This window comes from Metopolophium dirhodum, chromosome 1 (genome assembly GCF_019925205.1).
Source record: "Metopolophium dirhodum isolate CAU chromosome 1, ASM1992520v1, whole genome shotgun sequence".
Classification (NCBI taxonomy): domain Eukaryota; kingdom Metazoa; phylum Arthropoda; class Insecta; order Hemiptera; family Aphididae; genus Metopolophium; species Metopolophium dirhodum.
In genome coordinates this window covers 29,364,318-29,424,334 of record NC_083560.1, presented here as the reverse complement: position 1 = coordinate 29,424,334, position 60,017 = coordinate 29,364,318, and the positions used below count along the sequence as shown (strand labels likewise).

Genomic DNA, 60,017 nt, shown 5'->3' with positions numbered 1-60,017 from the left:
TATTCGAATGTCTAGCTATCATTCATCACCCGTGTAAGGGGATAACCGACTGACAAAGCCACAAACGGCGTATTGGATACGTGGTTGCTTCCATCGTTCGTATGATGCTTTTGATTGTTAAAAGTGTAGAGTTAATGTTGTATCGATTGTCTAGCTATCAGTCATTAAATCACATAGGTAGGTAGGCAATATGTGAAGTCTATATTACCAGGTAATATAGACTTATATTACATGATAGTTGAAGTGAGACTCCGTTAGTTGCGTAGATAAGTGCAGAATGGAAAATATAGTTTCTAGTACCCACACAGCATATATATATATATTTAAAATTAAAAAAATTTTTCAAAATAAATATCAATTATTAATAAATATTTAATTTTCGTTGTTGATAAGTTATTAAATATTTATTAATGTCTATTAAATATTGTTAGAACCGTTTCAGTAAATTTTCATAAATATAGAAAATTAATATTTAATGATAATTTTTCATATTATGTATTATATAAATACAATTTAATCAAACATAAATGTATAGAACTTTTTTACTTAATATTGTATTATATAAATATATATATAACACATCCTATTATGATATATAATTAATATATTCATATTAGGAACATAGAAGAAAGATTCAACATAATATAATATTACAATTCAGTGGCGCAAGTTTCCTTAAGCAATAGAGGCACTTGCCGCTCCACCGCAAAAAAAAAATAAAATAAAAAACTTAGTTGTGTATGTCCATGTGTAGTGTCTATTGAATCCATGTAGCTGATATAGATTATTTACTTATATAATTACATTGATACTATAATATTGTATGAATAACTCAAAAAAATCAGTGCCAACTGGTACATTTTTTAAGTTTGGCCCCCCTAAAAAAAAGGATTTTTTGCCACTGAATATATTATAAACGTATAAAATTAACCACAATTAAGACAATAAAAATATTGAAATATTTTTTAATTTTAATTACTGAATTATGAGTACACTGAGAAAAAAATCAGAAGTCTAAAATATCTTCATTCTACATCAAAGTAGATGTTTAAACTTTTTTAAAAAAATGTATGAAAACGTTATTTTAAGAATCATATACATTAAAAATTAAATAAATATTTTATAACAATGTTTTTTAAGCTATTTATGTTTAGTAAACTAATGTACATTTTTTGTAAGCCTCTTGATATTGAATGGTGCTTGAGCAAGAATATATTTGATTATGTCTTCCATTTCACTTTGTGAGACTTGTTTAAATTTTGCTTGCATCTGAAAAACCATTATAATAACGAATATTAATTATTAAAAATATGTTACGATTATAACATAATTATGTATTGAAACCATAATATAAATACATCAAAAATACTTTTCAAAAGTTAATCGATTAAGACATTAACTTTATATGATAAGTGGATGAGCCTTGGTATAAATAACTGCAGATCATAACTTTATAAAGTATTAAGATATTTTTTTCTCATAAAATGAATTTAAAATGAAAATAGTTTGGTTGCTAGCAATTATAGATGGCGAGGTAATTATGCTTTATAACTATGATACTAAGTTAATCGCCAGTATTACTGGGCCCCAGTATATCTATACCTACTATAAATATATGTTGTGTAAAATTAAATTAAAAAAATTAAAAACTTGAATAAAATACAATTTGGGGAGCTTATAGTCGTAGTTAATGTAGTGTAGAATTCATATTTTTCTCTGATAACATAGGTTATCATTATAATATTATAAAATATTAATAACATTTTATATGTATACATAATCTTACCAAATATAACTGAACAAGTTGTCAAGGTTGAAAATTTCTTTTTTCCTTTTTTTCCTGTGTATGAAAAGTCAGCAATTTGTCTTTAAATAATTTACCCATGATCCTTTTAACCACAGCCTTAACATGTTTACCGCCTAAATAGGATACCTAGTTAACTTACCTATATAATAGAAATGCATAAAAATTGAATAATTCTTAATTTATTTTTATTTTGGAATTAAATATTATAATCTTCAGAAATTTGTTCTTCAAATATTTCAAGGTCTTTTAAGTTATCTAGTGATAGTGAATAACTACCCGTCACGTCTGTTATTGGTGAAGAGGATTTATTCATAGTATCAGACAAGTCAGACGATGACTGTATTTTTTCTAAAATACTTTCCATTACATCAAATTTTTGAGTAAGATCTCTTTGGTTATTTACAATTCTTCTAAGTTCATGTTCTATGAAAGACAGAGTATGGAGAACTTCTTTTTGAAAATCTTTACCTATTCATGATAAATAAGAAAAATATAATTATTGATGAAAGGGATATAAATAACAAGCTAAATGAAAGTACAAATTAGATGAATATTAACAGCATAATCACATAAAAGTAAACTAACCAAGTTCAGTAGTTGTAATAAGACCTTCTGAAGTTACTACCAATGATCTAGACGCCGGCGGTGTTGCAAATATTAACTGTGGACTTTTGTTATTTGCTTAAAACAATGTATTGAGTGTTAACAAGTTTTAATTTGTATAATAAAATTATATTGACTATGTTTGATTTCAGCCAATCTTAGTGAATTAGGATTGTCGTTGTTGTTACTACTAGCTGTATAATTATTTTCATTATAATTATCATCACCGCTGATTTTATAACCTACCAAAAAATAAATATAAGCTTTTCATTACTAAATAAGTAATGATTTTATAGCTTAAAGAACATATTAGGAAAATTGAATTTATAAATTATCAATATTTGCTTAAGATACACCAATAAAATGCTGAGTTTAAGAGATCATTAAAATAAAAATATGATACAATTCTATACATTTTTAAACATAAAATATTTTAATAAATACTTATAAGTTATAATATTATAGGTATGCATCAAATAAAAAAAGTATTAAGTATTTCAAAGGATAACTTTTTTTATTTAACCTTTCATAGAAATAAATACCAAATATGGCATTGTTTTACCACTTACTCATTATTCCTTTACCATAGCTTTTAATAGGAGATTCATTATAAGACAATTTTTTTACTTTTGATGACCTTTGAATAGAAGGACCAATACTAGTTTTTGGACGTTTAATGGAATTGATGGAAATGGATGAATTAAGCTGAACTTTCTCTGCTACAAATCAATAAGAATAAAATCAAACTATTTTAATACAAATTTGTTATTTTAAATTATACACATTTTAAATAAATAATTAAATTACCCTTTTTTTTGGTGATGGTGACCAGACAGCTGTTATTTTCAAAGATACCGTTTCATTAAAAGCTTCATCTTCAGATTCTAAATCTGTAATTAATTTTATTAAACTAATAAAGTATTTAAATTGACATAAATTAATAATTAAAGATAAGATTAATGCAATTTGTATTCCTAAAAAAATAAAACGTATTAATATGTAGGTTATATTATAGATATTCATGAATCATGATCATAAATATAAGACCATTATTATTATCAATTATGGTAAGAACTTGTTATTTTAAATTATACCCTTTTTTTGGCGATGGTGACCAACCTGCTGCTGCTAATCTTTTCAAATATAAGGTTTCATTAAAAGCTTCATCTTCAGATTATAAATTTGTAATTAATTTTATTAAACTAATAAAGTGGTACTTATAAAATTAAAAAGTATTATATTTACCTGGATATTCAGGACAATCAGAATAAGACTGAGTCTTTTTCTTTGCAAGTAGTTTTCTTTTTGATTTATCATCATCACCTGATAAATCACTTTTAATAGGTCCCATGTCTGCCTTTGCTTTTGCTGATATTAGAGATTCTAAAATACACTTAAAATTAAAAGAGAACTATTTGATTAAAATGTTCAATTTTAACTATTTAGTTTACCAATATTGTTTTTTAAAATCCTTGCTTCATAATAATTAAAATCAATTTCATTTGGGATAGTTTTTCATTCAGTTAATTTTGCTGCAGACAATTGGTTTTGAAGTCATGCACATGTACCATTTTACCATTTTACCCAATAGCTTGGTACTGCCTTAACAGAATTATCTTCAAAGAAATGTACAACTGAATAACTAATAACTATATATTGTGGTAAACTGACAATCAGGTTGATTGTATGGTTTACCAGGTTGCAGGTAGCAAGACCGTTGTGATGAGGATTTCTCCTTGTTGACTGAATAAAATTTAATTCGTTGAATTGTAAAAGACGTTTATTAAGTTTTTTGCCTATTGACTTATCCGTATTGCTCACAGTGTGCTATCTATATCCTGCACGCTTAGTTGTACAAAAAGTCCTATCGCTGTGTCCATGGTTGTCAATCATTTATTAGATAATACTTTCCTGTTTCTATTTATGCGTTGTGTACATAAATATATCTATATACATGTATATTTATGTACGATATACATATATATGCCCAATTCCCATTGTTTTATAAATGGTTGATGATTCGCATATAATATGATGTGGTCCTTTCAAATATTAGGTACACATGAAATTAACGTGATAGTCAGTTTATAATAAAAAAATTCACCGGTGACCCCCTTCGTCATCTTAGCCGTGCATTTGGATATTTCGCAATTGGTATATCATTATTGATATACATATACATACACATAACATTATTTCTTATTCCTTACAATTTATTATATCTGTCTGTTAACTACCTATTCTCTTTATTCGATTTACATTGTTGTAATAATTATATTTGCATTATTTATTATATCTGCATGGTATCTACTTATACTCATTATTTGGTATACGTAGGAGTAAACGGATATCATCCGTTACACCACCCCCTTAAAAGTTGAATTTTATGTTTAAGACCTAAAATTTAACTCCTTTTTGATTCCTATTACAAGCATCCTCCTCAATCACAAAGTTACATTACATTTTAGTTACATTTTACATTCATATAATTATGTTTACATTTTACAATCTTTTGTTACATTCATTTCAATACAAAGTTTTTCTTAATTATCTACAACCAATATAAGGTACAATACACCATATATTTGTTGTAACATCTTTTTACAACATTTCATTTATTATTGTTATTAGTACATTATTACAATTTTTCTATAGACTATTTTATTATCTATGTTAGTTACATTACATGATTTACAAACGTATATATTTCTCAATTAATATTTTTTATTCTATTGTTAGTTTCTTTAATACAATATGAGTGCTTAAAATTACTACAATTTATTTTCTTTTCATACAATATATATATACTATCTTTGATATGTATATTCCTCCAACACCATGTTATTATCCAATACCATGTTAATAATATTTAATTTATTTTTAATTTGTATAATAATTATATTTTCCATATACTTTTCTATATTTATTTTTAGTTTGTTAATACTTATTCAAATAATATCTTATTTTATCGCCTGATTTTATCTTATTTTATTGCGGACCCATACCACAAACACACTATTCGATTAAAGTTATGTTATATTTTCTTCAGTTATTTTATTTTCAGGGAGAACAAGCGTGTGTCTAATACAACAAATATTAGTCCCTGTATCAATAGTTATTGGCACATAATATTAAGTTTAGCACGAATAAATAAAGGTTCAGAAATATGATTGATTTTGTGAGTAATTGCTGGTTTTTTAGCTGACACCGAAGGGTAACAGTAAGTGTCAGAAAACTGTTTAACCTATTTATTGGTTTTTTTGAATCGAAAATTGTCTAAAAGTTTGTGCTGAATGTCCTATCATACCACATAGTTGACAATTAATCGGGTTTTTTTTAAGTCGACAATATTCTGTGGAATGACTGTTTCTAGAGCAAATTGTGCATAGCATTTTGTTATTGTTGTTTGAAGTATTTTTGTTTTTAAAATAGCAAAATTCGGTGGTACGATTATTTTTAAAGCATATTTCACATTTTTTTTATATTTTTGTAATTTATTTTGTTGTTTGGCAAACAACTATGATTTTGTTATGTAGGTATAACAAAAAGGAATGTATAATGTAGGATAACTGTATGAGGGTAAGATGGGGAATTGTCCCGTCGACCCCAACTGCTTGTTAAATATTTGATAACTGATTTTCGAATTAAACGATGGCGGCGCCGCGGAAGTAATGTGAAAGCAATTCCCGCGGCGTCGTCGGTTCAAAAAGGAAAAAAAAAAATGGCATAACAAAAAGGTAAATTCTTAAACGGCTTCTGTATTACAACCTACTGTACAGCAGAGCGACATCCACTTTTTAGTATTTGTTGTTATAGTGGCAACTGAAATACATCATCTGTGAAAATTTCAACTGTCTAACTTTCGCGGTTCATGAGATACAGCCTGGTGATAGACGGACAGCGAACTAGTTCACCCCTGAATGGAACAATTATTTTAAAATGTACCTACGCCTTTCATTCTATCATTATCAATACCAATAGGCATATGACAAGAATAACGTCGTAGCCACATAGGTAATGATCAAAGATGATAATAAAATATAATTTGCCAACATTTTTAAAACGTTACTATTAAACATTTACCTACATATTTATGCCTTCACGGCTTCACCGTTACATTTTACTTTGAATTAAAATACCAAAAAAACCCCCAAGAGAATATTATAATATAGATTTATTTATTTATTATTATTCATACTTTGCCATATACTAGCACTCTAGCACAGGACTCATTTTACAAATAACATGTATCTTTTAATACATACTTTATAATAATTTAATGTTTTTTTTAAAAATAATATACGTGCTCGTTGCCCAATAAGTTAGAAGATCCCCACTGTAGGAGTGTAGCCTAGACATATCGACAGCATTTTTATGAAATAAAAAAAAAGGTGGGTAAGTGGATGTCGCTCTGCTGTACAGTAGGTTACAAGTGGGTCACTGTAATGGATGGTGATAAATTTGAATTCAATGATATAATATCAATGTATAAGAAAAACGATTCTGAGCGAAAACGGTCAGTCAGCCTATGATATTACCAAGTATATTTGATGATATTATTGTGAATAAAGTAATTTATATATAACCTATTTACGTGGAGCCTTGTTTTAAATTTTCAATCCTTAGCAATAAAAGTTGAACATTTTATAAGTTTTTAACTACAAAATAAAAATTAAATTAAAAAATTTGATAAATTTTGTCAAAATTTGAACTTTAAATTCTTATAAAAAAAAATTGTGCCTGTGTATTTTTAATATTTTTCAACTGCTATTAGAACGATATATCACGAGCCTTTTATTAAATTGTTACGCTTTTTTACCCAACAAATAAAATTTTATTGATATTTATAGAAAAAAACTAAAAAAATGGAAACTTAAAATGTCCGTAAACAGCTCAAAATCAGTCAAAATATTTGGAAAATAACATGGTGTATAGAAAATGCCAATATAAACATTCAGTCAAAATTTTATGTACCTACGGTCATTTGTTTTAGAGTTGCACCAAAAACCAAAATCGATTATAATCTCGAAAACAGATTTTGCGTAAAAATTCCCGTTTTATATAATTTTTCTTTTGTTTTTCACGTCGCGTTTGTAAACTACTGGGAAATTTTTACTTTTGACTCACCGAAGTATCAGAAAACTTACTGTTGAAGAAAATCCAAGCACTTTTACTGTCCTAAAAGGTGATGACAGACACAAAAAAAAAATTAAAAAATTAAAATAAAAATAAAACACACAAATCATTTTAAATCAAGACATTCGCTTCGGTCAGAATCTAAAATAAACATACAAACGACCAGTTATAGTTGTTGTTGAGCTAGTTACAATGCTACTTACAAAGGCTGCTTTAAAATTTGAGCGGTTATAATTTAGTATTTATAATGTTGATAAAAAATTGTACCTTTTTTTTTAGTGATAGTGTGATACGCAGCCACTCTGGCCACTACTATAATGTATAATACATCTAAATTGTGCAATGTACCTACATATAATATACATACTATTTTTTTACAATAATTGAACAAATCATTGTTTTAGAGGTCTAATAAAAATAAATATTCAAATAGATCTTTATAGATACTAGACATATTATAGACCCAAGTTTGATGTCTCGTAAACCTTGACATGTTTACAGGGTCGATATTACGGTACCTAATTAAAACATTTTCTATAAATGTTAATACAATTTATTCTTAGTGGGTCAAAAATCTTGAAAATGTAATACAAGGCTCAAAATATATTTTTTACAATGGCAGTTGAAGAAAATTAAAATTACAGGAACAATTGTTTCTTTAAAAACGGGCATTTTTACAGAAAATCGGTTTTCCACAAAATCGATTTTGGTTTTTGGTGTAACTTTAAAACAAATTAACGTATGTACATCATATTGGTATGTTTTGTGGGATGTATAGTTAAATAGATAACATAAATATTCAATAATCTTATAATATCAAATATGAAATAAATATAATTTTTCAATTTAAAATAACTATAGAATTCAAAAAATATAAGTTTAAAAATCTTGACATGTTTCACATGGATACATAATATCCTTGCTGTAGTACGTAATAACAGAGGTCAGAGACACAGCGTATTAAGTTTAAATAAATGCAGTCCTAGATCTGTTGTCAGCCTCAATTCTTAAGCCTTCAGAGCTGTATATTTCTAGCGGTAATTATATACCTACTACTATAGAACGTTTTGATTTGTATTATATCACCTACCTATTATTTTTTTTATGAAATAATGTTAATTGGGTAATTTGTTCTTGATAACAGAATATTAAAACATAGTTTTCTGTGTGGGTATTGCAACTGTTAGTAAGTACTTCCACTATTATTAATTTTGAGCTTATTATTTTCAGAAAGGTTGTTCAAGTGTTGAACATTATATGTAATTTTACACAATATAATATTATGATATATTAACTAATATGTATGCAAATGTATTATGTGGGTTAGATTAGGTTAGGTAATTGTATCATTAAATTGTTGGTTCTGAAAAAATATTTTCCTGATTTTAATAGTTGCAGTTTTATATTTCCTGTGAAAAACGTATTCTTAAATTAGATTTCCAGATAATAAGTATTACTGAAGTTGTTAATATCGGAAAAATATCATTCCTAAGTTTGTTTGTTGCTGTTTTATACTTCCCTGATTCTGATAGGAATATAAATGAATGTTCCTTTTAATTGTTTGTTGTGAAAAATATTTTCCCTATTTTTATTTTCCTGATTTTAATAGTTCCCGAGTTTTATATTGCCTGTGAAAAACATATTCTTAAATTAGATTTCCAGATAATAAGTATTACTTAAATTGTTATTATCTGAAAAATATAATTTCTAGGTTTTTTTGTTATTGTTTTACTTTCCTGATGAAAGTATCACTAATCCTACATTCACGAGTGCATGTTCATATATTTTGGTTAACGATACGTGAGCGTCACCTGTATTTTTTTTAAACTAGAATATAAACAAAGTTTATATATTTAATGAATTTGAACGATTTCTAAGACATTCAAATTTATTTACTACTAGCTGACCCCGTGCACTTTGTTGCCCAGCAATCAATAATAATTATTATAATAGCTTCAAACCCCATGGCAAACATTCAAAAACAAAATCACTGTACTAGCAACTTCCGGGATTGGACTGGTTGGTCCTCTTCCTTTTTAAAAAAGCCTATCTTCTGCTCAGAGGTCTAATCTAACTATACATATAAAAATAACTGAATCCGTGCATTTTGTTGCCCATTAAAAATGCAACTCTATATGAATAATGTGTTTTACATATTACCATGGCAACCATTTATATACAAAAAATTCCATCAGAAATCTCAAAATAATATATAAATGGTTGCCATGGATATATGGACACACACAAAGACATACATTAATTTATAAATATGTATTATATAGACTAATAAATATTGAATAATTATGTTATATAATACAATTTTTCTAATATTATATTCCTATTAAATTTATTTGATTAGGAATAATAAAAATAAAATAGTGCAATTCTAGTGTTCCCGGTTCGACATAAAACAACAATAATATTATGATTACCACAATGTTGTATTAGTATTTAAAAATAAAATTGAAAATTAATGAATGTCAAGTTGAATGAGTTCCTTTTTTAAGCACAGAATGTGAACGAATTCAATCTTTTAGTGAACGTTCCGAACACTGATTATTGGTATGTTTTGTGGGATGTATAGTTAAATAGATAACATAAATATTCAATAATCTTATAATATCAAATATGAAATTATATAATTTTTTATAAAATTATTTTTAAACATTTTAGTGAGAAATATTTTTCTTTATCGTTATTTTCTAAAGCTTTCGCTCTACGTCTTTTAGTGGCTTCAGAAAGAGCACTTTTAAAATTGAGATCAGATTCAAATTGAGATGATTCTTTGCCCTTTTGCCCTTGGTATAATCTTCTTCATCATTTTTTTCTTTGTAACTTTCGACTGTATCATTATTACCAAGTTTATTGTTAGCTGTAGCTACACGTTCTTTATCATCATCAGAAACATCGCTGTCTAAATTGTTCTTTTTAAAATCACCTGTAATATAAGAAAAAAATGAATTATTTAATCATTTATTAAAAATTCATAAATAATAAAGAAATTTACTGTATTATTAAAATGTTTTTATTTAATTATAATAAATAATAATAATAGTAGTTATATAGATGATTGATAATAATAATATACTATTTGTATATTATTTTTATCTTTTATTTATCGAATAATTTAAGGAGAGAAAATATTGTTAGGAGTCAGGGGAGGTTAAATCATGATATATTTATATTTAACTACTAGTTGGTGACCTATTTGAAATCTAGAAATTTATATATATTTAGTAAATTTATAGTGAGATTAGAGTTGTCATTCGTCTCGGTTTTGAATATAGCATCCAGTTGTTCCGATAATATAATGTTTCGGGACAGCCCATTGATCAGGTATCAAACTTCAGTAATTTATACTACCATTTTGTCATTTTGTCTTTTACTAAACATTTCTATTAGAAATACTATATATTTTTGATAAATAATAATGAATATTTGATTGACCGACAAAATCTATTTTAAAATTGTTTTTCTACTAAGTGGTAACAATTATTATTGAATATTTTCTTTGTTTTCCTACTCCCTCTCTACAATTATTGTAATCAATTATCGTTAATTAACAATTTTGTTGGTTATTCATTTTGATTTGTAACGTTGAGTTAGTTTTTGCAGTACAAACTTATGTTGTAGAGTGCTGACCATTGTGAGTGTTAATTCTAGTAATGAAAAAATAATGTGTTAAAAATGGTTGATCGAGGAGGAGTGGTATACATTTTTCATAAATATTATAATATACAAAATGTTTGTCACGGTTTAAGTACAAAAAAATTATGGCAACCCTAAGTAATATCAATCAGTCACTAACCCTCAATCAGTCACTAGTAAGTGACTTAAATTTTCATAATAATAATTGAAATTATGTAGTTTTAAAAACAAATCTGAGTAAAGTTGATTCTATCAAAATAAATTGATAGATTTTTTTTAAAAAAGATGCTCACTAACAATTGTTGTTTCACAATTTTATCAAAACTACTGACAAATAACATTGTTAATGTGCGAGTATTGTTGAGTATAGAGGTGCTGTACGCTGTGTGTTACTTTTAAAATTTAAACCACTTCTCTTAGCAAGTGTATAAAAAGTCATACATAGTTATGTTAGAATGTGATGCATGCATAACCAGTCTTCAAAATATATAAAAGTTTAAATAGATTTAAGAATTCATTACCTTTTTTAGACTCATTATTATCATTATCATCACTGTCTGCTTTATTTTTAGATGCCAATTTCTTTTTCACTTTCTTTTGCAGCTGGAAAAATATTAAAAATAGATGTAGAAAAAATATAATAATTAATTTTAAAAAAGAATGTGATAACTAACAATAAGGACTCGGATCAATTAAGAAAAATCCAGATTCAAGCAGACTAATCTTCATTACTTATTTTTTTATAAATATTTAATCATAAGTATATTAACCATTTATAAGTACATGCACACATTTTAGTACTTTTTTAAATGTAAAATTTTAATGATTTTACACTCCTTTTCTATTTGAAACAGTTAGCTTATTGTTGAACAAATATATTTTAAATGTACAGTTAAATCCGAAGGAATATTAAATATTCAGTTAGGATAGAGAGAGAGATAGAGAGAGAGAGAGAGAGAGAGAGAGGGAGAGAGAGAGAGAGCATTGAGCACGGCCAATTGACTAACCAAAAATTTAATTTTCTGTTATCAATAAGAGAACAAAAGTGAAAAAAATTCTAGTTTATCCTCTATATAAGTTTTAATTTATATATACACAAAGGTAAGTTATAGTATTCATCCAATATACATTTTTTTTGTTTTATAGTAAATTATTCTATTTGTTTTTGCTTAATAAAATTGGGCAAAATGAAGTATAAATTAATGCTCAGTAAACTATACAATTATTTTTACCAAAGCATTAAATTTTAATAAGACGCTAAACCTGCATGCAATACATAGCAAAAACTGCTTTGCGATGGAAAGAACAGAGAAAACTTAAGTCATAACTAAGAAATGAAATTTGGCTATGAAATATCGTTTTTATTTGTTCGATATCGGAACTAAGAAAAAATGTTATTCAAGTTTGAAAAACACAAATCAATCCCGAGCAACACAGTTTTTGCTATGGTGTATATTTGTAAGACGGAGACAACATATAAGCATATGAGGGTGTAGCATCCTCTTAAATCATTTAATAATTACCTTGCATTTCAATTTTAATTGCTTCCAAAGCTTTAGCTGCGTCTTCTTTATAATATTGTTGTAACAGATTTTCTCTAAATTTGTGAAGGATAAATTTAATTCATATTCAAATACATTAAATGTTATTCAAAAACTATAATCCTTAATTAATATCAAATTTTTTCACTAATAATTTTGACATTATTATATATTGACATTATACCTATACTCTGTTCGCCGAGAGAAAACGCCGCGGCCCGATGAAAATCGGTTTGTTCTGCGCATCCTCTCACAACATCCACCCATAGCTGCCGGTGGCAGGAAACGACTGCCGACAGGAGTCGCTAGCAATGGCATCGGACGCCTATTGTCGTCGCGACGACCAGGCATTTTGGAGGGATAAATAGAACCTCATCGAGCAAGCAGCCGTCAGTCTGCATGCGCAGAACCGGCGTGTTCTCTTGGAGAACAAAGTATAGGTAGTATCATATATACTACTGTTACATACAAAACAAATTACTGATTTTGTTTTTGGTAAGGTAATTTAAATTATAAATAAAAAGTAAATGTTAAATTATACCTATCAGAATCTTGTGGAGCTAAGACATCTTCCAAAAGTTTTTCACCATCATCCATTAGTAAATAATAGTCTATTTGATCCAAGTCAATCATGAGTTCTGAATCATCGTCTGCGATTCTTCTAGACTTAAAATAAAAATCAGCCATTTCCTTAATGTCATTACCATATTGTGTAAATCTATAAAAAAAATTATATTAAATAAAAGTTAGGTAAGTGTAAAGAACGGAGGCATTATAAATCAAAGGGTATGCCTGGAAGAATATTGCAATACTAAATCAGACCTAAAAATTATGAATGATTACAAACACAAAAATAAAACAAAGTAAACCGTGTTATTAACAATATACCTTTTTAATGATTTTAGTTGTTGCCTTTTTTCTTGAGCTGTATTGTTTTGAACAGTTCGATCCATTATTGTAACGTATAATATTGTAATCACCAATAGAAACCAAGACTATAAATAATTCAGCAAAATTAATAAATACTAATGTAAAACCTTAAATATTGGGTGAGCAACTTACAATTAATATTGTTGTTCACTGACCCTGGTAGTTCACTGAGAAAACTATTCTAAAACTGAGAGAATATAATGAACAACGCCGTCATCATGATAATATATACTAGATAGCAGTTATCGTGAACATGGCGTTTAAACCATAGATAATACATAATGTATTATCTATGGTTTAAACACAGAACAGTGAACCTTCAGTCTGTGCATGCGCTAGTAACATATCATAAATTGAAAACTCTTATCAGTTATCATGTTATCTATACAAGTATTTAATAATTTCATTGATATGGCATAATCAGATATTTTGTATCAGGTAATATCTTATATTATTTATATAAGTATTATTAAGTAATATTTTCAATTATTAAGTTTTTGTGTTATAGGAAAAAATTGAAACTAAATATGATGAAAGGAAACCCGAACTAACAACTCCTAATAATTACAAAAGATTGAATGCTTTAAAAAAAGAACTGAAAAGTAAATAATAAATTATCATATTATTTACTAAAGCTAATATAAATACAAATTATAATAAAAATATTAAGAATTCTTTCAATTGTAATGTAATACATAAAAAATAATTGAGTAATAATAATAATAATCAGTCTTTAGATTTCATAAATTAAAATGTATAAACGAGATATAGTATAATGTCCCTAGAAAGTATAAAATAGTTTTAATTGTTGTTTATTGATAATAGTTTATTATTTTATTATTATAAATAGTTTTATGAATTAATTCCAGATGCATATTGCAATTTATTCCCAGTCCTTTTCAACCTTAACAATATGCCCATAATGTTGCTCTATTTGCGGCATACATTTGTTATAAAATATATTCCAAAGTCTTTAGTTTCAGTATCATTCATCATTTCAATAAAAACATTTTTTGAATTCAGTTTCACTGGATATTGTCTGAAGCATTTTTAATTTATCATTTTAGTATTGTACATAAAAGATAAATACTAGATCCAATAAAAATATTGTATGTAATAAAATGTTTAGGATTACCATGACAAATTAAAAATGAGCTATTATTTATTTCCACAGATATATATTTGTATTAGGTAATACTATTCATAATTTTTTATGTAAACAGTGACAATATGTTTTTTGAAAAATAATATAACGCCTAATTTTTATTCATAATTTAAATATATTTTTTTTATTCTTTGATTATCTAGAAAGGAAATAAAAGGTCAAGAAAATACAAAACAAAAATCTTACATAAAATAATAAAATATTTTATTATGTGCTATACTTGAAACATTTTACTCATGTGTAATATTTAATTTATCCTAATAACAAAACAATTCTGTATTTGAAGAATCATTATTTATGTAAATACAAAAATATATAGATTGGCAATCTTTCGGATCCAGTATACTATTATCCATTGCATGCTCACTTGAATATCCGCGTGACATTAAGTTTGGCTATATAGTATATTATAAAAGTATTACAGGAAAAAAATAAAAATGAATTCCTCTGCTACAAAAAAACCCTCTATTATCAAAACAGTAAAACACCAATACACATAAATTTATGTATTCAAATGCTCTGCTACCACAATAAATATATAATAATATATTATAAGATTACATTTGTAAAATCAATTATTATATTTTATTTGTAAACATATTCATATTAAAAAGTAATAATAAATAATAATAAGGATAGATTCTCTAAAATCGCAATAAATTAATATTAATTCTATATTTCTATGTAGTATTGATAAAATGATAACTGATAAGAGATTTCAAATTATGATATGCTACTAGCTCAAGCGTTGAAGGTTCACGGTTCAGTTCAGAAGTCTAGTTACAGCTAGATAAATCACTAGATTATATACGGGGTAATTGTTTAAAAATGATCAAAACCATTTTTTCTTTTAATAATTTATGTTTATAACACAACAAATGTGGATAAGATATTAAAAATAAATAAAAACATTAGTATAGTTTACATAGAATTTTATTTAACATTAAACATGCTATACTGATTACTGACAATTGATATGAGTACAAAGAATGAAGCGTCATACTGACGGTTTATACTGAACCAACAATAAAAGCGTTGCAATGCCATTTGGTATGTATTGCTCTGTTTATTTATATTTAAATAGCATATGATTATAATTAATAATAATTATATATATATATACAAGTATAAAATATAGGCATTGTGTACAATTTACTTTACCCAAATCATTAATTGATTAATTGTTAACACTATAATCAAAATAAACATATTGTAATCATTTAGTTTAACTTAATATATTTAATTGATATTGAGCTTATAAATTATAATTATAATAAACTTATATGACTTGTCAAAATAATTGGAAATTAATAATATTTTGTTTTATAAAAAAATATTGAACACTATAAATTGTATGTTTTACACATACTTTTACAATAGTGGCCTATTGTAATGTAAAACTATTAATTAAGTATATTATTGTAAAGGGCATACAGCAATATTTTTGGTATAAAATATTTTATAATATTATTACTAGTCCAAGAATAAAATTATAAAAACAAATTTAATTAAAAGTTGTTAGCCCATCAGGCACATATTTCTAATTAAATATGTACAATTATAATTCAAATCAATTTTGGTCATGTAATTATTTAGTGCATATAAAAAGTTGATGTGCTGTGAATAAATTTGAAGTGTGCTGTGTGCCGTGTTTAATAAAAGTTTGAAAACCACTGGTCTAAAGATTATAAATACATCGTTAAATTAACAAATTGTATTTCTAAAAAAAAAAAAAAACAGTCAAATCAGGAGTTTAAGTCAAAAAACATTAAAAGTGTTAGCATTGGAATTATTTTACCGCAATATGTTTTACAGTATCTATATTATCTACTCAAAGATGTTTTCTAGATGTTGAGCCGATCCTTCACTTGTTTCAGTCAATACCCTTTTCTAGAATATAATTGTAGAAATATTAGTGTAAATAATATTAGATTTAACTATAATTAATAATTATATAAAAATGGATATATAAGATAAAAAAAGATAAAAAGGACAAGCTTGGTACGTTTTATGTATAATTAGTAAGAACAAAAAGGCATATAAAAGTTAAAAAAAAAAAATAAACATTACATGTATAAATATACATGGCTATCTGGAACACAGTAATGTATACAGTAAAGATTTTATACACCAATGAACCGCAAAATGTATTCTGTTTTACAATAAGAAATTGAAAATTCATGAAAAAAATTTAAAAAATTAATAAAGAATATATAAAAAAGTTTTTTTTTGAAAAATGCTTGGTTTTAATGACAATTATGGGAAAAATATTTTTAAAAATGTTCAGTTTCTTAAATAACTAGAGTATTACATTAAATGGATTACCCGGTATAAAATATTCATTATATAATAAGTCTTACTGTTTGAATATTTTATCAATTCTAATATCCAATTTAATGTAAGAACAGAAGATATTTTTTTTTTTTAATTTTATAAATGTATTAAATTATAGGTATAGGTATGTTAAAATAAGATCTTTATTTAAAAACCAGCTAGTATGAAGGTTTAGTATTTTAAACAGGTTTTTTGAATTATGCATTTATTTTACCTTTCTATCCCATTCTATATTTAAATACGGAACTGGTGCATACATTGAATTGATATTCATAATAACTGAAATTAAAAATAATATAATTTTAATTTTAAAATAAAAACACTATACTTATATTAAATGAACAAACAGGTATTACAGTAATTATCATGTTTTTCATCTATAATGTATACAAATTAAGTTAAAATTAACAGTTCTGAATGCATTTTGTAATATACACATTCATTTTGAGTAGATAAGTATTTGAAAAACAGTGTAAAATGAAAAATATATAATGTATTAGTTTTTATTTTAATATTTGGTATTATAATTACACTATGATATTGTAACAATGATACCAACTCTATTCAAGAATAGAAGACTCGTGTAAATTAAGTCCACACATAGGCACTTGCTACAGTAGCTTCTCTTTTAGAACAAAGTATAATGTATTATAAAATAATAGAACTACTACAAACTTTGTTCAGGAACTATTTCTTTTGTTGTTATAAAAACTGGGAACTTTTCACAACTTTTTGAAATGAATCTGGAAAAATTGCGTTTGTCATAGGATGGTAAGCCATCTAAGAATTCGGCTATAGACTGAAATAAATAAAAGTATAATTAAATATTGTTTTTTCTTTGGTAGATTAGAAACAAAAAGTGATTCTGTATCGTTTATTACAAGTAAGTATTTAAAGAATAATAAATTCCAAGTGCTTTGTAAAACTAATAGCTAAATGGGTTATGTATACATTTATATTTAAAAGTATTAATTATGAATTACAACACTGCAGTGGCGTTATAAGCAATTTCCAAGTACATCTAGAGCATTATAGCAACCACAATCCCAAATGTCAAGTTCTTATGTTAAATAGATATTAATACATTGTAGTCCGTAACACTCACATATTCGACAACAATCTGGTCGGTGTGATTGAACTATTATCAAAATATTCAAATGTGACATTATTATTTTTATATTTTACCTAACCTAACATAACCTAATCTACCAATTTAATTATTTCTTATTATATGACAAATATACCATAGTTTGATGCGCTGTATGTTCAGATTTTGTCTACAATTCTCTTAAAACAATCCCCGATTGAGAATTGCTACAACAGAATGTAATACGACCTTTAACGAAACGTGCGCACCATATTTTGTTTATTGTGTGAGGTATGGTATTTTGTACTCACCATATCGGACGCTAGGTAGTCGAAAAGGTGCGAGGAAAAGTGTGTGTGGAAACCGTTCTAGAATATCGGAATTTTAGTCGGTCTGCAGCAGGTAGATGATAACTGATGAGTGATGGATAACTGGATATTAACGTGGTCCCTGTCACCGGTAGTCGTGTTGTCGCGTAGGCAATTATAAATTAATACCTAGTTAACACTAATGATTACTAAACCATAAACATATTGATAATAAAAAATATGAAAGCATTGTAGTTTGTTTACATGCACAGTTGATTGTTTGGAGGTAGGTGTACCAGCGAGCTGGCGTATAGCGGTTGCATAGCGTTACCGCGGTTCCGGTAAATTGTGTTCGGACTCATTTTCTTCATCAGCCCCACCACACGGGACGATGTTTTTACGCGTTGCGACTATGTTGTATTGTTCGGTGAGGGTTAATGTTGAGTGAACGAGAACGAACGAAAGTTTGAAATACGTCGATGGTGGGGGTGGACGGTAATGATACGGATCGGAGCTGAGCGTGCCGAGAGAATAGGCTCGATTTTATTGTGTATCGGAACCCACGAACTGCGTCCCAATCAGTGCTTGGATAGTACATTTAAAAAAGTAATTACTTCACGTTCATCTTGACAAAAAGGAACTAAATATCGTTTCTCGTTCCTAAATAAAGAACAATGATTGTTCGTTCCTCAATAATTTAAAAATGAATTTGAACATATTTTTCAGGATACATGTATTAAATTTCCATGCTTTTATACCTAACAAATAATATTTTATTGATAATTATAGGAAAAAAAACCAAAACAATTGAATACTAACAATGCCGTAAACAGCATTTACTACAGTTATTCATTTTTTAAAATTTATTATAATAAAATCGCTATACATGAGAAATCGAGTGAATATCCAATCTTGTAAAAATATGAACTTCAAACGCTCATAAAAATTTAATTTGATTTGTTTGTAGACATTTTATTTTTTTTGATAATAGACAAACTTATGAGGAATCATATACTACATTTTCAAATCTTAGATTCAAAAAGAAATATTTTTATGAATTCTCAACTAAAAATAATTAGATCATTTTCGTGATTTTTCCGTATTTTGTCAATATTTGAACTTTAAATGCTTATAAAAAAAACTGTGACTAAGGATTTATAATAATTTTCAAATGTCATTGTAACAATGTCGTAGGAGCCTTGCATTACATTTTCAAGCTTTTTTACCCAACAAATAAAGTTTTATTGATATTCATAGAAAAAAAGGTGGATAAGTGGATGTCGCTCTGCTGTACAGTAGGTTACAAGTGGGTCACTGAATGGATGGTGTTAAATTTGAATTCAATGATATAATATCATTGTATAAGAAAAACGATTCTGAGCGAAAACGGTCAGTCAGCCTATGATTTTACCAAATATATTTAATGATATTATTGTGAATAAAGTAATTTATATATAACCTATTAACGTGGAGCCTTGTTTTAAATTTTCAATCCTTAGCCACAAAATAATTAATAAATTATAAATTTGATAAATGTCGTCAAAATTTGAACTTTAAATGCTTATAAAAAAAAATTGTGCATATGTATTTTTAATATTTTTTAACTGCTATTAGAACGATATATCAGGAGCCTTATATTAAATTTTCACGCTTTTTTACCCAACAAATAAAAATTTATTGATATTTATAGAAAAAAAAACTAAAAAAATTGAAAACTGACAATGTCCGTAGACAGCTCAAAAAGAGTCAAAATATTTTCAACATTTTATGGTGTATAGAAAATGCTAATATAAATATTCAGTGAAATTTTCAAGTATCTACAGTCATTCGTTTTTTAATTACAATAAAATAAGAAAATTGTTACATGAGAAATCGAGTAAATATCAAATGTTGTAAAAATATAAATTTCAGACGCTCATAAAAATTTAAATTAAGTTTCTTCTAGACATTTTTTTTTTGATAAAGGTAGACAAACTTATGAGTAATCTTATATTACATTTTCAAATCTTAGATTTAAAAAGAAAAATTTTTATGAATTCTCATCAAAATAATTTGCTATTTTTCGTGATTTTTCCGTATTTTGTCAAAATTTGAACTTTAAACGTGTATAAAAAAAAACTGTGACTAAGGATTTTTAATTTTTTTCATCTGCCTTTGAAACAATAACCTAGGAGCCTTCTATTAAATTTTCAAGCTTTTTTACCCAACAAATAAAATTTTATTGATATTTATAGAAAAAAAATTTAAAAAAACTGAAAACTGACAATGTCCGTAAACAGTTCAAAAAAAGTCAAATTATTTTCAAAATTGTATTGTGTATAGAAAATGCAAATATAAACAACCAGTGAAAATTTCATGCATCTACGGTCATTTGTTTTAGAGTTACACCAATAACCAAAATCGATTTTGTTAAAAATCGATTTTGCGTAAAAATTCCCGTTTTTCCTTAATTTTTCTTTTGTTTTTCACATCGCTTTTGAAAACTACTGGGAAATTAAAATTTTGACCTCCCCAATGCACCAACGCTATTCACTTTCCCATCGAACAAGATACTGAAGTCGAAAATCGAAGCATTATTTCGACTACTTATCGTGTACACAGACACAAAAATAAAAAAATAAAAAAAAAAAAATAAAAAAAAAAACACACATCATTGTAAAATCAATACATTCATCGTTTCACTCAGAATCTAAAAATTATTGACCTAACTTAAATTAATAAGTTAATTGAAAGTTTCCACATAACTTTTAACTTAACTGAGTTAAAAAAAAAATTAGATTAACTATTAATTTTAAACTTTTCAAAATGTATTCTATAAACTTAACTTAACTCAGTTAAAAATTATCATTAACTTGTCCAGGCTTGCATTTATGACTAGTATCTAAATACAAGATACAAGATACTATAATATTTTTAAAGATACTAGATACAAGATACAACGAGATACCTGTAAGATACAAGATACTTAATATATTTATTTATTTTTATTAATTTCTTAATTTACCTTGGATACAATTTTATCATATATTATTTATATTATATTATAGCTTATAAATGTATAATAATATGGTATGCATTGATCATTATAATAAAAAATATAGTTTATATAGTTAACAATATAATTTCAAAGAACATTAGATACGCTTAAAAAAATAATTCTAATAATAGACAAACAAAATAATAGGTAAAAAGATTTACAGTCTATAAAAAAAATTACGTACACAATAAGAAAACGTTATAAAAAAAATAAATATATTTATAAATTAGCAATGTTTACTTATTATTTAATGAATGTTTAAATGTAGGTGATTTATATAAATATTTAATTATATTATTTATATCCCACGTTTTGAAATAAATGCCTGGTTACCTTTTAAAGAGACTAATTTTTTGAAAGTATCATCTGACATACTAGATCTACATGGAGAATGAATAAGCCCAGCAAAAGAAAATAGTCATTCAACAGCTGCTGAAGAGGTTAGGCTTGTATTATATTTTATAAATTATTTTTTTATTTTTGGATAATTATCTAAACAACTACCTAAGTAATTTATTTTTATCATTTAAAAAATTTATAAATTCAAGCTCGTTACTTGACTGTTGTCTGAACTGGTCTGGTTCAGAAGAAAAAATAATAAAAGATTCTGACTCTGACTCTGCATCTGAATGAGATTCAATTTCTGAACTACTTTGTTTTGCACTACAATCAATTTTATTAATACAAAAATGTTGAATTCTTTTTTTCTCTCGATCAGTTGTTATTTCTGGGAGCCAACATAATTTAAATTTAAGGTAAAAACATGTATCTAAAATAGCATAATTAGCTTCAGGTGTTAAATTTAAAAAAGAATCAAATCTATTAGACAAGGATAATATTAATGGAGATATCATAGAAGACAAATGCCTTAATTGTTTTTCTTTTAACGATTCAAGCCGGTGTTTGAGTGAAAATAATGTTGGTAATAATACACCGTAGTAACAATTAATTTGGCCTTTTTATACCAATTGATCTAATGAAGCGGTAAGAATTCTAAAAACATTTTTGATTTTATCCCCCAAATTCTTAAAAATGTCATATTAAAAAAAAGTATTTAAAAATTGTCGTATTTTAATTTTTGGAAAAGTTAAAATCAAAAAATCAAAATTTTGGAAAAGTCGATTTCAAGGAGCCTTGAAGACAAATTCAAATCTATTTTTAGAATTATTATCGCTTCATTAGATCAATTGGTATGTTTGACAATGAACCAGTCTAAAATCCTATTTCGCATATGTGTTAGACAAAAACAGAAAATCACCATTTCGAATCCACTTAACACTAAAACTATAAAAGATATACTTTTATATTCAGGGTTGGTTGCATAAAATCTTGAATTCAATTATTTGCGGAATGTTTATGGAAGTATGGCATATAGTAAGTATACTGGCATATAATACGTATATCGTAACATTGTATATATGACTAGCAAACTAGCAAACAAAAATATTATATTTTAAATATGACTCGCGGTATCCACTATACCAACCTATTTTATATTTTTATTAGTTAATAGTATATATATAATACATATAATAATAATATTATTGTCATCAGTAATTATTTAATATCAGAAAAGTACGTAGATAAATATTAAACAGTCAAACAATAAAATGATCAATGCAATTAGGTCTTATATCAAAATATTTATTGTTTTTATAAATAAATACTAGGAATTTCTACTAACTTTAAGTTGACAAAAATAGTATATCACCAAACTTGCAAGAAATGTTCGAAAATAATTTGTTATTTTTATATGTCCCTGCAAATAACTTATAAATTACTGTAGTCTAAAAGCTATTAAATAGTAAAAACGCTCTCCTGTACAATTTACCATTTTTGATACAGGTACAGTCCTCTTGTACTGACAGTACGATGTTACTTACACCATAGGCCACAAATCCATACGTCCACACATCCATAGCCCACAAGAAATGTTTAGTTTAGACACAGAAAAATAGGTTTTGGTATTCGGTGACAAATGCGTATTATCAGATGTGAAAATTATTGCACAGAATAGCTATTTAGAATAGCTTTATATTATACTAGCTGATCCCGTGCACTTTGTTGCCCGTTAAATGTACAAACTGTTCAATGAGTTATTTAATATTCGATGTATGATATTCTAGATATATCTTAACTTTTCTGTTGCCCGGAATAAAAATTCTGACTATCAGGTAGGCAATCTACCTGCGGTAGATCGCGGACCCCGTGCTGTTTGTACATAAGTGTATAAATTAACTCTAAAGTATCAAAGTTATACCATGTTTGTCGTTTTTACTTAACTCCACCTACGGTGGATTAATAATATAATCAATTAATACAAAATCCTAACCTAACCTAACCGTACTAAAATCCGATGAATAAAATAAAACCAAATTTAATCCTTTTTAATTCAACAATCTACTTCCCAGAGGTCTAATCTACATACAAACATTAATTTATATATAGCCTTAAAACTTTGGTTCTTCAGTACCGGTGGGTAATAAAGAACCAGCCAAATGATAGACTTGACCTTGAACTTTAAATGTTGGCATGAAAGTTCTATGTCTAATTTCTGTTGCACTAAACGATGTCATTTGAAAAGCCGAATTATAAACACGTATCATGTCAAAAAAATGTTTTGAATTATTGTGAGAAAAATTTAAGAGACTTTTTAATGGTTCGGGTGGATCAGCAATGTCTTCCAAAACAACTTTTCCTCCTGAACAACAAAAACCTGCAGGCTCTTTGGACCATTTCAATGCACGACAATAATTACATTTTAAATTCATATTTCCAATGATAACGTGAGAATTATTTTTGTAATCTATTAATTTATCATAAGTAAATGCCGACATTTCACGGCGACGCCATGGAACTTGTGGTTCATCTAAATTTTCGTTGTTATTAATATTGTTTTCATTAATACTACCAACACTATTGGTAACAGATATATTATTTATATTATCATCATTATTATCGCTGTTAATATTGCATTTATCTGGCGAGCCATTGTTATTTTGACTTAATCTAAGTAAACGTTGACGTTTTATTATATTCGATGAACGACCTAAATTAATTTTCCTTTTCATTGTGATAAATTTTAATAATTAAAAGAAACGAATAAAAATTTAAAAATTATAGAAATTAAATTAAATTAAAAGTAAGTTATTATTAGTAATTTACTTATTATTAGTACTGTTTACTATTTAAATGCAGGCATCTTGAATATTCGACAATTCATCGATAGTCGATGCACAAACATTAAGCAGCGTTCCGACTTTTACGAAGCTTCTCTTAAAATGTCGGTCGGTCCGTCATTCGTTCACTATAATGCGGTGAATTTCTATAGAATATGCGAGAAATTGTGTTTTTTTTGTATTAACATAGATTATATTATTTTATGCACTTGAGCATGAACTAAGATAGTATGGACTGGCGACGGTGTTAATATTTGCGGTCAAGTTATTCAACGGTATTTCTGTAGTGGGAGAAATTTAGTGACTGAAACGCTATCTATTTGAAAGTATTGACACTCTTTCAAATTATTTAAATAAATACAACATATTAAAATGGTTTGAAATTGTAAGCCACAGATTATCGATTTCTTATTGAAACATTGCTGATCAGCGTATAAAAATTAAAAATATTTTTTAATTAAATAGTTATATACACAGTCAAAACATTCACGATTCACTAACTGTTCTATTAAAGTTTTACATCTTACAATAAGTTAAAATTGTACATGCTTGCACAAGAATCAAGTACCCACGGCCACTTTCAAGCGCAAGACGCCCAGACGCGCCCAGTGTGCACCGGGCCAAAACGGCCTGACTGAAAAACTGTCTGGGCATATTATAACAGTTAAAATAAAATTTTTTGATAAATAAGGTTACAATCATTTATATATAATATGTAAAACTGTATATTATTAAGTAGATTGTATTATAGCCGTATAGGTATTAGCGTTTAGCATGAACTCATACTAATAATTAATAATAAACACGATTTAATATTTATATTATTATTTACGAATTTACGAGGGAATATATTAGGTAAAAATAATAGATAACAAAGAAGAATACAACCCACTGCACGGCGCGCGCCCGCCGACCGGCGAACGAACGGAACACAATAAGTTGATTATTTTTTTATAGTTGATACTTGGTAGTTCATGAAAATAACACTACGATCGCTTCGGTTGCAAGATTTCCCTCTCTACGGAAACTACGTTTTAAAACATGACCGCACCACTACCACCCGCCCATCATGTCGCCACCAGTCCATATTATCTTAGTTCGTGACTTGAGTTATTATTGATTAGATAATACTATAGTATGCGAGAAATTGTGTTTTTTTTGTATTAACATAGATTATATTATTTTATATATTTAATCTATGGTATTGATTTAAGTTATAATATAATAATTAAATAATTATAATTATAGTTTTCCATTAGCAACGAATAACGATATGAACTATCACGTCGCGCAACGGTAATATGGAAGGGGAAGTTTGGGCGGCCACGTCTAGCCGCCGTCCGTTGCCGTACCGCGAACCTCACCCACCCAGTCAACGTAACTGGTCATTATTTATGATAATTGATAACTCCTTTGTTTTTAAAGTTAGAGAATCGATCAAAAGCCTTAAACCTTCTCCGCAATGAGCTTTTCAATTTAAAAAAAAACCATAACGATCGGTTCAGTAGTTTCCGAGAACATATCACTCAAAGGTTTTCATTTTCACATTTATATATTAGATAAGATTCATATTAATAGAACGTTTTGTTTCATAAATCAATGTAAATCTGTTTTCAAAAAAAAGCTCCCACAAAAATTTGTTGCCCCCACCCATTCCCCTCTAAAAACTCCACTGTTTTTCATATGCCCTAAAATGTATAGGTATTTTTCATATAATGTAGATATACAATTGCTAGCTATAAAATGATTGCTTTTAAAATAAAATTAAATATTTTTTTTAGAAACCAGCACCTAACCAGCACATTTTGAAAATTTCAAAATGGTACCCATAAAACCAAAGAATCTAATGAAGATGAAAGAGGTTCAGAGTGCTCTGATTTACATGAAAACGTTCTATTCCAGACTTAGAAAATAATTTTGAAAGTTAAGACTTCAGTTCAAATGTGGATTCAATTGATAATGATGAAAATATTAGATACACTTTTGATTATTGTGTCAAAGGTTTACTCTTCGATTGAATTTAGTTTTACTTAAGTATATTTTTTACTTTTTTATTTTTGTCCCAAGTTGAACACAGGGTGCTACAACTTGGACCAGTCTACTAAGAATGCTTAAAAACCATGTTTTAAATACCAATTACAACTTGTGACATATAAAAACTTTTTTAAGGTGTTGTTCTGTAAGTAGTGCATTAAAAAAAAATATAAAAAAATAAAAAATGTTTATATTTTAACATAGGTGACTTTGACTTTCCCTGGGTCGTCAGTAAAATGTATCATATTTGTCATAATTCAATATTGCCTCCGGTTTGTCATTTTTCTAAGTGATCAACAGTAATTATTAATTATATTAATAAAATGAAGTCTAGCAATTTAAAATAGCATAAAATATGATAAATAATTTTATAACTTCACGGTTTGTTATTAAACAAAATAGCAAGGTGAAAAATATAGAAAATTAATGAAGTGGATTGTATATTATGCCAGTGTGTACTGTGTGCAACTGTGTATGGGGCCCATAGAATGAATTATAAACTATTCAGCTATCTATATTATGCGTTTCGACTGCAGCCGTGCAGGGAGAACAATTTTATAGATTAGGTTAGGTTAGGATTAGGCTAGGGTGTTTTATTAAAGATGCTTATATCCCAATACATTTAATTACCAAGTGTTTATTTCAATATATGGTAACCACAAAATAAAGACACGTAACTAGACAAAATAGTAATTGGTGATAGTTACATACTAATATATAAATTGTGGATACGTCCAAGGCTGTGCATTAACGAGTTATTAAGTTAAAGTTAAGTTAAAAAATTAAGTTACTTTTCTAAGTTAATTAACGAGTTACATTTTTCTCCATATTATTCAGTAACTTAATTAATTCATTTTATTGGCACGTTAAGTTAATTTTTTCCCAAACCAAATATTTAAAATAAATTCAATTTTGTAAAATTAATTATATAAAAAAAAAAAACCCGAAATATTAAATATATTTTAGAAAATAATAATTTATAATAATAGTAAGTTATTAAATTGCATATTCACAGAAAGTATTATATAACTATATTTTACAGTGAAACCTCCCTTAATGGACACCTCTAAATTGCGGACGTTTTTTCGGGGACGGGAACATTTTCACTATTTATGTATAGGAAAACCTCTAAATACAGGACACTCTAAATAACGGACACTTTTATGACGTTGGTATTAGTTATTTTTATCATAAATTAAGAATTATTTTGGAATACCTGAATAAAAACCTGAATTATTAAGTTATCTTATGTGTACATTATTATACTGTATATGAAAATCTTATCTTATCCGTTCAGTCATTGAAATATTATCGCGTCAACGAAGTATTATAACTAATGCATTGCCCTATGTGCGTTTAGTTGTGTTTGTGATGCCAACGTTTATTGTAGTGCGAATTTATTATACGTATTGTTTATACGAACTTTATTGCGCTATGGCTAGCAAAAGAAAACGATTAACTTTAAAAGAAAAAATAGACATTCTGGAATTTCGAACATCAAATACAATGGGCGTTCGTGCATTAGCAGACAAATTTAGTGTTAGTAAAACACAAATTGCTGATATTATAGCAAATAAAGACGCTCTTTACAAAATTTGTGCTGAAAATGGAGAAGAGAAACGGAAATATGTGAAAATAAAATAAAAATGAAGGTAACTGTTTTTTTTTCATAAATGTTAGTTTTATCGTGTATTCAATTAATGTAAAAATAATATAAAATAAAATTATTGAATTTATTTATTTGTTAAAAAAAAGTTTTCCTCTAAATAGCGGACACCTCTAAATAGCGGACAAAATTTCGGCGACTGAGAGTGTCCGCTATTCAGAGGTTTCACTGTATAGACGGAAATGTTATAGGGGTAACCGTGTCATTAACATAAAAAAAAAATATAATAATATACTCAGTACCTATCCCAGACAAATAACCTAAACTATACCTAATCATTATTAAAATTTTTACTTATTATTATATTTTTATTCATTCATAGAATTACAGTAATAACTTGGCCCGTCGGTGTAAATAATACCCGTTGTTTACGCCCTAGAATTTGACCGTAACACCCGAAGGACCACTCGGTGATGCCCGAGAAACGATTTTGTTATGAGGTGGTTAATGAGTTTGGCCTATGTCACCCCTATCGCCTACTCTTGTCATAGGTAGGCAACCATATGTGCTTTCGCCTAATGTTTGGTGGGTAGGCAATTCTACGCACCACGACGACACCGACGACGACGGAAAGGAACTATCGAAGGAGTGAGGAAGGTGCAGGCTAGTTATGGAGAGGGGGTCTCTGTGGCCGATTCGGTTTGGTGCAATGACCACAGAGCTCACAATAATAGGGATGATTCTTAACAACTACCTTAACCCTATTGCAGTCTTGAGACGACCCACTGATTGACGCTGTTGGCATACATCGACCTGGACGACCTGGGGCGGCCTCTCACACACCGTATGCACGGTGCTGGCGGACTTATGCGGCAGCTACTAATGGCACCGATGTGGTCGCAGTAGTACCATGAAGTCGACCTGACGACCTAGGGCAGCCTCTCACACAACGTATGTACCTACGTTGTTGGCGGACTTACGCGCGGAATCTGACGGCACCGACGTTGACAACAACGACCTCCCAAGGATGACGACGAGAATAGCAAGAAAAGTAAGGACTTACGATTTTTTGGAGAGCGTATCTTTATTCAGCAGCTCAGATATTTTATAGCACCATACAATATAATAATAAAAATAATACTAATTGAGCAACCGTGTGCACTATAAAATATACAATAAATAAATGAATATTTTGTGGTACTCGCTTTAATAGCCGGCCACACATAAAAATCACGGATCGCTGTATTAGCAGATCACAAAGTATAAATTGTTTATAATAGCAATATTATAGATCGCTATATGAGCGGATCATAAAAAAAATATATATATAAAAGTATGGACGCTGTAACAACGGAACAAAAAAAGAACACGAATAATAATAACAATTGAATAAAAACAATAATGATAATAAGGCCGTTGGCCGCTGAATGTAAACAAAAAAGGTACAAATCTACTATTGATAATATTATAATACTATCTGAGGCAAAAGGCCGACAGATAATTTATAAGACAAAACACAAAGAGAATAGATATATCAAAAATTATAACAATAATCCAATTATAATAATCGTTTTTACATTTCAATAACGGCATGATGGAGAGAAGATGAGTGGACGGAAGAGGAGGAACGATGTCGCCGTAGCGCAGACTTGCGTCCCGCGATAAGCGTTAATTGCTTGGCGCGAACACCCGTAGTAGCGTGGTAGTCACATGGATAAACTTAACTTACATTTTTCTATATTAACTTAACTTAACGAGTTAAAAAAAAAATAGTTGACTTGCCTAGCCTTGGATAATATGTCTAATTACTATCCGATCCCGCACACTTCGTTGTCCGTAAAAAATGACAACTCTTAAGAAATTGTGATTGTTCAACTGCTTTGGGTGTAACTCGCTGCAGTAATTGCAATTCAGCAAAACTGGTAGGCAATGCGACTTCGTCGGATCGCGAAAATTGAATTGTATGACATGATGGATGTTCCCGATTAACCAATGGCTACCAATATACAAATAAAATACTAATTTCTACTAATAATATTTCTCCTATAACCAATATCAACACCATTTATAAACTAAAATTTCCACCGTAAATCTAAAACTCCCGGTTTGGACCTACCTAGTCTAATTGTGAATCTAAATCATCCAGGAAACCACTCAAACACACACAAAAATTTCATCAAAATTGGTCACAAAGGGATACATTAGGTAATCGATATGCTGTACAGTAATTTGTCGACTGTCGAGTGTACTGGATAGTATCTCATTATCGAGTAACTCACTGTAATGTATGTGACAAAACAACTAAATAACTAAAATCGTTATTTTATTGTTTAAATTTCCAATTTAAAATTTCTATTTAAAACAATTTTATTTTAAATTGCTATAAGAAAAACTTATGATAAACCTTGTGTTACATTTCCTATATTTTTAATCAGGCACAACATTTTTTACCTACATTAATAGAGTAAAAACAAAAATTATTTGAAATTTCATATGCTTATGATGGTTACTAATATTAGTACCTAAGTATAAATATTTCGAAAATTACATTGAGTATAAAGAAATTTATTGTTTTAATAATAATGGAATATTTTTTAATTATTTTAACGAAATAATAACAATTGTTTAGAGAAATTATTTATTTATGTTTGAACAACAAATTTCATCAACATTTAAACTCCTAACACTCAGAGAAATGAACGACTTTAGGCTTTACGCTAAACTTAATTTTTGAATTCCACTAAGTAGAACTTGTTAACTATCAGCTGGAAAATAAAGACGATAAAATACACTTTCTCGTTATATCATTACTGTAGTACTGTACCAGTGTACCTACATTATTAAACTAATTAATCAACGCAATGACATAATATTGTAACTGTCACCCGCCAACGAAAATACCAATGAATGTTTGAATTCGTAGTTCATTAACAGGTAGTTACTTATAATACTTATATTATATTGTTCTATATTGACTTATATTTAATTTTCTAGATATTTTTTAGGGCCCCGCTCGTGTGCAATGTGGAATTAATTTTCACCTGAATTAAAACAATTTTTTAAGACGAGGAAAGGAAAATTAAATAAATTGTTTAAATGTTAATATTGTTTTAACTCGATATTTTCGTAATGGGCTATGGAGCGGATTCGTCAAAGTATAGCAAGACTGCGAGAATCGACAGTTGGCACAAGATAAAAACCTAAAGAGTGGCTCATAACATAACACGCATACTTATAACGATATATCTAGGTACCTAATAATATTATATCATACATATTATATAGAGTAAAAAATCGATAAACAGTCTATTTCTGTCATCCATCATCGCATTTCAGCAATGTGGGTATATACTGTGGATGGAGCCACAGCGTATTCAATCAATAAAAAAAATGTTGCCGACGAGTCGCCGAATTGGGTGGTCGATATACGCATGCGTAACACGACTTCTCGCATATTTATCCACATATACCTATAATTGTACCTATTTATAATTATGCGAGGAGTTGTATTGTGCTTGCGTAAATCGATCACCTAATTCGGTGACTCGTCGCTATAATATAGGCAACAAAATCATACGCTGTATCTACATTCATAGTATAATATGATCTAAGCATGCGGCGACGGTTGAGGCGGGCGATTATTACATAATATAATACGTTATCATGTACCTACACATTTTTTTTGGAATATCCAAAATACGCGATGATCGCGTTTCGAAGAAACACTCAACATACGAAGATTACCGATTATCTTGTATCGTATATAATGTGTATGTTTGACGTCCATACAACTGTAGTTGACAACAGTCTGTTGTACACCTTATTCGGTATTTTAATAACTGTGCTTACTACTCGAGTTATTTTCTGGTACAAGGCTTATAAAGTTATAAAGTACCACGAGTTGCAAATTATAATTTTTCATTTAAAACCTACCTTGTTTATTTCAAGGCTTAAAGTAGGTATCTTATATCTACGTAATATGATTTATCACTTTTATAATATACGAAATATAGATTATATTTATATAGATCAAATATAGATATAAAAACAATAGATTTTAAAAATATTATACATATCTCGTTTCACTCAGAATCTAATATTTTTTATTGAATGACATTTTTTAATAATTAGATCAAAACCATTAGTAAATAATTAGGTATCTACATTTTATAAAAATACAATTTATAAGATTATTTTACATTTATATAGGTTATGCATTTATGATAGAAGAGGGCGATTCTTATAATGTAGAATGTAGATAATGATTTGGCAACAATAATAATAAGTGATGAATTTATTATAATCATTACCTATTTCATATGTTTGTTGACGTTATTTCATTCTGATATAAATTAAAAATAATAAGTTAGGTATTTCTAAGTTTGAACTTCAAATTTAATTTAAACTAAAAATTGAAACATAAGGTAATAAAGAAAATATAAACTTATAGCATGAAACTAAAAATAACTTAATAGTTAACAAAAATTTTGAATTTAAAATTCTAGTCGCCAGTTTTGAAGATTTCACTCCCACCCCCACTCATGATTTTTTTTTGAGATCGTCCCTGATTGTGTGTCCTTAATAAAGGGCAACATATAGGCCCATAAATGAAAAGAGTGATTTTTTGCTCAAAACACGCTTTACAGTAAAAACACTTACACCTCGTAGTGATGACTTATTTAATAAATCTTTTTGTTAGAATGAGGATGATTTTCTACAGCTTTGGACTTCAATTCTTGATTTTGTTGCTTAAAATTAAAAAAACTAAATCTCGTATAAAATGGTTATATTAAAAATCGTATATTATTACCAAGGCTTGGAACTTTAGGCATTTGCATTTTTGTCTAGAAAGTGCATATTGAAATTCTGATTCGATACAAATTCGATTATTCAAATTCGTATATTTCAAAAACAAACATTTTTGTTGCATAATTTTGCATATTTCGTTATTTTATGTACGAATTTGCATATTTTAGGTTTAAGAACATTTTTATGCATATTTCATAGATTTAACGAAAACATTTTTATTTTTAGAAATGTACAGTTTAATAAAAAATGATTAAATTTATGACAAACAAAATTCTAAATTTTATAATATCGTGTTATACCCAATGCACTCAACGATAATATTATAGTCTCTATATAGTATTGAGAACTCATCGTAGGTAATAGTCAAGGTTTATAGATACGTGATATAACGCAGTGTTCGGACTTATCTAGATAAATTTATCTAGATGAATATCTAGATAAATTTATCTAGATGAATATCTAGATAATTTTCATCTTTTATCTTATCTAGATAAATAGTTACAAGGTATCTAAACGTTCATCTTAGATAATTTTTTTACTAATCTAAATAAATTCATCTAGATACATTTTTTATTTATAAAAATTGCGAAATTGTATAAACGAATTTTTAAATATTTATACAGATTCTCAAACAAAGTTTATGGTTTATAAATAATGTAATTATTCTTATTTATATCATTATTATTATAATGTTCCTAGTGCCCAACTAAAATATACCTAAATTTAAAACCATTTAAAAAATAATTGTATCTTTTATATCTATCTAGATACATTTGAGTTAAAGTATTTATCTAATCCGAACACTGCAAATAGTTAACAAGCCAACTAGTACCTACCTATGCAATTGATTTGTTTTTCGTCGAACAATTATTTTTTTAAATAAAAAATCAAGGTAGTATATGGCTTAACATAATAACGTTAATACTGTTATAGATACTCATTTATACCTACCTATATCATAGAACTAGTTGAAAAACCCGGTTTCACCTGTGTGCAGTTTTTCTTTTTACGATCCTAAGTTTTTTACAAGATAACGATTAAGCAGTGAGCATATTTGTATATTTCGACTGTATTATATTTCTGTTACACCGGTCTCTAGTTGTGAGTCGCGAACAAAACGTACATGGGCGAAAGTGTAGTAGGGTAACGCGTGATCATAGCTCAATATTATGTCAATGGAAGTAGTATGGGACCATTATTTTCAAATGTAGGTACGCCTTTCATTATATCACTACCAATATAAAATATATACCAATAGGCATAATATAGCGAAAATAACTTCGTAGCCACGTAAGTAATAATAATTGAAGATAACAATAATATGAAAATTACCGTATGACACCAACATTTTTAAAACATCACTATTAAACATTTACTTACATATACTTATGCCTTTATCTATACATTTTATTTTGAATTAAAATACCGAAAAAAACCTCCTATAGGGAACATAATATAGATTTACTTATATTTAGAGTTGAAGACAGTAGACAGTAGACAAACCGACAACATATTTATGAAATAAAAAATAAACATATAAACGACCGGTTATAGATGTTATTGAGCTAGTTACAATGCTTCCGGACAAAGGCTGCTTTAAAAATCAAATTAATAAAACAACTAGTTCTATAACTTACGTATATTTCTGGTAGGTCGTAGCTCGTAGGTATTGATATAATGATATAGATATTAATAGATATTTTATTCTATAAAACCACATTCAGTACGCTAGCTCATTATTCTTGGAATGCTGTACAATAAGATTAATGCCGCACGGCTTCAATATTTTGGTATGGACGTCAGGCCGTGTGGCTTTTTAGTCAATATGCCGAAGCCACGGGTTCAAGATGACTATCGGAAAAACTTCGAAGAAAGTCGAGTGGCATATTAATTATAATAGGGACCAGACCGATAAGCCAAATAATGGTTTTTACACATACTTCTACTATAATTGGGTTGGTTAAAATCTATCGGACTATGTTTCTCGTTGAATAATAATAATAATAATATGACAATAGCGTTATTGTTGTGTTTAGGGGCGGCGGGCGCCCCATTTTACTCACACACATTTATTATAGCAGGAGTCTGATGCTCGGTCGTCGCATTCACCGCACTATAAAGACACAATATACAATGGCATTGTTAAACGTTTGTAAATAATATGTTTTTTTTCGTCGTGTGGTAGTTTCCTTTTCATCTGTTACAAATGAGATCTGACCCCAGTATCCCGTAGGTATAACAAAAAGGTAAATTCTTAAACGGCTTCTGTATTACAACCTACTGTACAGCAGAGCGACATCCACTTTTTAGTATTTGTTGTTATAATTACAACTGAAATACATCATCTGTGAAAATTTCAACTGTCTAACTTTCGCGGTTCATGAGATACAGCCTGGTGATAGACGGACAGCGGACTAGTCCACCCCTGAATGGAACCATTATTTTAAAATGTACGCCTTTCATTCTATCATTATCAATACCAATAGGCATATGACGAGAATAACGTCGTAGCCACGTAGGTAATGATCGAAGATGATAATAAAATATAATTTACCACCTTTTTTAAAACGTTACTATTAAACATTTACCTACATATTTATGCCTTCACGGCTTCACCTATACATTTTACTTTGAATTAAAATACCAAAAAAACCTCCAAGAGAATATTATAATATAGATTTATTTATTTATTATTATTCATATTTTGCCATATACTAGCACTCTAGCCCAGGACTCATTTTACAAATGACATGTATCTTTTACTACATAATTTTTAATAATTTAATGTTTTTTTAAAAATAATATACCTGCTCGTTGCCCAAAAAGTTAGAAGATCCCCACTGTAGGAGTGTAGCCTAGACATATCGACAGCATTTTTATGAAATAAAAAAAAAGGTGGGTAAGTGGATGTCGCTCTGCTGTACAGTAGGTTACAAGTGGGTCACTGTAATGGATGGTGATAAATTTGAATTCAATGATATAATATCAATGTATAAGAAAAACGATTCTGAGCGAAAACGGTCAGTCAGCCTATGATATTACCAAGTATATTTGATGATGTAAAATTAAGATAACATATAAATAAATATAATTACGACTCCTGTCGATAGTTATATTAAAATGGTAAAAGTTAGAGTAGTAAAATTGAGCTATTACCTTCCTCCAGGTGTTCGGAGGGCTCTCGGGATCGTGTATTCGAGAATTAGATCAAATACACCGTACAATATAATTTTATGGAAAAAAGCACATAGAATGTATTAACTGCAATCAACATAAAATATTATATTAAATGTCTTACCTGATTCGCAGTTGTATGTAGATAATATTGTAGGAGTTTTAGGTTTTAGATAAAACAAAGTAATACTTCAAATACACAAATTGAATTAACGAACGCACTGATTATTGCTTGCATAAGAAGTCCAGTTGTCGCTCGTTGAAATCGGTTTCTTTGGTACTTGAGAGGTTGTTACTTTGGTGGTTGGTGCTCATGCACTGATTTAAGGGACGGACGCGAGGATGCTGACCAGAAAGTGTTGGGTGACTTTGTTACTAAATTATCGTGGGCCTGGGAACTAGATTATTCTTTGGCGTCAGCATAAAATAAAGTCACACACATCCTACGTAATATTGTTATGAATGCGTGTCAATATCTTAGTTGTCGTTGTCAATGGTTTTATTTGATGCGACCGATTTCTACAAGCGACAGTCTGGCCGTTGTTTATTATTCTGTAAAATTTTAGTTTATTATAATGGTGTGTGAGCATATCATTACATATTATTGTGAATAAAGTAATTTATATATAACCTATTTACGTGGAGCCTTGTTTTCAATTTTCAATCCTTAGCAATAAAAGTTGAACATTTAATAAATTTTTAACTACAAAATAAAAATTAAATTATAAATTTGATACATTTTGTCAAAATTTGAACTTTAAATTCTTATAAAAAAAAATTGTAACTGTGTATTTTTAATATTTTTCAACTGCTATTAGAACGATATATCACGAGGCTTTTATTAAATTTTCACGCTTTTTTACCCAACAAATAAAATTTTATTGATATTTATAGAAAAAAAACTAAAAAAAATGGATGACAATGTCCGTAAACAGCTCAAAATAATATTTGGAAAATAACATGGTGTATAGAAAATGCCAATATAAACATTCAGTCAAAATGTCATGTACCTACGGTCATTTGTTTTAGAGTTGCACCAAAAACCAAAATCGATTATCTCGAAAACAGATTTTGCGTACAAATTCCCGTTTTTTCATAATTTTTCTTTTGTTTTTCACGTCTTGTTTGTAAGCTAGTGGGAAATTTTTACTTTTGACCCACCAAAGTACCAACTAGATTCACTTTCCTATCAGAAAACTTACTGTTGAAGAAAATCCAAGCACTTTTACTGTCCTAAAAGGTAAAGACAGACACAATAAAAAAATTTAAAATAAAAAAATTAAAATAAAAAAAAAACACACATCATTGTAGAATCAATACATTCGCTTCGCTCTGAGAATCTAAAATAAACATACAAACGACCAGTTATAGTTGTTGTTGAGCTAGGTACAATGCTACTTTGACAAAGGCTGCTTTAAAATTTGAGTGGTTATAATTTAGTATTTATAATGTTGATAAAAAATTGTACCTTTTTTTTAGTGATAGTGTGATACACAGCCCCTCTGGCCACTACTATAATGTATAATACATCTAAATAGTGCAATGTACCTACATAATATAATAATACATACTATTATTTTACAATAATTGAACAAATCATTGTTTTAGAGGTCTAATAAAAATAAATATTCAAATAGATCTTTATAGATAATAGACATATTATAGACCCAAGTTTGACGTCTCGTAGTCTTGACATGTTTACAGGATCGATATTACGGTACCTAATTAAAACTTTTTCTATAAATGGTAATACAATTTATTCTTAGTGGGTCAAAAATCTTGAAAATGTAATAGAAGGCTCAAAATATATTTTTACAATGGTAGTTGAAGAAAATTAAAATTACAGTAACAATTTTTTTTTTGATTAAACATTTAAAGGTCATATTTTGACAAAATGCGTAATAATAAATAAAATGTGCAAATTATTTTGAGTTAGAAATTCATAAAATTTTAGATTCTGAGCGAAGCGATGAATGTATTGATTTTACAATGATGTGTGTTTTTTTATTTTTTATTTTTGTGTCTGTCATCACCTTTTAGGACAGTAAAAGTGCTTGGCTTTTCTTCAACAGTAACTTTTCTGATAGGAAAGTGAATCTAGTTGGTACTTTGGGGGGTCAAAAGTTCCCAGTAGTTTTCAAAAGCGACGTGAAAAACAAAAGAAAAATTAAGGAAAAACTGGAATTTTTATGCAAAATCTGTTTTTGGGAAATCGACTTTGGTTTTTGGTGTAAATCTAAAACAAATGACCGTAGGGACATGACATTTTGACTGAATGTTTATAATTGCATTTCCTCTACACCATAAAATTTTGAAAATATTTTGACTCTTTTTGAGCTGTTTTATCTTTTACGTTCAACTGTTAATGTTATATTAAAATATGATAGTAAGTAATTACAAATATTTTTTAAATAATAATATGTTGGTAGTAGGTATTCTTATACGGCTATACCTAATATATAATATACTCGTAATAATAATAATTATACAATAATTATATAATTTATTTTTTAAATTTTTTTATTATTGTGTCTGTCATCATTCATCACCTTTTAGGACAGTAAAAGTGCTTGGATTTTCTTCAACAGTAATTTTTCTGATAGGAAAGTGAATCTAGTTGGTACTTTGGGGGGTCAAAAGTTCCCAGTAGTTTTCAAAAGCGACGTGAAAAACAAAAGAAAAATTAAGGAAAAACGGGAATTTTTACGCAAAATTTGTTTTCGAGAAAATCGATTTTGGTTTTTGGTGTAACTCTAAAACAAATGACCGTAGGGACATGAAATTTTGACTGAATGTTTATATTGGCATTTTCTATACACCATGTTATTTTCCAAATATTTTGACTTACTTTGAGCTATTAACGGACATTGTCAGTTTCCATTTTTTTTAGTTTTTTTTCTATAAATATCAATACAATTTTATCTGTTGAGTAAAAAAGCTTGAAAATTTAATAGAAGGCTCCTAGGTTATTATTTCAAAGGCAGATGAAAAAAAAATAAAAAATCCTTAGTCACAGTTTTTTTTTATACACGTTTAAAGTTACTTAGGTAGTTGTTTAGATAATTATCCAAAAATAAAAAAATAATTTATAAAATATAATACAAGCCTAACCTCTTCAGCAGCTGTTGAATGACTATTTTCTTTTGCTGGGCTTATTCATTCTCCATGTAGATCTAGTATGTCAGATGATACTTTCAAAAAATTAGTCTCTTTAAAAGGTAACCAGGCATTTATTTCAAAACGTGGGATATAAATAATATAATTAAATATTTATATAAATCACCTACATTTAAACATTCATTAAATAATAAGTAAACATTGCTAATTTATAAATATATTTATTTTTTTTATAACGTTTTCTTATTGTGTACGTAATTTTTTTTATAGACTGTAAATCTTTTTACCTATTATTTTGTTTGTCTATTATTAGAATTATTTTTTTAAGCGTATCTAATGTTCTTTGAAATTATATTGTTAACTATATAAACTATATTTTTTATTATAATGATCAATGCATACCATATTATTATACATTTATAAGCTATAATATAATATAAATAATATATGATAAAATTGTATCCAAGGTAAATTAAGAAATTAATAAAAATAAATAAATATATTAAGTATCTTGTATCTTACAGGTATCTCGTTGTATCTTGTATCTAGTATCTTTAAAAATATTATAGTATCTTGTATCTTGTATTTAGATACTAGTCATAAATGCAAGCCTGGACAAGTTAATGATAATTTTTAACTGAGTTAAGTTAAGTTTATAGAATACATTTTGAAAAGTTTAAAATTAATAGTTAATCTAATTTTTTTTTTAACTCAGTTAAGTTAAAAGTTATGTGGAAACTTTCAATTAACTTATTAATTTAAGTTAGGTCAATAATTTTTAGATTCTGAGTGAAACGATGAATGTATTGATTTTATAATGATGTGTGTTTTTTTTTTTATTTTTTTTTTTTTATTTTTTTATTTTTGTGTCTGTGTACACGATAAGTAGTCGAAATAATGCTTCGATTTTCGACTTCAGTATCTTGTTCGATGGGAAAGTGAATAGCGTTGGTGCATTGGGGAGGTCAAAATTTTAATTTCCCAGTAGTTTTCAAAAGCGATGTGAAAAACAAAAGAAAAATTAAGGAAAAACGGGAATTTTTACGCAAAATCGATTTTTAACAAAATCGATTTTGGTTATTGGTGTAACTCTAAAACAAATGACCGTAGATGCATGACATTTTCACTGGTTGTTTATATTTGCATTTTCTATACACAATACAATTTTGAAAATAATTTGACTTTTTTTGAACTGTTTACGGACATTGTCAGTTTTCAGTTTTTTTAAATTTTTTTTCTATAAATATCAATAAAATTTTATTTGTTGGGTAAAAAAGCTTGAAAATTTAATAGAAGGCTCCTAGGTTATTGTTTCAAAGGCAGATGAAAAAAATTAAAAATCCTTAGTCACAGTTTTTTTTTATACACGTTTAAAGTTCAAATTTTGACAAAATACGGAAAAATCACGAAAAATAGCAAATTATTTTGATGAGAATTCATATTGAAAAAAATACTAATAATATAGGTAGGCACCTACCATATTATGATAATGATACCACAACAATATTATTATGATTGATTTAACATGGAGGATAATTATATTTATAAGTAGGTAATATTCATTTTTACTGCATTCCAATTTTATTAGTTTCTACGAATGTCTATAAAACTTTATTTGTCTGGTAAAAAAGCTTAACAATTTAATACAAGGCTCCTTATATATTTTTTCAAAGACAGATGAAAAATATTAAAAACCCATAGTCACAATTTTTTTTAATAAGCATTTAAAGTTCGAATTTTGACAAAAGGCGTAAAATTTCTCATGTAGCGATTTTGTTATTTTGTTGTAATTAAAAAACGAATGACTGTAGATACTTGAAAATTTCACTGAATGTTTATATTAGCATTTTCTATACACCATAAAATGTTGAAAATATTTTGACTCTTTTTGAGCTGTCTACGGACATTGTCAGTTTTCAATTTTTTTAGTTTTTTTTTCTATAAATATCAATAAATTTTTATTTGTTGGGTAAAAAAGCGTGAAAATTTAATATAAGCTGATATATCGTTCTAATAGCAGTTGAAAAATATTAAAAATACATATGCACAATTTTTTTTTATAAGCATTTAAAGTTTAAATTTTGACAACATTTATCAAATTTATAATTTATTAATTATTTTCTGGTTAAAAATGTATAAAATGTTTAACTTTTATGGCTAAAGATTGAAAATTTAAAACAAGGCTCCGAGTAAATAGGTTATATATAAATTACTTTATTCACAATAATATCATCAAATATACTTGGTAAAATCATAGGCTGACTGACCGTTTTCGCTCAGAATCGTTTTTCTTATACAATGATATTATATCATTGAATTCAAATTTAACACCATCCATTACAGTGACCCACTTGTAACCTACTGTACAGCAGAGCGACATCCACTTATCCATTTTTTTTTTAAAATATATAAATAGCTAGTCATATGGTTTGAAATAATAAAATTCATAAATATTATTACACTCAGAAAATAGACATTAAACTAAATTTGGAAAATAAAGATACAGATGAAAAGAATTATGTAGTTGTAATAGGTGCTAAAAGTATACAAAATAAGATATACGAATAACCTTTTGATTTATTTTAATAGATAATAATATAAATATATAATATACATGTTTTAATTAATAAATAAAAATAACATGGCATTAATTTTTAACTGAATACTTTATCAGAAAACTAAGCAAAATTTATGAATCATTAAAATATTTATTGAATTTTAACAAGTCATCTCAAAATTTTTGTCAGCCATTGATCCTCTACGTTTATTTAATAATTGACCTCTTGCACTAAACAAACGTTCTACATGTGCAGATGAAGGAATAGCCGTGTTACATTGTATATATGCGTTTCTTAAAACTAATGGCAAATCTAATGGACTTTTAATGTTTGTGTTTAAAAAATAATTGTTTATTATAATTTGGATATCGTTATTTTCCTTGGTTTCATAATTATTTAATCTAAAAAAGTCTTCTTCAGAATCACTACTATTATTGTCTTTAGAAGCAGTGGTAGTTACAGCAAGATTTGTTTCTGTTAACTGAGCAATGAGCATTATCAGTTATAAACTCCAAAAAGGTTTGTTTAATTTCATTACAATTTTCAGAATTTGTCCAGTTTAGCTTAAATTTTGGTATTAAACATGCAGCTACTTGGCATGATGTAGAGTCCATATATCTATTGATTCTGCAAATTAATTAACAATTTTAATAATTTGATTTATAAGAATCATACATTTTCTTGTGAAAATTATTTATTTTGAGAAATCAATATAATAAATAAAATAAATTATGTTTAATCTTAGATCAAAATGACATAACTAAATTTAGAATTATTTTAATTTTAAAGCCAGTAATGAACATTTTAAAATTGAAACATAAAAAAAACCAATGTCATCGGCTAGATAATATTCTTACTTAAATTAAACATAACAGAGATAAATGACTAGTTACAAATATTACCTATAATGATTTTAAAAGACTTGTTTAGAATTTCAATGATTAGTCTGAATAATTTATAAGTATAAATTAGTAACAGCCTACAAGTACTTAAATAATATATAATATATTTAATACCTTTTATTTAGTCCTTTTTTTAGCCCAATAACCAAAGGTTTACGCAAATTTACTCCGTTAATATCATTTAATGCTTTGTGAATAGCACCAATTGTTGGCAGAAAATATCCAAGTGAAACAAACTTCACACCTTGTAATAAATCCAAAGCCTTAGCTATTGGTTTCATCACCTATTTGATAAAAAATGTATAACCATTTTAAAACTTAGAAAATTTGGATTCATAATAACTTTAAAAAAAAATTAATATACATCACAATATTCCTTTAAAAATGAAACTTCATTGATGTGATGATATAGATGGCAACTGTAAGTTAATGCAAAGTATATTTATCTTATCAATATTGGTCATTATACATTTCATAGCATCATAAAAGGAATTCCACCTGAAATTAATTACAATAGTTGTTAATGAAAATAGTAAAATGTTAAAATCAGTTTTAATTTAAATTTGTATGAGTAGAAAAAATAATACCTAAAACAATGAATAATAAGTAATTAATGTACAAACTACTATTATTAGCCATAGCCCATAGGATATATTATTAACCATGATACTAAATAAACTATCAATTATGACCAATTTAAATTTATATATAAATATATAATAATAAAAATGTATGCATTAATTAAGATATTTACTACTTATTAAATTAAATAATTATTTAATTTACCTAGTGGCATTAGGAGTAATAATATAACGTGCAAGGGGATCTTTATTTTTTTCAGAACTTAATACTGACTGGTTTTGTTTATTGAATATAGCCTGACACTTTGATAATACGTTTTTACTTATTGCTTTATATGCTGCATCTTTTTCAGCATCATTAGCATCAACAGTAGCAATCAAGTTAAGTGTATGGGCTGCACATCTTTGATGTGGAGGCAATGAAAAACAAAATGAACTTTCAATGTCCTGGGTTTCTAATAAATCTGTTACTTCGACATTCATAGGAATCTCATTCACGTCAGGAACATCAATTCCATCATCTACTGTACCCTCTATACCTTGTTCACAGTAACTATTAAAGACTCTAAAAGTAATAAAATTTAAAAATTAATTTAAAAAAAAATAAGTCTGAGTAAAAAAAAAAAACATTTTACTTACCTAAAAGCTTTAAAAAAATTAGCAGCATTATCTGTAACTATTATAGTGACTTTGTTTTTAAGCTTAAACTCATTAATTACTTTATCTATACATTCTGCCAAGTTATCAAATGTATGTCGTCCAAAAATACGCCTACAAGCAAGACCTTTAGAATAACTTTCAAGTGTTTCGGGATTAAGCCAATGGACAGTGAAACCAATATATGATCTATAATAACAAAATAAAAACTGAAGTTATAAATAATATTATAAGCTTTATCATTAGGTTACTATATAGTATATTATTACACTATTATGTGTCTTAAATAACAATTTATATACTTTAATATGTCCATCTAGTATTTGTAGACTTCAAGCAAGCATACGATAGTATAATTCGGAATAAACTATGGAAAAACCTAACAACTCTAGGTATTCCAAATAAAATAGTTAACTTAATAAAATTATGCAACAGTAACACAAAATGTGTGGTTCGGGTACAAGGAGAGCTATCAGACCCTTTTGAAGTTGGTAAAGGACTAAGACAGGGTGATGCACTATCACCTGTATTATTTAACTTAGCGTTAGAAAGTGTGTTAAGGAGAATGCCATGACGACAGATAATGGAATTAAATGAGAACCATACCCTACTAGCATATGCGGATGATATAATAATTTTAGGTGATACGAAGCAAGATACCGTAAACAGTATGTCAGATCTAATGAAAGTATGCAAACATATAGGGCTGTCTATAAACCAGGAGAAGACCAAATATATGTTCATGACAAGAGAAGCACGAGATAATGAAGATGATTCAGACTTGGAAGTCGATGGGATATCATTTCAACAAGTACATGACTTCAAATATCTCGGAGTCAACATAAATAATAGAAACTGTATGCATAATGAAATAAAACTCCGTTTAAAAGCTGGGAATGGATGTTACTTTGCTATGTCACATCTGTTTAAGTCAAAATTATTATCTAGGAAAAATAAAGAGAAGCTATATACTACGTACCTCAGACCAGTTGTGACTTATGCATACTGTACTTGGGCTACAACAGCAGGAGATGAGAATAAACTTAAGATATTTGAAAGGAAGGTGTTAAGAAAAATCTATGGTCCCGTATATAATCCTGATACCCAAGTGTGGGAGAGAAGGTCAAACGAACAAATACAACAATTATATGGAAAAGGAAATATAGTACAATTTGTAAAAGGCACTAGAATGGAGTGGGCTGGTCACGTTTGGAGAGCGGATAATAGTATTGTCAAGAAGGTAATTGTAAACAACTTAAACAGGAAAAGACCTCGCGGCAGACCGAAGCAGCGTTGGATAGATGCAGTCAAAAGAGATATCCAGGAGTTAAGACCAGATTGGCATGGAGACCTAATGCATGCATATAATAGAGAAGAGTGGAAGAATTTGATATTGGCAGCAAAGGGCTTAAATGGCCTATAATGCTATAAAAAAAAAAAAAAAAAATACTTTAATATGAGTTCTCAAATTTGAGTTTAAAGTATTTGATGTGGAAATTTGTTTCTCTTTAGGGCCACAAAGAAGACACTTAAAAATCAAGTTGTTGGTAGATGTATCACAAAGTTGTTCAAAATATTGACTAATATATGACCATCTTGGTTTATTATCGGCTGTTCTTATATTCACTACTTCACTGGTGGATTGTTGTTCACACATCATTCGATATTTAACAAATGACAATTTATTATTTCAACTGAAAATTAAAATATAAATTTAACAATTGTAACTATAATTATTCTGAATATCTAATTAGATGATATTAGATCGTTATTACTTTATACTATTTATATTATTAGAAATTTAAAATCAACTTAATAAAATACAAAATAATAATAAAACCCAAATATTGAAATACTTAGCAACGAGTTTAAGAAATCTTCTATTGTGTAGACTGAAGGTACTAAGTAGTCAGTAGGTATTGATGGAATTGCAAAAATTAAGTAATTAAAATATTGAATCAAAAAAATAATAAACGTACTAGCTTCAAAACTTTCAAATATATAGTAAGTACCTACATTTTTTTTGGTATTTTAATAATATTTTGTATTAATCTTTGTTATACATTTCTCACAGTATATATTTTTTAGTTAATATTATAATCAATATTTTGTGATAGTTATAAAATTATTTTTCTACAACTACCTATCAATATCATTAAAATTTTTAAAACAAGACTTATAAAACTGTATTAAATTATTGTAAAAATAATGAGCGAACAACCAAGTATTATTTCATGAAACAAACCTGTTCACAAAATCCCAATCCCTTGAAAAATGGATATTATAATTCTGATTTTTTAGTAAGACTCACAGGGACAAGAACTACAAATATTTCATGTTTTAATTTATTTCAATGTTTTGATAAAAAAGTTAAAAAAATATTTTTTTATTTAATTATTTTCAAAAAAACGAAGATAGCTATTATGTAGAGTTCATTTTTCTGATAATATTGACGTTTCAACATTTTGATTTCATTAATCTCCTGATTTTTAATAATTTTTCTAGTTTCTAGAAAAACAGTGAATTATTTAATTATTTAATACCATTGTGGCATAGCGGTGTAATCATGTGGCCCGTGGCCCGCGACCCACGTGCTCGTATAGCTGGCGAACACTATCAGTGTAGCTCGTAATAAGCATATTATTTTACTTCTTCGGAATTTATTGATGAAATTTTAAATAATTATTGTACAAAAAATCAATATATACATCTTTGTAATACCTATTATTAAATACAATTATATTATAATAATTATAGTCAATAGATAAAATAAATTTATTTTGTTTATTTTGGATTTAGTAAAAAAAGGTATTCTTGGAAATATGTTTGAACAATTATGTACCTACCTATCATTAGTTGGTGACTTATAATTATTTTATTACCTATTTAACTATATTTTATTATGATATCATGCTTTATAAACATTTAGTCTGTAATTTGAACAGAAAATCAAAAAATAAAACATCAAATGACATTTTCAATTTCTCAAAACTACAAATTACTTAACAAGAAAACTTTGCAAAATAAAATATAATGAAGATTTATTTAATAGCAAAATCACATTTTTGCTACAATTTGAGTATTATTTGTTTTAAATTAATTTGTACTCAATCCAATTGTATTATATTCTTATTGTTATTGAAGCATAATCTAAGCTAAGCAGTTGTCAACATTCAAGTATTTTTGGTAATGTTAGATTTGTTTTCAAGTTTGTTCTTTAATCAAAAAGCATACTACTATTGCTTGATACCTTGCCATTTGATAGTACTAATACTCACTAGTCATACCTATCATACCCAGATGATGCAAATGTATGCGTATATGCAACCATCAAAAGACTAATAATAGTATCCAGTTCATCTCAAATATAAAACAACATGAATCAAATGTTTGATTTTATCAAAAAAAAAAAAAAGTGTAAATGGTAAATTATAGCTCATAAAAAAATTGTTTGTTGTAATTAGCCAGGTAATATTAATGTTTTAGATTTAATGATTTAGTAAATTAGGAATTTTATGTATTAAGTGTTAAGAATTTTTATAGAACTCTAATAATATAGGAATTTAATAAATACCTACCTATTACAATAATCTTAACAGAAAAATAAGGGTACCTATTCTATAATTTTTTTTGTGGCTTGAATATGTGTAGGTACAAAACCCTGGGTAGTGGGTGAACACATTGTATTTCCCTGACTATCTCATAGCATATAAGTATGTTCACTTAATTACAAGGTTTTAATAAAAAATAATCCATTTAATAATCAAGTTAATGATTTGAAATTGTTGGAATATTAATGATCATAATGTCTTAGTACACACTTAATAAATTATTAAAATATGTGAAATACTTCTAGTTTCCTGAATACCCACCACCCTTTAAACTGAAACACGTGCCTCAAATAAAGTCCTTCGTCACGCCACTGACTAGTAGCATTAGTGAAAGAACTTACGTTATAATATGTATAATGCAATACATATAGGGCTAATTATAACAGAATGTTATTGAATTCAAATTAGTAAATGGCCAAAAGTAAGATTCTTACATAGATTGAGATAATATGTAGGTACAAATTAAAAAGAACTCAACATTCTTCTACAATATTGTATTATTTGTAATTAGAATTTTTTTCTATAAAAAAAATTATTATTATTTTATAATTACAACTGTACAAACATTTCTAAATAATAAATACTTTTTATTGTAAATGTATTATTATTTATCACCTTCTATTTAAATAAATGTATTATGTATACATACTATGTATTGTATAACAAAAACTGTTAAAACGTTTATAAATAATAAGTTTTTTTATTTTTATACTTACTATTTAAAGAATGTATTGGAAATTAGGATGTAGACTATGCATCAAATGTAAGAACATTGAAAATTACGTAAATTTATAAAAAAAATTCTCAATATTATATTCTTTAATATTATTTTAAAGTGAGTGTATGACGTTTTATGGTATGAAATGTAAAAAATAATATATTAATATATTCTGTAACTAATTAGTAATTACTATATTGGAAAAAATAAAAACATGATTATTTAAAATTGGAATGTAATTAATAATGTCAGGGTTTTCAGATACATATTATATTGTAATTTTTAAAAACTATTGTAATATTATGGTCACCAGTCACCACTGATTGCTAACTAGGAATATGGCCACCACATTTTTGTGATTCGCATAGATAATAAAGAAATGGATAGAACATAACGTCTTACCGGTGATGAATACAATTTATTACCTATATGAATAAATTGAGCCCAAAAAAGTATACCTATATTGATCATCTGATTACCTCTATTATGACTATTATAGATATAAATATATACCTAATCATACTATACAAAAATGTAAACAAACTGCCTCAATTTCTTATTTACGTTAAACCGAGAAAAAAACTCAATATTTTCAGAAAAATTAACTTTATAAAATGGCTATCTTCAATTTTTTTTAAAACAAATAATTAAAAAAATATATTTAAAACATGAAATGTTTGTAGTTCTTGTCCCTTATTAAAAAACCAGAATTATGATATCTCCATTATTTCAGGAGATATCGCAATGGGTAAATCCTCACGGGACACCCTGTATTATAATGTAAGTAGTTATACCATTATATGATTTCAACGAAAAAATTAATTTTATAGTGAACACTATCAAATAGAAAATATAATAGAGGAATCTGATATTTAGTATCAAAATTGGAATGATAATAATTCGATTGAAACTCAGGGTGAAGAAATGTTGTTAATTGATTTATTGGCTCATTTCAAATATTAACCAGCGATTTTTTAAATACCTCATGTTTACTTAACAAATTGCACAATATTAACATTGTTCAGTACTTCGAGAAGAGTATAAATATGGCTTTGTTCGACTACAGAAGAAGACGGTTTTAAATGATTAGTATATGATAAGCATTCATCATATACGCCCATGGCTGATAGATTTAATGTATTCGGTTGTATAGGTATAATAATTATATGTGGTGTACCAACTACCTTAGTGTGATCAATAATCATAGGGATTTGAGGTGCTCTATGAGTGCTCTCTTCAGTTAAATAGTTTCAATGCAGGTTTGATGCAGAATCGATAGACAACAACACCGCTGAACGCACAACGCTGAATTCACACAACAAAAACGTCCAGTCAATCATAGTACACCAGCACGTACAAGTATTACAATTGATCTGGATAGCTGTTAATGGACATCCTAGATGAGAAAATAAAATAATTAAAAAAACTAGTACTGGTCTGTTTGGAGAACGTAGGTACTCACAGGACAATAAAAGTTTTATGTGGTTTACATAATATGCATTTGACATACAAATCATAATGTAGAAATGCAAATCTATTACAAACAACAATGAAAATGTTACTGGAACACCTATAACAAAAAGTAAACGACATTTTCATGGGTTTTAATAGACTGGAGTAGACAGGACTAGATAATGGTATTGATGTATGGAGTATCGCCCATATAAATTGACAATTACCTGAAACTATGAAACATTTTATGACATCGAGAAATTTACTCTTAGCCTTCATTTTAACCTAAACAAAAAATTTAATCTATTCTGGGGTGCGTTCGAAAACTCAACTCTAGTTAACTCTATAAAAAAATAGTTACCCAACTTCGTTCGGGAACACAGAGTTAACTCTGTACTATCGGTCGGTAACGCAGAGTTGTTATACTCCGGGTTAACTCTTTAACCCCAAAAAAATAGGTAGGTTGTTTTAACTCCACTGATAATAATGCTTATCTTCGAAGATAACAAAATCAACTCTACTCTACTCTACTCTACTCTAATTCTAACCTACTCTAAACGTACTCTACTCTAACTATTCATATTCGAACGCACCCCTGTGGTATAGGTATAATAATTATATGTGGTGCACCACCTACCTTAGTGTGTCAATAATCATGGGGATTTGAGAGGCTCTATGATCTTCAGTCAAATAGTTTCCATGCCGGTTTGATGTGCGATTGATAGACAACAACACCGCTGAACGCACGACACTGAATTCACAAAACAGAAACGTCCATTCAATCACAGCACACCAGCACTGGTTATGGAAATCCTAGACGAGAACATAGTATAATTTAAAAAACTAGTACTGGTCTGTTTGGAGAACGTAGGTACTCACAGGACAAGTGTTTTATTTATGAAAATTGAAAACAAGTGGCTTACATAATATACATTTGACGTAGAAATGCAAATCTATTACAGACAACAATGAATATTATGTTGCTGGAACACATATAACAACAAATCAACGACATTTTCATGGGTTTCATAATTTTATTACTGGAGTATCGCCTACATAAATTGACGATTACCTGAAACTGTGAAACATTTGATGAGAAATTTACTCTTAGCTTCGCTCTTAACCTAAACAACAAAAATAGAAATGTTCATGACAAGAACGAAATTAAAAATTAAAATACACACTCATTGCAAAATAATTTGTCATGTAGGCACATAATATTCAAATATTGTGGCATCGGCTGTGATGATAATAATATTATGTTGGTTTTTGATAAGAATAACAAGACCAGTGATATCAGTCATCGTGTAGATGATGATAACCGCAGTAAAACTGTTTACACCATAGTAGACCTATGAACTAATGGACAGCGCATTCCACTCCGCCCTGCAATCGATGCAAGGGAATCATATTATAAGAGAACGAAAGAAGAAGGAACGAAGAGAGAAAAGAGAGAAAGAACACAAAGGGGGTAATCACACGTCTATGGAAACTAATACTGTATTTCCCCCACGTTCTCTTTTCTCTTTTACTCTATATCGTACCCCCGACCTCTCTCTCTATGCGCTGTCCATTAGTTTATAATAGGTCTATGGTGTACACGGGCTTGGCGGGGTGGGCATCAGCTACATGGCAGCTCCATCTATAGTATAATAATATTACGATGGTGCTGCAAAGAGTAAGAAAACTCCATTCCACCGCTGAACATATTACGTTGGAATCATACCGCACACCCGCCAATCGTGTCGAGGCGACTCTACACGTCCAATATTATAATAATTTACAGCGATATCGCTCGTTTACTAATATCGCTCGTCCGGGCCACGGCCCTCGGGTCGTGGGTAGCCGCCAATAATCAATACTTATCAATATTGGTTTCCACTTTCCAACACGCCAAGTCGGTTTGTTAGATGGTTTTAAAACGTATACGTACCAGGGTCCCAGTCGAATGCCGTCCTGATTGTCTGGCGGCGAGTGATCCGCCGACGAGCGCCGAGCGCGATGACGACATTCCGACGCATGTACTCCTGGTCAATGGGAATCGCCTTATATCATCATTTCTCTCACAACTTCCACAGCAAATACGACACGAACAACAACAACAACAACAACAACAACAACCAATAGCGACACCGACCGCGGTTAGTAATGTAATAATACTATAACAATGACAATCATAACAGTAATATTACATTCTAGGACAACTCACGACGACCGAGATCGAGGTATGCAGTGCACTCTCGCGGAGTGATGGTTCCTCCGGCGATCTTGTCTCTGGCGTTCATAGAATGTGCTGTATGTATGTAATTTAAAATGTTTGCCAATTTATTTAGATCGCATCAGACGTATCTTTCACATACTTAAAAATGTCCGATTTAAATTTGCTATACGTCATGTACGAATTCTCTGACAAAATATTGAGGCTTTATAGGAAGTCGATTTTCAATTTTAAAGGACATTAAAATACGGATTTTTTTCAAAAATCCCGTGAAATAATTGCACTACATAATATTTTGTATTTATTTCGGGCACATCTGATTTTAAATCAAAAGAGCGATTCCTAAAAAGCAGGGTGGCCTTAACCGTTAATTTTCGGTTCGGTTCCATACTTTTTTTTTTAACTTTATTTGCGATAATCGTTAAATCGAGCCATGTTCAACAAATGGCTATAGATATAACGTTATAATTTAAATGGTTCACCGAACATTTTACTAGAAAAACGTTAAAATTGTTTATGTTTTTTGAAAATTTCATCAAAAAAACGTTAAAAAAATTTAAGTTTTTGAATGATAGACCTAATAAATGTTGTTAAGTTATTCGTTCTTGTAAATTTAACCAGAAGAACGTTTTGAAATAATACGTTCTTTTACATTTAATCAGAAGAACGTTTTTAAATAAAATGTTCTTGAACATTTAATCAGCAGAACGTTTTACAGTAATATGTTCCGATTGTTGAATTGCTATATATTAACGTTTGTAAGACGGACACAATAAGGGCAGGCGCTAATAATAAAATAGGTAATATTTTGTTAAAGTATGCCATTTATATCTACATAAATAAATTATAGAATACAAATAGGTACATTTATGAACAGTTTTAAAACTAAAATTATACATTTGGATCTGAAACTTAATTATTTGCACGCCTATAATTCCATATTAGTTAAGTACTATACCGTATAAGCACTTCAGTACCTACTATAATTACGATATACGATTTACATTGTTTATTCTCTTCAATGTTTCGTTAATTATTATTTATTTATAGTATTTATTGATTATTATTAATTTACAGTATAAATTGATTATAATTTATTTAAGGCGCGTACACACTAGCGTAACAAAACGGCGAACTTGTAACATGTAACAGTGTTCGTGTGTCATATGCGTGTAACAAATCGTCGAACTTGTACCATACTTCTGTAACAAACTGCCGATCCACTGATTGTCGGTATTTTGGCGAAACATCAAAGGGTGATACGCGTTCACGTTACAACATGTATGGACGAGATGACGAACATAACCGTGTAACATCATACGAATAATAATATACTATATTATTAATTATATTATTATATTATAGTATATCGTATATACTTAAACGAAGTTCGAGAGAGAACTAATTTCGTATCAACAATTAATAAAGGATGCTTATATGCAGCTATGCCTATCGATTGTCGAAATAACTATTTATAACTGGACTTGTCATATGATATTATTATTATAATGTAAATCAATATATTTTTATACAAAATCACAGCGTACATTTTATTTTACCATTTTACAATATACATTTAGTTGCCGATTAACCTCCGAGCACACACTATATAGTCGTTTGTTTTCGTTTACTTATACATTTTGTCACGATGGCTCACTGGACAAATGAAAATGTATTAAAACTTATAGAAATATATCGTAGTAAGGAAATTATATGGGATCCTACAAACAAAAATCATTATAATAAGATTTAAAAAAATGACGCTTGGAATGGAATAGCAAGTGAATTTTCCGATCACATTTCATTATTTCAACTGCTATCACGCCGGATGAGTGTAGAAATAAAATGGTGTTCTCGTATTTGCATCGCATTTGTTGTAGATTTACGTGGTACTCTTCTTATTGGTCTGAGGGATGATATTTCTTCATTGTTGGTCTCCCGCCATGTTCCTTCAATAAAGTTTCCATTTACTTCAGAGTCGAATATTCCATTGGGGTATAAACAGCAGCTGAGGTATTATTGCGTCTTAAAAAATTATGAAGGTGTGCTATGGTCATAACAATTAGTTCTGATTTTTCTGGGTTCAACAACAGTGGCTTTCGGAGAACTCTAAATACAGATGAAATAATACCAAAAACATTTTCCACCACCCGACGGGCTCGAGAAAGTCTATAGTTAAATATTCGTTCTGGCGTGCCTTTAGAAAATAAGCCAGGAAAAGGTTTCATTATGTTGTCTGTTAAAGGAAATGCCCCATCTCCAATAAAAAAAAATGGTATTTCTTTACGTCTGCCCGGTAGTGGTTCTAATAATGGTAATAATGGCATTTTTCTGGTGTATTAGGTACCTGAAGTAATATAATTATAATGTAATGATAAAAAAGCGCGTAAGTGGATATCGCTCTGCTTACACTAGGTTCCAAGTAGGTAACTGTAATGGATAGTATTCAATTTAAATTCAATGATATAATATATTGTCTAATTATTATTATTATCATATTATAATAATGTCAGTCTAGACGCTAGGATATTTTATTTATTTTTAATTTTTAAATTTTTTTCACATTTTTATTTTATAGCATTATATTACTTATTTGCATTACTTATTTACTTAAAATTGCATAAATATGCGCTATAATATTACCTTAAATATCGCTAAAAATATGCAATAAAAACAACAAAATATGCAAAAAAAAGGAAATTTATTAATTGATAATTTTTTAATCACTTACACATTACTATAGGTAGTTACTTAAGATTTGAAATAATTTAGTCACTCTGATCAAAATCCAAATGAATTTACTACACAACGCATTCAACGCTCGTTCGTTGATAACCGGCGATTAATAATCGCAGTAGAAATCGACAAAAAAAAAAAACCCAACAAAATCAGCAGATAACAAAAAATTAGAATCAAATACCTAATATAATACGAAATTATCATAATAATTCGATTGACAAAAATCTAAATACACGTTTACTAAAATATAATTTCATAAAATATGGCCGATTTTGATTCAAAAACAGGTAAAAATGAAAAAAAAAGTTCAAAGAAATACTAAAAACTAAAAAATCGCAAAATATGCAAAATAAAATTTTTAATTTCAGTTCTCTGTATCGTGAAACACATTTTTATCTTACTCTGCTATTTTTTAAGCATCTCATGAGAAATATGCAAATGCTATAAAATCCCAACCCTGCTTATTAGGCTGTAATATTTTCATTTAGTCGTATAGACGCCTATTTTTTGGAACTTCTTATCTAAAAGTTATTGATTTCATTTGATTTTAGCTTTGAACCATCTACTAATTTAACGGTGTTCATATCGTTTCAAGCAAATGACAAATACAATTTGTATTATGTCCTTTTATTCAATATAAAATAAAACTTATTCTTAAGAAAACGTTTCTTAATATATAATTACAATAACAATTTACTTAAAACATTAGGTACTTTTAAGTTTTAGTACCTAGTTTACATTATATCATTATTTAGTGACTAAAGTTCTATCAAAACTGATTTTTCTAGAGACATTGTATGAATACCATAACTCAATTACAGTATTACTTAATTTCAAATTATCAACAATTCTGATTTTACTATCATAATTAATATTTATTTTGGGAATACAAATACAATTAAGTAGTCACAGGTGATTTCTTGTAGGTTGTAGCCTTCAACTTGGAGGAATAAATTATCAGACGTCACTTTTGTAAAATTAGCATTTTTAAAATGAAACAAGACGTTACCTAGGTATGTACAATATAAATTAAATTCAAGCCTGACTAGTGACTATTATTATACTATACACATTATATATAATTAAACATTTATATATTATATAGGTAATACTAGTTCAATATTTAAACTATTACTTACTGGCTTTATAATAATATGTAGTTTATGACTATCGAAATAATTATGTACGTGAATAATAATTAATTGTCTTGTAGAATATTATTATTAAAATGTTACACTTTGTGGTCTATATTAACTAATTAATAATATAATAACACATAATATATTCCTACTTAATTGTGTATAAATACAATTTTTAAAAAAACCTACGACTAATTTTATTCAAATGTATCGAGTATCGATTATCGGATACTGAGTATCTAAATACTTAAAATATAAGTATCGAGTATCTAGTATCTCGATACTCTAAATCCAAGTATCTAGTATCTAGTATCGTGATACTGATTTTTTAGTACCTATATCTTGCCCATCCCTGGTTATAATAAACTGATTTTTTCATTTTAAATAAAAACACATTTAAATATTTTGTACGTATGTACGTTAAATATTATGACTAGTCATAGACCATATAGATACCTAAATATTAATTATTATTAAAGTGTGAACTAATAGACCTTATTAAAATATAATTACCTACAAGTGGTTACAACTTAAATTAATAGTTATATGTATAAAATCTTGTATGGAATTAGGTATTTCGTACTTACGTAATTAAATAATATTCGTAGGTAGGTACATTTAATATCTAATTATTAAAATAAGTAAGTAATAATATAATTGTATGCGGTAAATACGTTATTTCACAAAGCGAATGACCATTGACTACATTATGAAAAATTGTAGTGACCATTTCATGAAATCGAAATGGACAACTTTTTTTGAAAGGTTAAAAAGAACGATTTCACGAAGTGTTAATCCCAAATATTGTATTACTTCATGTCTTCATTACATGGACTTTTAGTAGGCAGGTAGGTACCCATGTACTTGGTGAGTCTTAATTTAAATAGAATATAAACATTTTCTTGTGATGTGTTACTTTAGTTATAATATTATGTCGAAAGTAGGTACAATCCATAGAATTATGAATTGTAACATATTATGCTATAAGACTTCACAATCTCTAGATATTATGTTACTAATGCATATCTATTTCCTAAAAATTACTATAAAATATAATATTATGCATATTAAAAATGTGTTTATTTTTTAATCGTTGCCTTTATTTTTCAGTGGACAATATAGTATGTCTGGTAGCAAAAATTTGTTTCGATTGTGTTGATCTAAAAAAAAAAAAAAATATTAAAAATTATATTTTTAATTTACGTATTATCAATAAATTGATTTAAATAAATACATCTAGTGTACCGCTACTATTATGATTGATTATTCACATTTATTTGTATTTTTATCTGCCAAGAATAGTTTAAATTAAAAAAAAATCAAATTATTTTTACATTAACCAAAGTGATTTTATGAATTAAATACGCAAATTTTTTTTGGTGCTACTCTCATTATGCGGACTACCGACATATTTCTGCTTACGTATGCATTCTACCTTGTAAGACGTAGATCGCATGATATACCTATGTTGTAATGCGCCATGTTTATCTTTTCATAATTATAATATTATATGTTTATTAGCTCAAAATTGAAAAATATAATGTATTAATAATAATATGTCTACATAAAATAAATGAAAAACCTCAATATAAAAAATAATAAAAAATGTACGAATAAAAATCTTCTAATTGCATAATGCACACGATATACAATACGGACATAAATATAAACGCAGTAGGTACAACCCAATCGACGACCAATTCGTAACTAACAAACTTATTGAATTCGTCATAATGTCGCACAGTAATTGTAGGTCGGTTACTAGGTTAGGTACCTATATCAACAATTTCATCTTTTAATAACAATTAACATAGTTGGAAAATACAAGATATGACACATATCAGAACATTTTATCTGACCAATTTTATTTTATCTTTTAGTGGATGTACGTGTTTATAAATAATTATTTTTTTTCTGTTACGATATGCGGTCTACATTTATGATGATAGACCTCATGCATTTGTAGTCCGCATAAGAGAGCAGCACCTTTTTTTTTTATAATATAATATACCAACAAATACATATTAAACGCATCAACCGCAATGTCTGAAGCGTCATTGATTTTTAATAACTAAGTAGGTACCTAATTGTTTATTTGCACTGTTAAAAGTTAGATTTTGTTGGCTTATAAATATTTAAATGCAACTACAATAAATGGAGAAATTTTATATGTCAAGTACTTCATAAGAACAACTTATGAAGAACCTTGTACTTATTACATATTGTCAAGCTTTTTGATCGAAAACTTTATTTTATTAACATTCATAGAAAAAAACTAAAATAAATCATACGTTTAAAATTGCTATAAATAGGAACCTAACTCAAAATTACCAAATTTAGTATATATTTTGAAACTTGAATTATGTATAGAAAATAATATTTAAAATACCTAAATAGTGGTGGATATGTTTCAAGTAGATAATAGTGTCTACAATTAATATTTTTTGAATTACAATAAGATAATAAAAAGATGGATAAGTGGATGTTGCTCTGCTATACAGTAGGTTACAAGTGGGTCACTGTAATGGATGGTGTTAAATTTGAATTCAATGATATAATATCATTGTATAAGAAAAACGATTCGGAGCGAAAACGGATATAAGGCCTATGATATTACCAAGTATATATTTTGATGATATTATTGTGAATAAAGTAATTTATATATAACCTATTTACGTGGAGCCTTGTTTTAAATTTTCAATCCTTAGTCATAAAAGTTAAACATTTTATACATTTTTAACTACAAAATAATTAATAAATTGTAAATTTGATAAATGTTGTCAAAATTTGAACTTTAAATGCTTATAAAAAAAAATTGTGCCTATGTATTTTTAATATTTTTCAACTGCGATTAGAACGATATATCAGGAGCCTTATATTAAATTTTCACGCTTTTTTACCCAACAAATAAAATTTTATTGATATTTATAGAAAAAAAAAAACTAAAAAAATTGAAAACTGACAATGTCTGTAAACAACTCAAAAAGAGTCAAAATATTTTCAAAATTGTATTGTGTATAGAAAATGCTAATATAAACATTCAGTGAAATTTTCATGTATCTACAGTCATTCGTTTTTTACTTACAATAAAATAAGAAAATCGTTACATGAGAAATCGAGTGAATATCAATTGTTGTAAAAATATAAATTTCAGACGCTCATAAAAATTTAATTTAAGTTTCTTGTAGACATTTTTTTTTTTTTGATAAAGGTAGACAAACTTATGAGTATACATTTTCAAATCTTAGATTTAGAAAGAAAAATTTTTATGAATTCTCAGCTCAAAATAATTTGCTAATTTTCTTGACTTTTCCGTATTTTGTCAAAATTTGAACTTTAAATGCTTATAAACAAAAATTGTGACTAAGGATTTTTAATTTTTTTTATCTACCTTTGAAACAATAACCTAGGAGCCTTCTATTAAATTTTCAAGCTTTTTTACTCAACAGATAAAATTGTATTGATATTTATAGAAAAGTGAAAATTTCGAGTATCTACAGTCATACGTTTTTTAATCACAACAAAATAAGAAATTCGTTACATGAGAAATCGAGTAAATAAATGTTACACCAAAAACCAAAATCGATTTTCTCGAAAACAGATTTTGTGTAAAAATTCCTGTTTTTCCTTAATTTTTCTTTTGTTTTTCACGTCGCTTTTGAAAACTACTGGGAACTTTTGACCTCCCAAAGTACCAACTAGATTCACTTTCCTATCAGAAAAGTTACTATTGAAGAAAATCCAAGCACTTTTACTGTCCTAAAAGGTGATGACAGACACAAAAATTAAAAAAAAAAAAAAAAAAATACATACATAATTGTAAAATCAATACATTCATCGCTTCGCTCAGAATCTAAAATCGTTTGCTGTAAGAACAATTATTTATGAGGAATCTTGTATTACATTTTTTATTAGTATCTATTCAAA

General features: G+C 27.7%; 2 protein-coding genes and 2 pseudogenes across 3 annotated transcripts; all 4 read right to left on the bottom strand.

Annotated features, from left to right (window-relative positions):
* Positions 1-3,033: 3,033 nt before the first annotated feature.
* On the bottom strand, positions 3,034-4,290 carry LOC132935757 (uncharacterized; annotated as a pseudogene).
* Positions 4,291-10,224: 5,934 nt separating this feature from the next.
* Positions 10,225-13,935, bottom strand: LOC132937322 (uncharacterized). Of its 2 annotated transcripts, XM_061004150.1 has the most exons (6): positions 13,798-13,935; positions 13,624-13,730; positions 13,277-13,453; positions 12,718-12,791; positions 11,716-11,797; positions 10,351-10,484 (listed from the first exon to the last, which is right to left on the bottom strand). In XM_061004150.1, the coding sequence occupies exons 2-5, from the start codon at positions 13,686-13,688 to the stop codon at positions 11,763-11,765; spliced, it is 351 nt and encodes a 116-aa protein (XP_060860133.1). In that variant the 5' UTR covers positions 13,689-13,730; positions 13,798-13,935; the 3' UTR covers positions 10,351-10,484; positions 11,716-11,762. The 2 variants fall into 2 exon arrangements, with proteins under 2 accessions (XP_060860132.1, XP_060860133.1); XM_061004149.1 differs by lacking the exon at positions 11,716-11,797 and having other exon boundaries at positions 10,225-10,484.
* A 1,641-nt stretch (positions 13,936-15,576) lies between these two features.
* LOC132936471 (DET1- and DDB1-associated protein 1-like) lies at positions 15,577-18,762 on the bottom strand. Its single transcript, XM_061003205.1, has 4 exons — positions 18,563-18,762; positions 17,840-17,963; positions 17,379-17,443; positions 15,577-16,720 (listed from the first exon to the last, which is right to left on the bottom strand). Exons 1-4 carry the CDS (start codon positions 18,563-18,565, stop codon positions 16,658-16,660), a joined length of 255 nt encoding a protein of 84 aa, XP_060859188.1. The 5' UTR covers positions 18,566-18,762; the 3' UTR covers positions 15,577-16,657.
* Positions 18,763-42,091: 23,329 nt separating this feature from the next.
* LOC132935751 (uncharacterized) lies at positions 42,092-44,529 on the bottom strand (annotated as a pseudogene).
* Positions 44,530-60,017: the final 15,488 nt, after the last annotated feature.

Bases quoted from the DNA above. Each gene is read 5' to 3' on its own strand.
- LOC132936471 (XM_061003205.1), bottom strand. The intron at 17,444-17,839 runs GTTTGTAGTAGT...TTTTAATTTCAG, and splicing joins AGAAATAGTTCCTGAACAAA to TTATTATGAATATCAATTCA. The intron at 16,721-17,378 runs GTAAAATAAATG...ATTATATTCTAG, and splicing joins ATATAGAATGGGATAGAAAG to AAAAGGGTATTGACTGAAAC.
- LOC132937322 (XM_061004149.1), bottom strand. From the start codon at position 13,688: ATGGATCGAACTGTTCAAAACAATACAGCTCAAGAAAAAAGGCAACAA. The intron at 13,454-13,623 runs GTATATTGTTAA...TTTTTTTTATAG, and splicing joins CAACTAAAATCATTAAAAAG to ATTTACACAATATGGTAATG. The intron at 12,792-13,276 runs GTATAATTTAAC...TCACAAATTTAG, and splicing joins GCTCCACAAGATTCTGATAG to AGAAAATCTGTTACAACAAT.